The following is a 72,089-nucleotide window of genomic DNA, read 5'->3' on the forward strand; positions in this document are numbered from 1 at the left end:
ATCATAGCATTCGTACCCCATCATAGATAATTTTCTATAGTGGGATCCTATCGTCTCCCATATTGGAATCAGTATAATTCACACTAGAAACTAAAGGCCAAGGGAAATAAAAACTCCAAGTCCCCTGAAGTAAGAAAAACACCCAAAAAGGATGGGAGCTAGGCAATGTTTCACAAAGGGTAAATGCATTGATATTTCCATATCAGTTAAAGAATTCTTCCCATACGAGTGTGCATCTTGTAAAATACCATCTAACAACATTCTACATGGTAATATATATCTTCCTTGGTCCATAATTTATTGGCATTGCTAAAGACCCCCACATTAGAAAAATAATCAACACAATTGGTCTCTCTATATGTATGTGAATCGATACAATTATCAAAAGACTCAATAATTATTCTAGCATCCCTTTACCCAACTTTGGATAGTCCATGGAAGACTTTGGGACCCCTCTAAATATTGAATTATGTTCTTAGAATCCTCTTTGAGCCAATTTTTTTTGTAATTTTCTTGATAGTGTTATCTCAGACCATGGTAGATAGAAATAGATTCAATAAGGTGATTGGTCTGACTACTCAATGGGAGTGACACCACCGAAAAGACCAACCATTATCATTCCTTAACACTCCCCCACAAACTACCCTTTGTCGACTCATTATGGCCAGATTTTTGTTGAGCCGACTGGGATCATGTTTCTTTATAGATCATTGTTAGAAGAAAATGGCCTTATAGTCATTTTAAATAAAAATAATACTTTTACCAAATGGTATCTCATTTGGTAATAAAGGAGATCCTATTTCATAATAAATAGGATCCTATTTTGTAATTTTTTGCTCAAGATTTGGTTGAATAATGAGATTCCATTCCAAATTAAGGCTTAGTATCCCAAAGGATAAAGAGATCTCAATTCAAAAAAATCAAGATAACATTTCAAAAAAATTCAATCTTGTTTCATTTGTCATAATTTAGCATGTTTGGATGATTCAAAAACATCCATGTTGAGTAGACTCATCTTGTTTCTTTTACCCTTGTGCATGATATTTTTAATTCATTGTATGCTTGTGTATTGTGGAGTATTCATGTTGGGTTTCTATTTTCTGGCTCCTTGAAAATATGGAGAAACTTTTCTTTTTATGAGTATGGTTTGATGTTCTTATGTTCGGTTCTTGGTTTTATTCATTGCCATTAGAAGAAAATATTTTTTTAAGGCTATACTGTTGATAATCAAATGATTAACAACCTTCTTAAATAACATATCTCCTCTATATGCATGTACTTTATGGTGGTTGTGATATTGGACTACAACTAGGCTTACAGTTCTTGGACCTCTTCTTCCTTTTGGCTAGTTTTACTTGCATGTTTTATCTTCATGTTGGTTGCATCTAAGGTTTTCTATATTTTCCATTCAAAATCTATGGTTCTTGATAAGGAAATATTGTATATATTTTTCCATTGGTTATTTATGGGTTGTTAAGTTGGTATTTTAATTATATTTTGCAAGCTTCTAGATAGCCTATTTCCATTGAGGGTTTTGAATTTTTCCTATTTTACTAGAAGCTATGGGTTTGTGTAGATATGGAGTATTCTTGGTGGATTCAAATTTTAATGGAGATGGTTTTGCACAAAAAAAGAAATTTTAAAAAAGAAAACAAGACCAAAATGCCAAAAATTATTCTACGACAAGACACCATATCAAAGTGAGAAGCTAACTTGAGATGATAGAAATTCCTCTATGCTTCGATTGCCCACCCTCCAAATTGATCCTATTAAATTTTACCTTTCAAAAGTAGCACTACAAAAAGTAATACAACCTACAAGGACCCAACCATAAACATTCACAGGACACTTCTTACCAAGTTCTTTTGCAAGATCATCATCAACAATGTTAGTGACTTTAAACATGTCTCCATGACAAAGATTCTAACTTCACTCTTTGTTATAATAATTTTCAAACCTTCTATCTTCATATACATATCTTCTAAATACATGAGTACAACCAACATATAAAAGGTCCTTGCTCATTTTATGGAATGTAAATATTTTGATAAAAAGACTATGTAATCTATGTTTGATGTCTAATGCCAACTTCAACAAATGATGAGCCCATATAACTTAAAAATAAACCATACCCTTATTTTCTTATTACGTCAAAAGAAAAATAAAACTCCTTATATCTCCATTTAATACTTAAACCAATAGCATATAATACCAGGTAAGTAAATTTTTTTAACATTTCTATTAATCACTTGACGAAATCATAATAACAAACTTTATTTCCAAACCCTACCCCCTTCACCACCACGACCACCTACTTTAATTTATATAAAAACTAAACAATTCTTAGATTAGATCCCACAATCAAAAACATTAATACCATTTCTCTTACCTCACTCTCCATTCCTCCTTTAATTATCCTTTCTATGCAAAGTACAGTAATGGTCTAGACAGACTATGAAGCCCACAAATCTTCACATCTTCAATGAATTACATTCAGCTAGTGACAAGAAAACTTTGTTGCATATGTTCTTTCTAACGCCAAACCGATCACTATAAGCTTTTTCTACAAAAAAACATAGAGGAGGAAAACTGCATAGAATAAAGTGAGGTGTGTCCTGAAGGTGGAGAAAAATCTCGTACCTTATGAATTGCTGCTTCCCTTTTGTAATGCCTTCTCTAGTTATATGAGGTGGTCGATAGAATGGTAAGTCAAAATGGCAATATGTTTCAATTCGGTTCTGAAAGGGACCAACTTTATTTGCATAAAGATGCACTTAATCTCCTCCACAATATTTGTGATCAGAATATCCTGGGGCCTACACCTCACCTCCCCATGATAGAACTAGAAAATCCAACACAAACACAAAATTTTCCATTCTGCAGATACCGAAAACTTCAACCGGATTTAGCCCGTATACAATAAAAAAACGGTACATCTTCCTTTTTATGGAAACCTACAATCAAAACCTAGGTTTATATGCAAGAAATGAGGATTGATTTGGGATATGGCTCCACTACTATAGATTTTTACTGATTCGTCCAAAAGTACCAACTGTGTCGTTTTGTTGCTTATGCATCTTTGTCGTTCTTCTCGAGCTCTTGGACAATCTTGATGAAATAAGAAAGGCTCAAATAATTGAGGGTAAATGCTAAATAAGTTAGTTAATTGTAATATCATTTTCTTTAATAATAGAATTTAGAATGTTGAAAAAGAGTTCTGATATTATGTTGAATTTTAAAATACAAAACTTTGCATCACAAGTTTACAAGAACATCCTTAAAGCATAAAAATCTTGCAGACAACTATCAAATGATAATTTTTGTATTGCTGGATGAAGAACCTTCTGTAAACAAAAGATAATGGTAAGGATGAAGAAGACAACAATCTGCATGAGTGCCCCCAATGACAATACTTGACCAATTAGATGACAAGGAAAGACAAAACATCTAGCAATCAAAGATACATATGACACAATAATCTATATGAGTGACCCGAACAACACTAATCAACAATGCAAGAGAAAATTGCTAGTTGAAATACAAGTGCCAATAGTTTGACAAGCTTTGATCAATAGTAGAAGATGGAAGGTTGCCTCCACAAAAGTATAATGAAAGAGTTTCTATATTGTATAAGCTTCATCTCACTAAAAACACATCCATTGCATCTGGCTAGTACATAGAAACAAATATTGTATATGTTGTCAAAAATGAAAACAACAAAGCATTAGCACCAACCACAGAACACCTTGCAACACCCCCCCCCCTCCCCGCTGCATAATGTTGACAATGGGAAGGCATGATAGATCCACTCAAATTGTATGTCACCATGAAGTGAATGAAGAAGAATTTGAATGTCTCAAGGAAGTACCTACGGTTAAGAAAGGGCATGCAACTAATGCACACAAATATGGGACAAGAATCTCTAGGATTCATTATTGTCATGGAGGGACACTTACAAGACAAAGATGTGATGGAAAAACAAAAGGAACTACACAACCCTATCCTGACACTTTATAATAGAATGCATGTACAAAATAAGACACAACAAAATATACAAAATATCCAAAAAATCATACACAAGAGTGACACTTTATCTCAGTACGTCTACATGTAAGGAAGTGCATGAAAAGAATACTCAAAATGCACGAATGGGTATGTAATGCCCGCCCAAATACCCTAAAGAAAATAACACAATAATATACAGATGGAGATAATTTTTTAAAAATTTTTTAATATCTAATAGCAGCTAGTGAAACATATAACATCTCCATCTATTTACATTCATTAACCAATTAACCAATATGAACATACATCATTGCTCATTTTATCAAATAACACAACATCAATAACCTTTCCCTAGGGTACTTTAACATCATTACTTAATTCATTTTCACAATAACATACTACACACATGATAGGTATGTTTCACCTTCATTAATGACTCATATGGTAATCCTTTAACCCTGAGATATGCAACCTACAATATTGCTTATTCCTCATGATATGCATAATTTATTTTCTACCAATGAATCTATGTGAATCATTCCTATTTACTAGATCCAAATAACATCTTCTAACATATACACTTATTAATCTACAAAGATTCCTCTTTCAAGATTATTTAACATTCTAATTAGCCTCAAAACATTCCATGAAACAATACAACTAATCCATAAAGCAATTTCCATTCTATTCCAACTATAATCCTCTTATTTCAATGATTCATAAAATCACATCTCTACAATAGTACAAATATTATATCTCTAAATTCCAATCTCCCACTACAATTCATCTTACAATATGATTACATTAAATATATCATGAGCATAGCTCTTTCTACTTACATGAATCCATCTACTATATACAAGAATGTTACATTACATGCATTTATCTTATCCATTACATAAATCTGCTACAAGGTACATCTATAGTACATCATGAAGAAAAATCCACATCCATGCAAGAAGAAATCCAAGAGAACATCCCAATGGCTAAAAAGCACCAGCCTCCCAACCATGTGGAACCAAAGGTACCACCCCCGTGCTAGGAGATGACACAAGGTCCCAACACACACTCTAAACCTAAGCTAGCACCTATAACGAAGGAGACTAAGCCCACAAGGACTCTCAAGCAAGAACTTACACAATACAACAAGAATGACTGCCAGAGGCATAAAACTAATCAAAACATAAATGCATCCAATAAACATGATCATAAATCATAAAGGGAAAACACATGTAGGAGTGGAGTGTCATCACATGCCATCCTCATAACATAATAACATAATAACACAAGGTACTAGCCTAATGGACATGTGGAGCCATCTCAACCTATAAGAGACTAAGGGAGATTAGTTTACCATCTTCACAGCCTTCCCATGCTTATCCTAAAACATCCTCCCTATGACTAAGTCATGAGGCACCAATCAATTTATCATCTTACTAATTAATCTAACTACCCAACCCATCAATTATTAGGTTATCACTTATTTACAAGTCACGGAAAACTCCAATGTGCCTTGGTGGTCTAGACTTCATGCATCCATACAAGGAACCTCATGCAAGCCCATCCCTCGTGACCCCATTCATCACAAGGAAGCCCACTCCTCCTAGCAACCAAAAACTTCCACACATACTCTCACAACATAAGCAAGGCTACAACAACATCAATATAGAAAAATGAGCCTCTTGGCTAGCAATAAACAAAGTCATATCAAGCCATCAAATAAAGAATAACATCACAACAAGGCCTATTCACTTGCTGGTCTAAAACAACATAAAAATCATCTCAATCATCTATGGTCTACCCACATGGAAGAGAGTCTAAAATACCCACAATGATATAGAGGAATAAATATACATAAACCATCAAAATGCACCCAAACTGATAAAATCCAAATCTAGAAAATATTAACAAACCCCAATTAATGCCTCTAGTACAAAACTCAATTTGGAAAAAAGCCTCAAAAAATGATCAAAACTGAGAAAATACAATACACAGGCAGGTTAGCGCTTTTCCCCCGCAGGACAACGCTTCTACCAAAAAGAATAGTTCATATGCAACACAAGACAACGCTTTTGCATTCCAGAATCACACATATGCATTCTGAAACAACTCTTATGTTTTCAGATTCTCACTTATGCTTTCTAAGACAATGCTTATGTTGCCCAGAGTAGTGCAAATGCATCAGAGAATAGCGCAAATGCAATACAGAGCAACGCTTTTAAAGAAACAACACTTTTGCACAAAACTTACAAAAAACTTAGATAAATTTTGGGTAAAATAACAAATCATAGACTTAATGAAAATGCTCGAAAAACATATGGAAAGAGATGCCCATAAGCAAAGAATACCTTGGTATAAACACATTAAGATATCTCAAATTGTAGACCAAGACTTAACCAAATATCTTCATGACATAAAAACAGACAGAACTTCTACAAAACTCACAGAGAGTCAAATGCAAATACTCCCAATATTCACAACTAAAGGACTCACAAAGGAAGACCAATCTCATCTCATACAGGAGAGGATTAATCAACCAAAGATTTCCACAACAAATTCACAGAGCCGACAAGTGCAGACATGGGAAAATAAAAAATACATATTTTCCAACAACTATACAAAACCCAAATAATATTAAGTTCCTTCTCGAATATTAAAATTCAACATCATTAAAACTATAGAATGAAATACCATTTCAACCCAAACCCAAAACAATGTAGACACAAACATACACAGAGAAGCCATTGAAAACAAATGCAAAGGAAAAGAACTCCAATTTGCAACCTGAAGTAATAGATTGAAGCTGAAGAAGAGCTCCCACAAGCCAACCAAATCCAATCCAAGCTCCAGCCAAACCAAGAGAGATGAAAATCCAAAACCAAGAAGAAACTTGCTGGATAAATTTTTCCAGAGAAGAGCCAACCAACCCGAAAAACCTCACGAGAAAGAAAATAAAAAGCAACAATAATCCAAAAACCCTAGCCTCAATCTCCTCCAATCAAAATATTTCTTTTTGGAGAATATTTTACCAAACCACCATATAATATAATTTATTCACCCATTTCGAATTTAACCAATTAGAGTGAAGGGTAGGTAAAGTAAATAAAATATACTTATTTGGCTAAGTGGGATTGTTTTATTTATTTATTTAATTTAATGTGTTCATACACCCCTCTTAGAAATAAAAGTGAAACTATTAAATAAATATAAGCTATAATAAAATAATCCAAAAGGGGATTAAAATTAAATAAACCAAAAGCTAATAAAATAAATTAAAGAACCAAATAAATGGAAGATATCAAATAAATATCAAACCATAGAAGGACAAATAAATAATTAAATAATCAAATACCGTTAAAGATTAAATCACAAATATTAAATAAATATTAAACAACAATGAAGCTTATCAATTATTAAATAATCATAAAATCAATAAACATTAATTATCAAATAAATGTAAATACCAGATAATTAAATATTTAGAACTTATAAATTAAATACCTTAAAATAAACATTTACCAAATACAAAACTACACATCAAGAGCCACATAATTACTCTAACAAAATCAAGTAAATCAACTGGCATACACTAAACTCACCAAACCAAAAGACTAAGCTACTAACTGACATGGCAAATAATGCCAAGACACTGACCACTCACGGTGAACAACTTAGACCTAGAGTATGTGAGGGCAAATCATGCCATCTCCGAACCACATAAGCCATTGGAACTAAAGACACGCTCGGACTTGTGAAGCCAGGTGGACTCGATGTTCGGTACCTGCAAAATCTTGGAACGACAAAACGACAATACAACATATACATATACATATATAGAACAAGGAAGTGATAGAGAATCGTGATGACACATCTCGCTCGCAATGAGTGATGTGGAATCGTCTCTATAATGAAGACAGTCAAACAATAGTCAAACCCATATCATAAACATCTCATCATATGTAATAATGAAGTAAGATTAGCGTAATCATAAATATCATCAAAATCATGATAAATCTAATCTATCAATAATCCATCACATAGTGAGCATATAAAATCCATCGAGTATATATATCATCAAATCACATGATCAATCATGATAGTACCAACATCCATATAGATAATTAAAATATCATATGTCCAATAGTGTCTAACATCAATCGCAAGTCACTGAAGAACATGAGTAGTCATCATCCAAATCATCATAATATAGTCTAGATAAGTCTATCAAGCATAATATAAAAGTCAACTCTAGTCAAAATAAGTCAAATCAAGGGTGGACACTACAAGGTAAATGTGTTGCAAATAAATGTAGGACAGTCCAAGAGAATCCATCCAATGCAAATTGAAATATTTTAGGAGCTAGAATGACCAAGTAATCAACCATGGAGTGAAAAAAAAAAGTCTAAATAGAAGTTACTTGAAGCAAAATCTAGAAAATCTAACATCAGATTTGAATTATTGACTTTGAGAGATTTTTGATGATATATGGAAATTAAAAAAATAGAGTTTGTTTGCCAAAGTTAGGGCCCTAAAATTCTAAAAAATAAGGTTGACTTTTCAGTCACCAAGAGTAAAATATCAGAAAACCACCATTATAAATAGATTGGTGTGGGAACATGATTTCCAATGATATCTCATTTGCTCAATTTCAACTTTGTATGACTATGTTATGGGCAAAAAACCTACTATTTCTTTTTATGGTTTGGAAAGCATGAAGGGTTTCCATAATTGAAAAATTCCAAAAAATAGAATGTTTATGAAAATTGTAGGTTTCAATAAAAGAAACTTTCCAAAAAATATAAAATTTTTGAAAATAGAAACTTTCCAAACATGGAAACTTGTTGAAAATGAAAAATTTCCAAAAATGGCAACTTTTCAAGTATAGAAACTTTCTAAAACATTTTGCAAACAAATATTAACATTAAATAGGTAGAATTTTAGATGAAGTTAACATGTAACTCTAATAAAGATATAGCTTTTGACATAAATTTTTGAGTTTTTGTATCTCACCTCTCCAAAATCTAAAATAATATCTCAAATATTATTGGAGAATCATCCATGTTGAGTTGTATCCACCATGCTCAATCAAGTTGTGTCATGACCCTTGTAACAACATATAATTTCTAATATCTATAAACTCCCAAACTATTTGGGCAACTATCCATGTTGATCTTTATCTAGACTAGATCCTTTCTTATCTTCAAAATGAGTACTTCAATATTGAAACATCTATACTTACAATATTGCCAAGTCAAGTTGTGTCATGACCCTTGTAACAACAAATAATTTCTAATATCTATAAACTCCCAAACTATTTGGGCAACTATCCATGTTGATCTTTATCTAGACTAGATCCTTTCTCATCTTCAAAATGAGTACTTCAATATTGAAACATCTATACTTACAATATTGCCAAGTCTAGTCTTGCTTCAATAAGGTACATAGAGATAGAAATGCTTCTTAATAAATATGCCAATTTAGAGTGAGAAGATAACAGTGTTTGTTCATAAATATGCCAATTTGGAGTGAGAAGGTACATAGAGATAACAATATTTCTTAATAAATATGCTCATTTGGAGTAAGAAGATATCTAAAGTTGTATAAGTTCTCTAACCTCTAGTACCTTTACTATCCACGTTTAACTCTTTATGACAATAACAATATAAATAACATGTAAGTCTCTAAAATTCCCATTAGATGAAACATGAGTGGACCAAAAATTACATGTAGTATTTGATACATGTATGAACATAATAATAAAAAACAAGTATTAGATTCAATAGATAATACACCATAGCAAAATTCATTCAATTAAAGAGAATAGAAAAGAAAACTAACATATTCATCATTTTCTATTTCAAATTGTAATTCTAACATTGGCCCTTTCCTAGATAATATTTAGAGCTACCTCTATTTTTTAATTTTTTCTATTTTTATTAAATATGCAATATGCCTCTTTTCACATGCACTCAACTACCTTTCTTCAACAATTAACACAATTTATTTAAGAACCACCTTCATTGATATGTTGAAAACAATTTTGAAAATTTTACCAAAAAAGTGTGGCCTTCTTTATGACATATGAAAAATGTCACTTCAAAATAAAAATATGACATTGTGAAGGTTTATAACGAATGAGAAAATGCAATAAATATACATTTCATGGATATGTATATAAAATTTAATAATTCTCTTATAGTAAATGAACTAAGTAAACTTTCTCAAAATTTCTTCTAATATGGTATGAAATATTGTATTTTTCTGTGAACTAACTAGGTAAGATAACATTGTATAACAATATATGAATATCATTTTCAAGGGCCTTGGCAGTCTAGTTAGAGTTGTTTGCTAAGACCCTCATTTCTAGACATGCTTCCCCTCAATCAATCACAACTCTTGAAATAATACTATATTAATTAAATAATCTATAGTTTTTTATCCCAATGCTCTATGTCTTCATGTAAGGTACTACCCTTAACTTTTTGGAGCATTCATATCATGTTTACAATCTTCTCCTTTACATTGGTAGAGGTAGATAGTGAATTTGTTTCTTGTATTAACCTACCAATATTGCTTTACACTATAATGCTTTCAACACCTAGTAGTTTAAGTTATGCCTTATATTTGTCTAGCATCATTGTTTTATGCTATAATGATTTCAACTTCTATTAGTGCTTCCTTTTAGGTATAATCAATTATATTTTCTATCAAAGGGGTGTTGTTATGCTTTAGAACTTTAACATTTTTTAAATTTATATCCTTCTTTAGTGGTCATTCTTAGTAATGATAAAATATCGTTGACATAATATCCTCAAAGTACATCTCATTGCTTTGGAAATTTTACTACACACTACTACAACTCACATTAGTAGATTTTTCATTTGCATGAACATAACCATTACATGCTCTAATACCATGTTGACAAATAATAGATAGATCACTAAAAGTAATAATTTATAATAGTAATGCACGAATAACACTTGATAAAAAATTATTTTAGACGATTACACGTTTATAACAATATATTTTTTATAAAATTTCATCAAAACATAACTACCCAAACCACCTAGACCTATGCAATATTAATACACCACTAAAACGCATCTATTACAAAATATAAACCTTTATTTTCAATAAAATCCACATTTATAAAATTTTATATATCATAATTTATTTATTTTATTTGGAGTGGGATATGAAATTTCACTAGGACAGATACAAATTTTTTACACTATCTCTTGAAGATCATTTATCAGAACCTTAATACAACTAGATATTCCGCTATTATTCCAATCCACTTCTCCATTGATTTTGTAATTGACAATCAACAAATATTTAAAATGGAATCGTCTTTCCTGTTTTATAAGGAGAATTTGATAGAGTAGAAAAAATCTTGTAAAGACAAAATTTTAATTGGCAATCATCGGCTAGCTAAAAATGCATTATCTAAATTATCAGATATTCATTATAATCTGGATTCTCTTTCAAATAAGTCAAAAAATCAATAGCTCGTCCCAGTCGGAGGGTGTCTGAAAGTCGAGATAAATTTATATAAAGCTTTCAATGAAAAATAATAATCCGGAGACAAGAATAAGTGATTCTTCGGAAACAACAATAAGTAATTATCCCGTTGTCCAACGTAGATGCCTAAATACGGCAAATCTTAAAGGTCGGGTTGGAGATATAGGAACGCCGATCTGATTGCCTTAAAAGGAATGTTATGTAATCTTTGTTTTACATCTCGAGAAGTCCTTTAACGAGCTTTAATCAATTTTATTCCCAAGAAAGCATTAAATTACTAATTTTAGTGGTGAGACGATCGAGAAGATGCGCTTGGTTCCGTCCTTTCCCCGAAACGTCCGAGGTGAATTATGAATTATAGGATAAATGCTGCAAAATTATTTGTACAAAGAATAAGGTGGGTTCAGTCCTTTCGTCAAAATATTCAAAGTAGAGATTGGGTTCGATTTACTATAGAGACTTTTTCTGTCGGTCAATAAAGGAAATATGTTGGAGGCTCTCCTCGAAAGCTTTATGTTTCAAGTGGAATAAGAAAAATAAACCAGGACTTCTCCTCCTTTTGGTGGGCTGATAGCTTCTAATTCGAATGGTCTTGTATCGTTAGTTTTCAAAAAGACACTTTATTTTTTACATTTTTTTCTTTTTCTTTTTAATGGAGCTTCAAACCTGGGAGCATGACAACCCAGCAAGGCCATGAAGCCTGTGAGCTGCCAGTTCAGTGGGGGCCTTCACAAAGTATTTTTTGCTACCCGATACAAGGGCACGAGCCAATAGGCTGAACCTCTTCGGCTAAGAGTCAAGGACTGAGGGGTATCCATTCCGCCAAATTCGCCCGAGGCACGATCCCAGCCTCATCCCTTATGCTGTCAGAGCCTTGCACTCAACAAAACTTGATTCCTGGTGGGTTCATTTGGAGCTATTCAAATTCACTAGTAGACCAAAGGCCCATTGACAACACTACATTTTTAGATTTATACCTCATTTGAAAAAGACCCTTTGACAACACTTATCCATTTTTAGATTTATTACTGTCTAAAGGCATACCTGTTAGTGCTTGTTTTATCATCTACCGAACATTAGAATAAGATACCCAAAGGTATTCTATCCTCTCCTGAAAAATCACTATTGATTCCAAGGTCTATATGTGCGAACAAGCAACTTTAGTGGGATAGCTACTTGGGTAGTGTATGCTGAAAATCTCAAGGGGGACTTACGTTTATCAATGTCTTTCAAGCTTCTAGACATAGATGGATTTAGCAATTTTAGGTTTTTTCTCTGTTTTTTTTTGGATTTTTGGGGATTTAGACTTGCAAAAATGGGGAAAGGAGATAGGGTTAAGAAAGTTGATCTAAACCTACAAAATTTTGAGACGGTATTAACTATGTGTTCTCAAGAAACCACACTTTGCTTCGCCACATTGAGGACAATTACACAAAGTGGGTGCAATCTTCAACAGGTTGTGCTTATGATCGAAATGTCGGCATACACAAGGTATAGGCTCAGACTAACTTTGCACAGTGAAATGGAAATCATCCATTCACCAAAACTATGAGTAGAGATACAATGTTAATTAATACTTATCAAATCCTTCATTCAATTCAAGCAAAATGAAAGAAAATCTAAATAACTTCTAATTAATATGTTGAGGAAATTGAAACCATGCTAATCAGTCAAATAATAGAGATTACAAAGCCTTAAGAGAAAGCACACATGCAATGTATTATTTGAAAGAATGACCTTCACGCAACAATATATCAAAAACCTCACACTCTCCAAATGAGAGGAGGTGGCCTTATATAGTTTCTCAGAAAATAATGAATGACCGAGATCAAACAAAACAGTGATCAAGGGCCCAGATTGAAAGTTATAAATCCTAATTAGGGTTTCCCAAAACTTTATCAGTTAGAGTGAACAAGGAGAAGACAAGTGGCATGACTGCTATTCTCACTGGGGTGAGTGTCCAGTTTCCCCTTTTGTAGATTCAATGTATCTGGACATAATAAGCCGCACCTCCTCTAGGGTCACACTTGGAAAATTGCTGATTTGGAAGTCAGTCATATCTATTTCATTGGTACAAGTGGCAAGAGTACCTTTCCAGCTGAGTGCTTGTGTGAGGAAATCTTCGTCTATGCGCATGAAGCTAGAGACTCTAGAGAGATTTTCCTTGATAACTGACCCCGTAGCTTTGAAGAAATTTCCTTGAACTTTGGCCCTCAAATTATCCACACACAGATGCTTCTCTCACACCTCATCCTGCTGTAGTATCTCATCTACCATAAGGAAAACTTTCTCTTGAATATATCTGACGATATTTCCAATTTCTATACTCTTATTCTCGGATTTTCTCGAAGATTTAGCCCGTGTAACGAAGGTAAAGTACCAAGTGCTCAAATCATACAAGTCAGCATGCTGGATAACTTTCTTGTTTAAAAGATCTTGCCGAGAAATTCCCCTAATTTCCTTCAGATATGGAATAATCCTCTTTTGAATATCTTCACTATCTTCACAAGCTTCATTCATGTCTCAAATTCTGCTCAATAAGGAAGATGTGGCTTCATGTGCTGCAATCAAGTCTCAATGAGTATGTTAGCATGTTTTGAGGCATCCATAGTCCATTCCTTCACTCCTTTGAAGGTTGTCTTCATGTCTTCATGCTCCTTTAATGACTCTTGTGGAAGAGGTATGGGTGGAGTAACAAGTATTTCATGATCAAGTGGCTTAGTTAAGTGGAGAACATATTTTCTCCATTGTCGATTCTCTTCTTCAAACTTAATTATTTTTGCCTTCTCCTTGACTAGTCTTTCCTTGATGGTGTTGCAAGAATCATCAAAATAGTGGACCTCTTGAGCTTAAGTAGGCTAACCCAAATCTACTGTAGTAATCTTATAATCTTTTGGAGCAACATTGTCGCGAGTTTTACCTTCTTTAGGTACAACTACCTACACTGTTTTGAATCCTGCATTATCTCTTTGAATTAAAAAGAATCTCTTGGCTGGCTTGAGCGGTCTTATCTCAATCGGTTTACTACTATAGCCAAGAATGCTTATGTGTTCTCCTTTAAATGATCCTCTTCAGGAGCCTAAGCCTTTATTCTTTCCTTTAACCAATCTGGAATGGTTGACTACTCCATGCCATTTTTATCAAACTAATTCTTTCTTTCCTTTGGTCATGTAACTATACCATCTAGGAACTCCCTTGGAAACGCAGGTTCTTTAATCTCTATATTTGGCTCTTGGGTTGGTTCTTCCATTACCTCTTCTATTGAAGGGGAAGGAGCTATTACTCCTATATCAATATTCATCCTATGTTCATCAGTTGTAGCATTGACTGGAGTAGTGGATGTAGCACTTAGTGTTGGCCATTTGAAGGAATTGATTATGTTTTGTATCGATGTTTTGTCATTGATGTCAACACTAGCTATTTTCGATGCTTTACCGACACCCTTCTGGTCCCAGTAGGTTGAGTATTTTCTCATTTGTTTGGATCCAGAATGATTCGGTAGGCTTAAGTGTGGTTTGGTTATGCAATTGGCTTATTCATGATACTCATGTTCATATTCAGTCAATTGGTTTTGGTCTGGTTATCGGATGCTATCTTGTTTACTTGGAAGCTTGGCTTGCGGTTCCAGTGAGGATTTCACCGGTAGAGCTTTTGATGAAGATGTTTGATGATATAAATAAATGGTGTTGGTGCAGCTTTTGGTAGAGATTCAGGATGTTGTTGGCAAATGGATATCATTGGCTTAGCGTGTGGACCTTTATTTGGTCTCGGTTGATCTAGGTAATGCACTGACTTAATGTAAGGTGTGGATTGGACGTCTCGATGTGTTTCTGGGATGTCTTATGAGTTCGATATTATTTGTTTGGTCTAAAGCCGACATGTTTTGTAATTATGTAATTGGTTTATTGTCTGGTGGCCAACTTGAATGTTTATGGTCAAGGGTTTGTATATATATATGACGTAAGATCTCATCGTAGATCATTGTAGGTATAAGGTCAAGCAATGAGATATGGATATGTAATGTGCGGATAGTGTAATCTTATTTAGGCAGCGGATTTGGTTGATCATTGGAGATCGAATTGGATTTATGTAAGAGGATTTAGTCCTCTAGTATTGAGCTTAATTGAAACTGTACTCAGGCATAGGAGATGTTATTTTTACAATTCATTCCTTCTTCTTGATTGTAGTCTAGATTTCAATGTACTTAGTGAGACTTATTTTGTGATGAGCAGTGTGCTCTAGGTTTTTGGCCTTCCTGCAAGTGTTGGCCCCTCAATTCTAATTCACATGCTTATTGTAGAAATATTATTTGATTATGGGTAGGCTTCCCACCATGGTTTTTCCCTTTACAGGGTTTTCCACGTATAAATCTTGGTCTCATGTGGATTATATTTATTTCATGATTATAGTTTATTCTTAATTGGTTTAACTACTATTCTGATATTTGGTTTAAGAATTCCGGTATTAATTTTTTGGGTTCTGATATTATGGTAATCTGTAACAACTCATTCACGCCCTCCCCACATCAATTGTCTTCCGGTTATTTGAACTATCTAACAATTGGTATCAGAGCTTTGGTCCTCTCTGGAGAAAGATTAAGCACTTGAGGAAGATCCTATGGCAACTAACAGTTCAAGTTCATCTAGTTTTAGAGAGATGTTCCTAGGCTTGATGGAACAAATTACACAATATGGAAGATTTAGATAGAAACTCATCTGAGATGTCTTGGTAAGGAGATTTGGGAGATCACACAAAATGGTGTTACACCTCATAATCTTGTAGCATCCTAAAATTGCGACACTTGCAATTTCGACTTCATTTGGGTCTTCACGATGGCGATGCAACACGGAACCTGAATGGAGACCCTGAAACTTGTTCATGACATCAAAAACTGCATTTTTCAGCACCCTAGCCTGATCCTCCTTGCACCCTGCTGTCCCTGGAGCTGGGACCATGGCGCCCAGTGCCCTGGTCCCCCAAGACCATGGCGCCCAACGCCCTGGTCCCTGGCCCTATTTTGGGCCCGGTCTCTTTTGGGCATCGGGTCTTTAAGTTTGCAAATTGGAAAATAATGTTTCCTGGTCGGCCTAAGGTCGGGAAAATCAGTCTATCAGCCCTAATTGACAAGTATATAAACTATATTTCCTCTCCCATTTTGGGTAGATGAAAAAAAAGGGCGGAAACGATATTCAAGCATTCAAACATTCAAGCATTCAAGCATACCTTCAAGCAATTGAGCATTCTAAGTCTCCATTCAAGGCTAAGTGTTGCATTCAAGACAAGGATTCAACCATTGAAGAGGAGATCACATACAACATACAACATACAACAACCTTTACACCTTCGCATGTAAGAATACAAACATTCTTACAACAAGGTATCAGTACTTGTTTACATTACAAACATTTACATTTACAGCATTCTCATTTCTTGGATAATTCCAAAACCGGGGTTTGACCTAAAGGCAAACCCCTCATCCCTAACCCCCCAATCGTCCTCTCTTTTCTTTGTGTAGGTTGCAGGTACGTGGCTATAATTGAAGATCTGGAATCCTTGTGTAGAGAGGAACAGATCCCCCTTCGTTTTGCGGATTTTTCGGAGGACCGTGTGCACGCCGGGCACCATCGTCTTGTCAACTTTCACTCAAATTTGCAGAACAGCACCGTCTCGACATTTTACTACTAATTCCAGGTCCGCAGCTTCATCCCATATCCCTATCTCTATTTATAAGCGAATCTTTCCTACTTTACATGCATTCCTAGTTCAATCTTTCTATCTACATTCTTTACAAAAGAGGGTATCCTTGATGTCACAACCCTTGAAACTCATTTAGAATCCAATCTTGCATTGCATGGGATTGGATCTTGTGGGTTTCAACCCCTCTTTTGAATGTAAAGTCTCTCCTAAGTGAAAACCATCAACCCTAGTGATCTCCCTTCTCTCTCCTTGGAGTTGGGGAGGGGAGGACAACTAGGGTTCGATTTTTCCGCTTTACATTTTGGTGAACCCGATGTGAACATCCTCGTTCTGATTATTTATGGTTAGATCTAAAAATTTTGCTTCTTTAATTACATTTTTCATGTTTGATCTTTTGCAAATTTTAGAGGTTAATTGCATAAAAACCCTAAAATTTTCTTTTTAGTAATTAAACTTGTGGAATGTTTAATTGTTAATGCTTATTTCAGATCTACCCTTCTATTGCAAATTGTCAATTCATATCTGTGCTTTAATTCTGAAAATTAAGTGGTTAAATGTCAAAACCCTAATTTTTAAGACCTTCTTGATTCAACCTTTGATTGATAATTTCACTAGTCAAAACACCTCCAAATCGGCTGTAAGTTTGGATTCCGCAATAAAATCACAATATCTTTCATCCCTGAAAATTTGGAAAAAAGTTGCGACGACCGTGTGCACCCCGAGCGCCATCGCCCCCGACATTTTTTCTGAAATTTCGGGAGCTAGATCTTACTGTATTTTTCTGCTAAAATCCAGAATTTTGGCTGATTTTATCAATTTTAACACCTTCAAAATTAAAGTTAAAGTTGGTCTAGCGATTGCTTGGATTGAGGCTTCTAATCATTCAAAAATTGTTGAAATTGAAATTCATATCGAAATTGTGTTTCTTACAGTCCTAAATCTAAAAAGTGTGTTGGCATTCATTCGAAATTTCAGTGTTTTATTCAAATCTTTACAATTTGTGACCTTTGAAATTAAGTGTTTAATTGCAACAACTTTGATTTCCACTTTCAAAATTGAATTTTGCATGAAATCGAGTCAACTTTTCAATTTCAAAACTTGCATTGCTTTCAACATTCCCTCTAAAATCATAAAATTCAAAATTTCAGTTTCCCCCTCTTTTTCAAAATTCAAAATTTACATTTTTCAACAATCTTGGTAGGGTTCAATTTTGAGATTGCAACTTTAATTTGGCCTATCTACAGATCGTAAAATCACTCAATTTTTTCAGATTAGCTCTAAAATCATCATAACTTTCATCCCTGAAAATTTCGAAAAAAGTTGCGAGGACCGTGTGCACTCCGTTCGCCACGGTCCCGGACATTTTTTTCAAAATTTTGGGAGATTGTCCTGATTGCATTTAACAGCTTAAATCTAGGAGATTGGCTGGTGTTATTGAAATTTGCTACCTCTAAAATTCAAAATCTTCTCTCTTTCTTTAGTGCATGAGTTTCACAACAATAAGCCCTACTTACACTATTCCCGTTAGACGAAGCCTTAGAATTAAGTCTTTCCAAGGTTTAATTACTGAGGAGATGGAACCTAATTTGAATGGCCTTTGTAACGAGGACATGGGTAATTCCTCTAATCCTCTTAATGATGAAGAAGCTCTCCATGAGGTTTCTGTAGGACAACTTTCAAAATTGGATAACCAATTTGATGATTTTCGACAATGGATGTCTCAAGAATACCCTGATAGTGAAGCTCTTTCATTAATTAAGGGTCTAAAATGTATGGTTCAAAGTGATAAGAATGGAATCGATATTTTGCGTGGTATTGCACACATTGTGCATTCGAATGTGATGCCTATGAAAAGTTGTGCTGAAACCCTAGGTTATACACAACCTCCTACTCAAGTTAATCATTCTATTCCTTTGACAACTCCTATTGCTAGTATACCTACTTTTACATCAAACATAATGACTACTTCAATACAAGACATTCCTCCTATGATCACCAGTCATGGGGGCAAACCCTCTTCTTCAATCAACCCTCTTCCTTTATTCAATCCGACTTCTTCATTCATTCCTTCAATGAGTGTCCCTATTTCATCTCCACAAATGAACATGACGCAAGGGGGGAATTCATTTAACCCTTCCATTCCTCCTTGTAGTGTTCCTCCTTTCCAATCATCTCCTATGACTAACTATCATAGTGTCCCACCACCTTACTCTCTACCTTCTTTCAATAACATAACACATCCATCACAATCTAACACGTCTAATATGAACTCTTCGACTGAAGTGACCATTAACAATCTTACACAAACTGTCTCTTCTTTACAGCAACAAATTGCCTCTATGAATCAATCTAAGTTTAGTGTGCCCACATTTGATGTTGCGAGCCCACTTTCTCTTGACATTGTTTGAGCTATCCCCCCTAAACATGTTGAAATTCCGCATTTGGAGCTTTATAATGGTAAGGGTGATCCTCTAGCACATGTTAAGACCTTTCAAACAATATGTGCTGATTTTGCTTATGACCAAAGGTTGCTTGCAAAATTGTTTACTAGAACATTAAGAGATAAAGCCCTACAATGGTATTTCTCGTTGCCTTCCTATTCTATTACTTCTTTCGAACAACTTGCAAATGCTTTCATTCAACAATTTCAAAACAATATAAGTCCTAAAGTTACTTTGATTGATTTAATGCATTGTAAACAAGGTGTTAAAGAAAAAGTGACTGATTTCATTGGTAGATATAAGCATTTGTATGCTCAAATTTCTTTTCCAGTGCCTGACAATGATATTCAAAGAATCCTTATTTCCAATTTACAAAAAGATATTATAGAAAAACTTTTGTTTTCTGAGTTTACTTCTTTCCAATAGTTGTGCGCAACTCTTCACAATTATCAACTGACTGTGAGTCAAATGGAACAAGCAAATCCTATGGCTCCGGGTGATAAGGGTGATAGTAGTCAACAACCATTTGGGAAGTTTAAATCGAACAGAGAGTCCATTAAATTCAATGAAAACATCATCAACAACCATGTGAATGCAGCATCAGGTGTGCCTCCTATTTCTAAGTTTTTCAGGAAAGAAAGAAAGTTCACTCCTTTGAATGAATCATTACATAGTATTATGAATAAGTTATTGGAACAAAATGTGCTTACTCTTCCTCCTATAAGGCAAATAGATCCTGCAAAGATTAATTCACCCTATTTTGATAACAAATCTTTTTGTCAATTTCATCGTCATCCTGGGCATGATACTGAAAAATGTTTTGCTTTAAAGGGTAAAATTCAAGATTTGATTGATAATAATACTATCTCTATTTCTGGTGTGAATGATAAAGGCAAGACATCTGTAGCTCCTCCTAACCAGAATCTTTAGATTTTTACTGATCCATTACCTTCTCATACCTCTAATGCGATTGATACTAATGATTCATCTGTCTCACTTGATGATCTTGTGTCTATGGCTCCGAATGTGATTAACTTTTTAGAGCAGCAGAAAATCCCTAAAGAACCTTCCATCACCTTTGATTCTAGTGAAACTATCAGGGCACCTGATGGTCCTTTATATATAGTTGCAAAAGTCAAGAATACACCTTGCCGTGGAGTGCTTATTGATCCTTCTTGTATGGTTAATATCATTACTGAAGAATTTCTTTTTACTTTGCAATTGAATCAAGTGATCTTTGATGAAACAAAGGTGGTTGTGAAATTATTTGATGCATTTTCTTCTCCTGCAATTGGTTCTATTACATTACCTATTGAGGTCCATAACAAATCCCTTGATGTGGACTTTGCTATTATTCCATCATCCGAACAATTTTGTGTGAAGCTAGGCTATCCTTGGCTGTCTTCCATGAGAGCTATTGCTTCTCCTATTCACAAGTGTTTGAAATTTCCCCATAATGGTGAAGTTGTTACTGTCAATCATAGTCTCTTTAAACCAGCTGAGAGAACTTCTAGCGTTCCTATTGATTACTTTTGGCCTAAACAATTCCAATCCCTTCCACCGCGGAGTGATCATCTTTTCAAATCTTATCAAAAGTGGAAGAAAGATATGATCCTATCTCTAAGTGAACCTAGAACACCCAAACTTGACATTCCTATCGTTCTTGAGAAGGAATTTCTTCCTTTGAAAGATAAAACTAATGTCTTTCCTCAAGAAGATTCCCAACCTGTTCCTATGAATGTGACTATGTCTATGACTAATAAACTTCCTAAAAGTAGACCTATACCTCCTCGTCATGATGGACTTGGTCTCCTTCCTAAACCAAATATCCGTCCCTTATATGGAGCAGTTCCTCCTCCTTCCTCTTATGGAGAGAAGAGACCTTCCTCTTCTCCTATTGTTCAACCTAAGAGACCACAACCTAAACACCCAAGTGATAAGGATGAGAATATTCCTCCTCCTCAATCTTCGCAACTTCCTACTAAGACTAGACGGAATCGTTCTGCACGTGAACGCCGATGAAAGCGTCGTCTTAGAGCTCAGCCAGCTGCTTCTCAAACTTTGCAATCCCCAAAAACACCTTCAGCTAGTATTATTCCATTTTCTCCTCAGCCAACGATTGAGCCAAAATCTCCTAAACATAAGATGCATGATGGTCTTGATCCTGTGCGAGTTAAAGATCCTATTTTTATAAATCTTGATGATGATATAGATGAAAATGTTATTCATGATGAAAATGTTACTCCTGTTCATTCTGATAGTGAATATGAATATGTTGATGTTGATAACCATTTATCTAACGAATTTTCTAAAACACTTATCCTAGCTCCTAGACAAGAACAACGTGGCTTGGGAGATGAACATAGCCCTTGTTTAGATCTTGTGATAGCTCCATCTGCTGTGTTGGATGTTCCTCCTCTAGCGTGTTTCCTACCTTCCCGAAATATTGATCAGCAAGATTGAGGGGTAGATGACGTGCTAGACTAGTTCATTAGCATAGCAGACTCTCTTCTCCTCTCTTGATCTCTTTTGTTACTTCTTCTATGTGTTATTCTCATTCTTCTATTTGTTGTCCTTAGTGTTGTCTACTTGAGGACGATGCAAAACATTGAGATCTCTTTTGGTCTCTATCATGTTGACTCAAAAGACACATGTGTTCCCTTCTTCTAGGTGACCTTCCTTGATTGGGGAATGAAGAACAATTATGCATACATACATATGATATAAATGAATTATCATACAGCATACTGACCCCGAGGAAAGCAAAGTCACGTCGTGCTTTGTGCTTTGTGTCTATTATCCTTGGGCTTATCTCACACTTGGGGGCTAAATCCTTGTGATAATTTGCTCCTTTCTCATTTCTTATATGTATCACTACCTTAAATCAATCACCCCCGGTGAGGCATGTGCGATCGCTTTAACGTAGGGGGGCATACATCCCGTTCATATCTTTTCAAGATACTTCAAAATTTCTTGACAAATTTAGCTTTGCCTTGAAAATTTTTGATATCTTTCTTGCATGACTCATAGTGAGGGAACCTTACTACTGACAGTCATGGTTCTCCCTCGTGATCTTCCCTTTTACTTTGTCAATTGAAGTCGTAAGATCCTTAGTCTACTGGGGGCTTGGTGTATCTTGCCTCCTTGACGTGGTGAAAGTTTTTCAGTGTTGTTTCCTTGTACTTTACCGGAAGTATGAGCATACGCTTATACTCCCGCTAAAGTGGGGGCTAAATGTAGCGTCCTAAAATTCCGACACTTGCAATTTCGACTGCATTTGGGTCTTCACGATGGCGATGCAACACGGAACCTGAATGGAGACCCCGAAACTTGTTCATGACATCAAAAACTGCATTTTTCAGCACCCTGGCCTGATCCTCCTTGCACCCTGCTGTCCCTGGAGTTGGGACCATGGCACCCAGCGCCCTGGTCCTTCAGGACTAGGGCGCCTAGCGCCCTGGTCCCCCAGGACCATGGCACCCAGCGCCCTGGTCCCTGGCCCTATTTTGGGCCCGGTCTCTTTTGGGCATTGGGTCTTTAAGTTTGCAAATTGGAAAATAATGTTTCTTGGTCGGCCTAAGGTCGGGAAAATTAGTCTATTAGCCCTAATTGACAAGTATATAAACTACATTTCCTCTCCCATTTTGGGTAGATGAAAAAAAAGGGCGGAAATGATATTCAAGCATTCAAGGATTCAAGAATTCAAGCATACCTTCAAGCAATTGAGCATTCTAAGTCTCCATTCAAGGCTAAGTGTTGCATTCAAGACAAGGATTCAACCATTGAAGAGGAGATCACATACAAAATACAACATACAACAACATTTACACCTTCGCATGTAAGAATACAAACATTCTTACAACAAGGTATCAGTACTTGTTTACATTACAAACATTTACATTTACAGCATTCTCATTTCTTGGATAATTCCAAAACCGGGGTTTGACCTTAAGGCAAACCCCTCATCCCTAACCCCCCAATCGTCCTCTCTTTTCTATGTGTAGGTTGTAGGTACGCGGCTGTAATTGAAGATCTGGAATCCTTGTGTAGAGACAAACATATCCCCCTTCGTTTCGCCGATTTTTCGGAGGACCGTGTGCACGCCGCGCGCCATCGTCCCGTCAACTTTCGCTCAAATTTGCAGAACAACACCATCTCAACATTTTACTGCTAATTTCAGGTCCGTAGCTTCATCCCATATCCCTATCTCTGTTTATAAGCGAATCTTTCCTACTTTACATGCATTCCTAGTTCAATCTTTCTATCTACATTCTTTACAAAAGAGGGTATCCTTGATGTCACAACCCTTGAAACTCATTTAGAATCCAATCTTGCATTGCGTGGGATTGGATCTTGTGGGTTTCAACCCCTCTTTTGAATGTAAAGTCTCTCCTAAGTGAAAACCATCAACCCTAGTGATCTCCCTTCTCTCTCCTTGGAGTTGGGGAGGGGAGGACAACTAGGGTTCGATTTTTCCGCTTTACAAATCTAACATATGGCAATCCTCCCTCGACAAACTTGGATAAGGAGCTTGAGAATGATTGTAGAGAAAGAGAAGCCCTCTTGTGTGTACTTTTTTATTAGCAAATAATGGGATTGATTGTCAAATCATCTGGAAAGGCTATATGGGATAAGTTGGAGACTCTAAATGAAGGTGACCCTACAATGAAGATTTCTAAACTTGGTGGTTACCAAGTGAGATATGAAAACCTAAAGATGGAAGAAGATGAAAGGATTACTGCATTCATCGAAAGGGTAAATGAGATTGTTATGGGAATTCAATGTTGTGGTGGAACTCTGAGTGAAGATGAAATTGTTTCTAAAGTTCTGAGAGCCTTACCACTAGATTACAAAATGAAGGATACTGTTATTAATGAGTTGAGAACAATGGATAATACATTTGTCAAAAAACATACCTTGGTTCAGAAATTATATGCTTTTGAGATTGAAGAATTTGGACCTTCTGGAGCTGTGAAGACTGAACTTGCTTTTCATGCATCTGCATCAGCAACCGGTAAGCAAAATTGGAAATATTTATATGCAAAGGGTTTGGATGATATGAAGAGAGAAGATGATGAGTTTGAGCAACTTGAAGCACTATTTTCTAAAAGAGTACCTAAAGGACCAGTAGGAAGTAAGTATGAAGGAAAGGCACCTTTAAATGTTTTGCATGTAATAAGATTGTCATTTTTCATCTAGATGACCTGAAAGGAATTCAAGATTTGAAGAAAGAGTTCAAAGATATTTTAGTCTTAACCCTCGATATAAGAAAAAATATAAGTACAGGAAAAACAAAGACAAATAATGCTACATAGCGGATGAGGAAGGCAATACGGATTCTGATGGGAAGGAATGGGTGTTCCTGGCTATCAAGGAAGATGTTTCGGTTCTAAAAGAAAATGTACCTGAAGAGAAAAAACTTACTGCTAAAATTCAGGACAAGGATGAATGGGTAATTGACAATGGTTGTTCACATCATATGACTTGAGATAAAGGGAAGCTTCTATCTTTGCAAGATTTTGATGGCGGTCTGGTTATATTTGGAGATGACAAAGAATGTATTATCAAAGGAAAAGGAACTATATCATTGGATGGTAAGAACAATACTGATAATGTTTATTATGTTGAAGGTTTAAGGAATAATCTTTTGAGTGTAGGACAAATAAGGGATTTCAATTATAGTTCAAGGATGGAAAATGCAAAATCATTAACAAATATGGTTTGGAGATTGCAACAGGTACACAGACAAAAGTTTATCTATTTCATTTGAATTCTGGTGAGAAGACATGTTTGATTGCAAAAATTGATGAGAGTTGGATATGGCATAAAAGGCTATGTCATGTGAATTTTGATTGCATTGTGAAGATCAGCTAAACTAAGGTAGTTAGAGATATACCTAAGACTTTGAAGCTCTATAACCCGGTATGTAAAAAATATCAAATGGGTAAACAGGTAAGAACCTCTTTTAGGAGTATACAAGATAAATCTAATGATGTTCTTTCAATCTTATTCATACTGATTTGTGTGGTCCTACTAGAGTTAAAAGTTTTCAAAGTGATAGATATTTTGTGCTAATCATTGATGATTATTCTAGAATGATGTGGGTTACTTTTCTAAGTGAAAAATATGAAGCATTTGAAAAGTTTAAAATATTTAAGGCTAAAGTGGAAACTCAGATAGGATTGAATATTAAATTTTTGAGGTCAGATCATGGTGGAGAATTTACATCCTACGAGTTTAATAACTTTTGTGAGAAGCATGGTATAAGGAGACAATTTTTTTGCTCCGCGGACACCTCTGCAGAATGGAGTTGTGGAAAGGAAGAACAAAACTATCCTGGATGCTACTAGAAAAATGATGATGGAAGCTAGTCTACCTCACATCTACTAGAGAGAAGCAGTGAGCTTTATACATTCAATAGATTACATATCAAAGGAGAAACCAGTAAGACACCTTATGAATTATGGTTTGGAAATACACCTACAGTAAAGTATTTCAGAATCTTTGGTAGTAAATGTTATACCATAAGAAATGATATCATTGTAAAATTTGATCCTAGATGTGATGAAAGCATATTTATTGGTTATTCTAATGAAAGCAAGGAACATAGATGTTATAACAAGAGATTGCAGACAATTGTGGAGAGTGATAATGTTAAGGTGGATAAGCTGATTAAATGTCAAATTAGAGTTTAGGAGAAAGAATCAGTGGTGGAAATGATTATATTTGAACCAGTAGAACCTTTACCAGAATAGAGTGTTGAACCAGTTACTCTGACAGTATCAAAATTTTTTATAGTAACTGAAGAACCAGGAAGAGGAATAGGGAGTCAGAAGACTCATGGGTATTTGAGATTGAATCATTCAAAAGATCAGATCATTGGGGATAAGAACAATGGAGTAATGCCAAGAAGAAGACTAGCAACTCGTGAGGTATGTTTAATTTCTCAAGTTGAAACAGTATCAGTAATTGAGGCATGTAAAGATGAATATTGGTTGAAAGATATGGAAGAAGAATAAGATAAGATTGAGAAAAATAACACATGGACTTTGGTTCCCTGGCCTAAAAATAAGAATGTTATTGGAACTAAATGGGTTTTTAGGAATAAATTGAATGAGGATGGTCAAGTTGTAAGGAATAAGGCTAGATTGATTTGTAAAGGATATTCTCAGAAGGAAGGAATTGATTATTGTGAGACTTTTGCACCTGTAGCTAAGATTGAAGTTGTAATATTATTTCTTGCCTGTGCTACCCATAAACACTACAAGGTTTATCAAATGGATGTTAAGTGTGCATTTTTGAATGGGGATCTTGATGAAGAAGTTTATATTGAGCAACCTAATGATTTTTCACTTTCAGATGATACAAACATGGTTTGTACGTTTAGGAAAGTTTTACATGGATTGAAACAAGCACCTAAAGCTTGGTATGCAAGGTTGGATAAATATTTTTTGAAGTTTGGTTTTACCAAGGGTAATGCTGACAATAATTTATATTATAAGATCACTAATGATTTTATACTAATTATTGAAGTATTTTTCGATGACATTATTTTTGGAGGTGAAGATAAGTTATGCATGAAATTTTTTAAGAATATGGAGAAAGAATTTAAAATTTCTATGATTGGGGAATTGAAATTTTTCTTAGGTTTACAGATTACTCAGACTGACAAAGCTATTTTCATCTATCAAACTAAGTATTCTAGGGAATTTTTGAAGAAATTTGGTATGGGACATTCTAAACCGGTAAGTACTTCTATGATTACAAATAAGAAATTGACAAGGAAAGATGTTTCTACACCGGTAAATCCTACAAGATACAAATCTATGATTGGAGGACTGCTTTATTTGACTCAAAGTAGTCCTGACATAATGAATGATATTTGTATTGCATCTAGATTTTTGAGTGATCCTAGAGAAAATAATGAGAGTGCGGTGAAAAGGATTTTTAGATACTTACAAGGTACATCAGAATATGGTTTGCGGTACCCTAAGGATGATGACTTTAATTTATGTGCATATACAAATGTCGATTTTGTTAGATAGTTTAAATAACTAGAAGAAAACTGAGAGGGGGCGGGGGGTGAGTCAGTTGTCACAGATTACCAAAACTATTAGCAATTTAAAAATTTAATACTGGAACCCCAAATATTAATACCAGAATAGAAATTAAACCAATTAGGCATAAACAATAATCATAGAATAAAAAACATCCACATGACACCAAGATTTATATGTGGAAAACCCAGTAAAAGGAAAAACCATGGTGGGGGGCCTACCCACAGTCAGATAATAATTCTGCAGTACATGTGAATTACAATTTTGGGTCCTAGACTTGTAGGAAGGCCAACTGCCTAAAGCACATTGTTCATCACAAAAGGAGCCTCACTGACTACATATAAATTTAGACTACAATCCAGAGAAGTGTTGAACTACAAAAGATAGGATCTCCTATGCCTTAGTACAGTTCCAGTTAACCTCAATATCGGAGGACTGAATCCTCTTACATAAACCCAATTCGATTTCCAATGATCGACCAAATCCTCTTCTTGAATGATATTACATTATTCGCATATTAAATTCCTTGACCATAACCTCTAACATAACCATGATGATCTACAATGAGATCTTACATCTATATATACAAACCCTCGACCATAAACAATTAGGTCAGCCACCAGATAATAAACCAAATTTTACATAATTACAAACCATGTCGGCCTTGGATGAAACAAATAATATCCAACACGTAAGACATCCCAGAAATACATCAAGAGGTCCAATCCACACGATACATTAAATTCAGTCCATAACCTAGATCAATGGGTCCCAGTATAGGTCCACATGCTACAACAATGATCTCAATCCGCCAATTCTTTGAACATGATCACCAATAACATCCTCAAACTCCACCAAAAACTATACCAATACCACTTATGAAATTCATCAAAGATCTTCATCAAAAGCTCTATCGGTGAAACCCTCGTCGGAACCAGAAACTAAGCTTCTAAGCAAGAAGGATAGCATCCGATCACCAGACCAAATCCAATTGACCGAATATGAGCATGAGTATCATGAACAAGACAATTCCATCACCAAACTATACCAGAGCATACTAGATCATACTGAATTGAAAACAACCAGAATCCACTCAACCTACTGGAACCAAAAAAGTGTCGATAAAGAATCCAAACAACTAGTATTGGAATCAATGCAAAACATAATCAATTCCACCAAATGGCCAAGAATCTCCCCCAATGGGAGATAACCAACAATCTCTCCCCCTTTGACATCAATGCCAAAAAATCTGACAAAAATATCAAAGCAAAAACATAAACCACTGAATCACAAAGATGACTACTCCCCTTGAGCAGTAGCATCCCATATCAGTGCCAAAATGAATAGTATCTCTGATAATGCATGCTAGAGTGATGCCAAACCACATCAATCAAGTCTCTACCAGAGGGGTAGAAACTCCAAATATGTCTCTCAGGTACTCAAATGATTTATGGGGAAAAGGTTTAGTGAAAATATCCGCAATCTTCTCTTTAGTGTTCACATAAACCAGTCTAACTTCATTTGCTTCCACCTTTTCCTTCAAAAAGTTATACTTGATAGACATGTGCTTTGTTTAGAATGAAATACTAGATTCTTTGATATATTAATAGCAGCAGAGTTATCATAGTGAATAACTACTGGTGCATCACAATCCACCTTTATATCCTTCAACATTTGCTTTATCTATAAAACTTGTGTACAGTTAGTAGCAGCAACAACATACTCAGCTTCAATAGTAGATAAAGAAGTACATGACTGCTTCTTGCTGATCCATGAAACCAACTTCTTTCCAAGAAAGAAAAATCCTTTGGAAGTGCTTTTTGAGTCATCAATATCTCCAACCCAATCAACATCTCTAAATGCACATAAATTAAAGTTATCATCCTTAGGGTACCACAAACCATATTATGATGTACCTTACAAGTATCTAAAAATCCTTTTCCCCGCAATCTCATGACTTTCTCTAGGATCACTCTGAAAACTTGAAACAATACAAACAACATTCATAATGTCAGGCCTAGTCTGAGTCAAATAAAGTAGAACTCCAATCATAGATTTGTATCTTGTAAGATTTACCAGTGCAGAAACATCTTTTCTTGTCAATTTCTCACTTGTAACCATAGGAGTACTTACTTGTTTAGAATCTCCCATATGAAATTTCTTCAACAATTCCTTAGCATATTTAGTTTGATAGATGAAAATACCTTTGTCAGTCTGAGTAATCTACAAACCTAAGAAAAAATTCATCTCACCAATCATAGATATCTCAAATTCTTTCTCCCTATTCTTAGAAAATTCTATGCATAATTTATCTTCACCTCTAAAAATAATGTCATCAACAAATAATTCAATAATTAGTATATCATCATCATTGATCTTATAATGTAAATTACTATAAGCACTGCCCTTAGTAAAGCAAGGCTTCAAAAGATATTTATCCAACCTTGGCATACCAAGCTCTAGGTGCTTGTTTTAATCCATATAAAGGTCTCCTTAACCTGCAAACCATATTTGTATCATCTGGTAGTGAAAAACCACCAGGTTGCTCAATAAAAATTTTCTCATCAAGATCCCCATTAACAAATGCACATTTAACATCTATCTGATAAACCTTGTAGTTTTTATAAGCATCATAGGAAAGAAATAATCTTATAGCTTCAATCCTAGCTACAGGTGCAAAAGTCTCTCCATAATCAATTCCTTCCTTCTGAGAATAATCTTTACAAATCAATCTAGCCTTATTCCTTATAACTTGACCATCCTCATTCAATTTATTCCTAAAAACCCATTTAGTTACAATAACATTTTTATTTTTAGGTTGGTGAACCAAGGTCCATGTGTTATTTTTCTCAATTGGATATAATTCTTCTTCCATATCTTTCAATCAATATTCATCTTTACATGCCTCAATTACTGATACTGGTTCAATTTGTAAACATACCTCATAAGTTTCTAGTCTTCTTCTTGTCATCACTCCATTGCTCTTATCCCCCTGATCTAATCTTTAAAATGTTTCAATCTCACATACCTATGACACTTCTGACTTTCTATTCGTCTTCCTTGTTCTTTAGTTACTGTAGAATTCTCTAATACTGTCGGAGTAACTGGTTCAACACTCTATTCAGGTAAAGGTGCTACCGGTTCAGATATAATCATTTCCACTGTCAGTTCCTTCTCATAAACTGTGGTTTGACTTTTGTTCAGCTCATTTACATTGACATTAGCACTCTCCACAATTCTCTGTAGTCTCTTGTTATAATATCTATATTCTTTTCTTTCATTAGATTAACCAAGAAATATGCCTTCATCACATCTAGGTTCAAATTTATCAATGATATTATCTCTCCTGATATAATATTTAATACCAAAAATTGTAAAATACTTAACTGTAGGTGTATTGCCAAACCATAATTCATAAGGTGTCTTACCAGTTTCTCCTTTGATATGTACTCTTTTCAATCTATAAACCATTGTATTCACTGCTTCTCTCCAGTAGATATGAGGTAGACTAGCTTCCATCATCATTGCTCTAGCAAAATCTAAGATAGTTTTGTTCTTACTTCCCACAACTCCATTCTGCTAAGGTGTCTGGGGAGTAGAAAATTGTCTTCTTATACCATGCTTCTCACCAAAGTTATTGAGCTCATTGGATGTGAATTCTCCACCATGATTAGACCTCAAACATTTAATCTTCAATCCTGTCTCAATTTCCACTTTAGCCTTAAATATTTTAAACTTTTCAAATGCTTCAGATTTCTGTATTAAAAAGCAACCCACATCATTCTAGAATAACCATCAATGATTAGCATGAAATATATATCACCTTGAAAACTTTTACCTCTAGTTGGGCCACACAAATCAGTATGAATAAGATCAAGAACATCATTTGAATTATCTCGTATACTCCTAAAAGAGGTTCTAACTTGTTTACCCATTTGACATTCTTTCCATAGCGGATTATAGGGCTTCATAATCTTATGTATATCCCTAACTACCTTAGTTGAATTGATCTTCACAATGCAATCAAAATTCACATGACACAACCTTTTATGTCATAGCCAACTCTCATAAATCTATGTAATCAAACATGTCTTCTCACCATAGTTCAAATTAAATATATTACCTTTTGTCTATATACCGGATGCAATCTCTAAAGAAGATCTGTTAATGATTTTGTATTTTCCATCCTTGAACTGTAATTAAAATCCCTTATCTACCAATTTTCCTACACTCAAAAGATTACGCCTTAAACCTTCAACATAATAAACATTGTTAGTATTGTTCTTACCATCCAATGATATAGTTCCTTTTCCCTTGATTATACATGCTTTATAATCTCCAAATCTAACTAGACCACCATCAAATTCTTGCAAAGATAGAAACTTCCCTTTTTCTCTTGTCATATGATGTGAACAACCGCTGTCAATTACCCATTCATCCTTGTCCTCAATTTTAGTAGCAAGTGCCTTCTCTTCAAGTACATTCTCTTCTAGTGCCATATCATCTTCCTTGATATCCAAGAACACCCATTCCTTCCCATTACCGGAACCACTAGCAGAGTCTTTTGCAGGTTCATCAGAATCAGTAATGCCTTCCTCATCTGTTATATAGCATGATTTGTCTCTATTTTTCTTGTACTTGTACTTGTTCTGATATCCAAGGTTAGGCTTAAATGATCTTCTAGCTCTTTCTTCAAATCTTTAATTCCTTTCAAGACATGTAGATGCAAAATGACCAATCTTATTACATGCAAAACATTCAAAAAGGTACTTTTCCTTCATACTTACTTCCTACTAGTCCTTTAGGTACTCTTCTAGCAAATAGTGCTTGAAATTTCTCAAACTCATCACCTTCTCTCTCCATATCTTCCTATTCCTTTGCAAAAAAAGTTTTCCAGTTAGGCTTACCAGTTGTAGATGTAGATGCATGAAAAGAAGATTCATACTTCATAGCTCCAGAAGGTCCAAATTCTTAAAGCTCAAACATAGATAGTTTCCCAACCAAAGTATCTATGTTGATATATGTATTAGCCATTATTCTCAACTCGTTAATAGAAGTAGCCTTCATTTTGTAAGCCGGTGGTAGGGCTTTAGGGACTTTAGAAATAATTTCATCTTTGCTCAGAGTTCCACCACAACATTGAATTCCCATTACAATCTCATTTACCCTTTCCATGAATACAGTAATCCTTTCATCTTATTCCATCTTCAGGTTTTTATATTTCACCCGGTAACCATCAAGTTTAGAAATCTTCACTATAGGGTCACCTTAATTAAGAGTCTCCAACTTATCACATATAGCATTTCTAGATGATTTGTCAGTTAATCTCATTATTTGCTGATCAAAAAGTGCACACAACAGGGCTTCTCTTTCTCTACAATCATTCTCAGGCTCCTTATCTAGGTTTCCAAGAGGAGAATTTCAAGATGCCGTATTATAAGGTGTGACACCATTCTGTGTGATCTACCAAATCTCTTTGCCAAGATATCTCAAATGAGTCTCCATCTGAATCTTTCATATTTTGTAATTTATTCCATCAAGCCTCAGAATATCCCTCCAAAAGATATCTCCAGAAGAATTGGATGAACTTGAATGGTTATTTGCTATAGGATCTTCCTTAAGTGGTTAAGCTTTCTATAGAGAGGAGCAAAGCTCTGATACCAATTGTTAGAAAGTTCAAATAACTAGAGGACAAGTGAGAGTGGGGGGGTGAATCCGTTGTCATGGATTACCGGAACTATTATAAATTAAAAACTTTAATACTGGAATAGAATTTAAACCAATTAAGCATAAATAATAATCATAAAATAAAAACCATCCACATGACACCAAGATTTATATGTGGAAAACCCGGTAAAGGGAAAAACCATGGTGGGAAGCCTAACCACACTTAGATAATACTTATGCAATAAGTATGTGAATTAAAATTGAGGTGCCTGCACTTGTATGAATCCCAATATCCTAGAGCACACTGCTCATCACAAAAGGAGCCTCACTGACTACATAGAAATCCAGACTACAATTTGGAGAAATGTTGAACTGCAAAAGATAGCATCTCCTATGCCTGAGTACAGTTTCAATTAAGATCAATACCAAAGGATTGAATCCTCTTACATAAACCCAATTCTATCTCCAATGATCGACCAAATCCTCTGGTTTAATGATATTACATTATTTGCACATTACTTTCCTTGACCATGACCTCTAACATAACCATGATGATCTATAATGAGATCTTACATCTATATATAAAAACCATCAACCATAAACAATTAGGTTGGCCACCAGATAATAAACCAATTACATAATTACAAACCATGTCCACCTTAGACCAAACAAATAGTATCTAGCACATAAGACATCCCAGAAACATATCAAGAGGTCCAATCCACACGTTGCATTAAAGTCGATCCATAAAAAAGATCAACCAGGACCCAATATAGGTCCACACGCTACATCAATGATCTCCATCTTCCAAGTCTTCAAATATGATCAGCAAAAACATCTTAAAAATCCACCAAAAACTGCTCTAACACCACTTATTCCATTTATCAAAGGTCTTCATGAAAAGCTCTACCAGTGAAACCCTCACCGAAACTAGAAACTAAGCTTCTAATAAAGAAGGAAAGCATCCAACCACTAGACCAAAATCAACTGACTGAATATGAGCATGAGTATCATGAACAAGCCAATTCCATCACCAAACTATACTGGAGCGTACTGGATCATGCTGGATCCAAAACAACTAGAATCCACTCAATGTACCAGGAGCAGAAGGGTGCCGATAAAACATCCAAATAGCTAGTGTTGGCATCAATGACAAAACATCAATGCAACACATAATTGATTCCACCAAATGGCCAACAGATTGGGTTGGAGATGTTGATGACTAGAAAAGTACTTCCATTGGAGCTTTCTTTCTTTGAAAGAAGTTGGTTTCAGGGATCAACAAGAAACAATCATTTAATAATTTATTTATTGTTGAAGCTGAGTATGTTGCTACTGCTACTAACTATACGTAGGTTTTATGGATTAAGAAAATGTTAAAGGATATCAAAGTGCATTGCACTAGACCGGTACTTATTCACTGTGATAACTCTACTGCTATTGATATATCAAATAATCTGGTATTCCACTCTAAGATGAAGCACATATCTATCAAGTATAATGTTTTAAAGGAGAAGGTGGAAGAAATTAAAGTCAAATTGCTTTCCATGAACACTAAAGAGAAGATTGCAGATATTTTCACTAAAACTTTGCCTAAAGGACCATTTGATTACCTGAGAGATAGGTTAGGGGTTTCTACCCCTCTGGCATAAAACTTATTGATACTTTTTGGTATCAATCTGATATGGATTATCAAAGATATTTTTCATTTCGGCACTGATGTTGGGATGCTACTACTCAGGGGGAGTAGTTAGCTTTGTGATTCAATGGTTTATGTTTTTAATTTGATATTTTTGTCATATTTCTAGGATTGATGTCAAATGGGGAGAGATATTGATGTGAAAAAGAAAAACTTAAGGAGTTGTATACATAAGGATGATAGATATATGTGTAATTTAGATCTTTACAAAGATATCATTCATAGGGGGAGTTTCATATTTTTTTCAGATCTTCATTGTTATATCTTTGAATCTTTGAGTGGGAGATTGTTGGTTGTCTTCTATTGGGGAGACTTGTTTGGTATTTCTTGGTACTTAGATTTTTTTCACATCTAGTGTTGCTATCAATGCCAAAGGGGGAGATTGTTGGCCATTTGGAGGAATTGATTATGTGTTGCATTGATGTTTTGTCATTGATGTCAACATTGGCTATTTTGGATTCTTTACCGACACCCTTCTCGTCTCGGTAGGTTGAGTAGTTTCTGGTTGGTTTGGATCCAACAGGATCTAGTAGGCTCTGATATGGTCTGGTTATTGAATTGTCTTATTCATGATACTCATGTTCATATTGAGTCAGTTGGTTTTGGTCTAGTGATCGGATGTTATCATTTTTACTTGCAAGCTTGGCTTGTGGTTTTGGTGAGGATTTCACCGACAGAGCTTTTGATGAAGATCTTTGATGATATGCTTAAGTGGTGTTGGTGCAACTTTTGGCGGAGATTCAGGATGGTGTTGGTGATCATGTTTAAGACTTGGCAGATGGAGATCATTGCCTTACCATGTGGACCTATATTGGGTCCTGGTTGTTCTAGGTTATGGACCGACTTAATGTAACATGTGGCTTGGACCTCTCGATGTGTTTCCAGGATGTCTTATGAGTTGGATATTATTTTTTTGGTCTAAAGCTGACATGTTTTGTAATTATGTAATTGGTTTATTTTCTGGTGGCCGATCTGATTGTTTATGGTTGAGGGTTTGTATATATATGATGTAAGATCTCATTGTAGATCATCATAGGTATAAGGTCAAGGAATGGAATATGGATATGTAATGTGCAAATAATGTAATATCATTCAGGTAGAGAATTTGGTCGATCATTGGAGATAGAATTGGTTCTATGTAAGAGGATTTAGTCCTCTGGTATTGAGCTTAACTGAAACTATACTAGGGCTTAGGAGATGTTAATTTTGTTGTTCATTCCTTCTTCTAAATTGTAGTCTGGACTTCTAAGTAGTCAGTGAGACTCCTTTTGTGATGAGCAATGTGCTCTAGGATGCTGGCCTTCTGGCAAGTGCACGCCCCTCAATTGTAATTAACATACTTACTGCAAAAGTATTATCCAACTGTGGGTAGGCTTCCCATTGTTGTTTTTCCATTTAACGCGTTTCCCACGTATAAATCTTGTTGTCATGTAGATGGTATTTATTATGTGATTATTGTATATGCTTAATTGGTTTAACTACTATTCTGGTATTTGGTTTAATCATTTTGGTATTAATGTTTTGGGTTCCGGTATTAAAGTTTTAATTGCTAAATGTTCTAGTAATCTATGACAACTGATTCAACCCCCCCCTCTTAGTTGTCTTCCGATTATTTAAACTATCTAACACTTAGGATCAACTGACCTTCGTTAGTTCTATATTTTTTGCTTGCATCCCTGACTACTTTCTTTCCTTTATCCCTTAGAGAATTTTTAGTGGGTTCCTTCTTTTTCCTAGACCCAACACTTGACAAAACACCATGGTTTGAAGAGATTGATTCATTGGTCCCCATGAGATCATATGTGAGATTGGTACCTTTGGATTTAAGATCTTTTTCCTTCTCACTTGCCCACCATTTTGAATATTCAATTATTGGTCTCATAAGGTCACTCAAGTCCGACCTTTTAGAATTTGACCAATTAACCAATGCAAGGGACTCATTTCTCAGTTTGTCAAAGTGAGGCTGCTCAAACTTGGGATTTTCTTCAAGTTGATCTACTACTCTAAATAGTTTTGTTTCTCTAATCAAATTCAGGGGAAGTCTAGACCACAATCTCTTTTTTCTTTCAAAACTGTCAACGACATCAACCCAATAGTCTTCAAGATCTGGTCTATGCTCAAATAGTTCACAATCGACCCTTTTCATCTATTGAAAAGGGTCAAAATGTGCTCTAGCCTTATACTGGAATAATGGATACCAAGCAAGCTCCTTTTCAACACTAGCAACAGCCTTTGACGATGGACATGTCTCCAATCCATTCCCAATAGTGAGAGAAGATGTCCCTTCCTTCTTTCACTTCTCTCTCCGAATAATTATATAATTTGCCAGCTACCTCACAACTTTGAGCAATACTACCCTATTGGTGGTATACATAGGTAACATATAAGGAGATCCAGAGAATCCTTAAATTCGTAGATAAGTAAACTTGGGATATTGGATGTACCAATGCCTGAATCTGCTTATTAAATCTTGAGATTCCTACAAGAACTTTTGATGCAAGGCACCCTGGAGTGTCCTAGTAATGTGCATTAAGAATGCATCATTAACTCTTTTGAAGTGAAAATTTTCCTTTTAAGTGCAACTGCGGGTAGCAATCATAGACAATAAGCTGATTATCTTTATTTCCCACTTCCCCTCTATAGGTGAGTCCTCTATATCTATAGGTTCAAGCAAGAGAGTACACTAGATAGTAACTCATATATAATGTTCTATTTTTCTCTAAATCCTTTAGTTGAGAGTCAAGATTATCACTTATAATCTTTTCCCAATCAACCAGCTTGACTCTGGTGTTTATTTCATTGATGAAGTAGTACATCTAAGGCTTAAATGGAATGCCTTGTGGATGACCCATGACCCTGTTTAGAAGAACTATTAAATATCCAACAGCTTCCTTGAAATATGCTCTTATAAGATCTTTAGGTAACTTGGAAACACCTTTCCTTGGTTTTTCCAACCATTGATGGTTGATGTTGTCCTCATATTCTTCAAGGTTATCCTGGTATAGTTGTGTTGCTTCTTCCTTGGTCATGTAAACATGGTTATGATATTTAGGGATGCAGAAAGCTTCCCCGATAAAAACATCGCTGACATTTGCCAAGACTCTCCCATCAGGTGCTATGATCTCTAGGCTTATAGAATTATAGTATTTAGATCATTCCACTACTAACTCAACACATTGCATTGTTGGAAGGAAACCAGTAGCCTATACAATTCCATGTCTCATCATTTTCTCGTAGTTGTGATAGGCATCAAATTGTCAAGTCCATACATTTGCTTCTTGAACTCCCTCAAGTTGATATGCCCCAGGTTCGTATCTCCGACTAGCTTCCACTTAGACCTAATCTTGGATTCTGGAGGGGAATCCTTATCCACCCAAAACTTCATCCTGGCTGAGAGATATACAAAATAATCAAAGCAACTTAAGTTAAAATTTGTACTTTTAAAAGTAATTTGTGAGTTTGGTGGCTAAGTGGTGGGTATTTTCACTTTGATCTCAACACTTTATCATAAAAATGAAGTTTTCACATGTAGGTATTCTGATAATTCTGAAGAATATGTGAAAACCTAGAGAATATAAAATTTTGATTTAAAATTTGAACTCAGATTATAACTTGGAAGCCCTCTATCAACCTTGCTTGGATAGGCAGAAAATAAGAAAGAAGAAAGGAATAGTCAAATTAGCATGATCTTTCTTATTGAAAATTTGGATAAAACCTTTAGAATCTGCCAACAAAGAACTCAAAAAATTGAATAAATCTTCCTTCAAAACCAACTTCACCTTTGGTGGAATGAGAAGAAAAAGACAAGAAGATAGAAGGAATTTTAAAAAAATCAGAAATTTTGATAGATTTGCCTCCTATCAGTTGGTTTATCTCCAAAATCTGTGTATGTTGTGGGAGAATAAGATTGAAAATGATACTTAATTCTCTTAACTTCTCCAAAAATATGTTCAATCTATAGAAATATCCTTTCAATATCCATCAACCTACAAGAATGTCTCTTAACTTTTCTCTCAACACTTGAAAGTTCAAACTCTTGTGAAAAATAATGAAGGAAAGAATGTCTTATTTGTATTGAAGTTCAATTTCATAATTAGAAACAGGCAGATCCTCTCTAAAATCTATTTCCATTTTGATTTCAATCTTAAACATTTATGAAGAAAGTTTATAATTCATCTTCAAGTTACATAGTGTTAGGACTCCCAAAGATATTGAGAGGGGGAAGTGAATCAATATCTAACCGGTTAATGGATTTTCTGAATATATTAAGTAAATTGCATTCCAAAATAGTGTATCGGTAAACTAGAATTAATCCACTAAATAAGACCAATAAACACAAAATAGAAAGCACACCATAACACAATATTTTTGGCCAGGAAACCCAGTGTGGGAAAAACCTCGGTGGGATTTGTGACCCACAATATTCGTTCATTGGCCAATAAGTGAATATTACTTACAGAATGTCGGGCCTGCACATGCAGGAAGGTTCACTGCTCAAATACAAAGGAAGTCTCACTGACTTACAAAAGTGGATTATAGAAATCCAAAGTAATGTAATACTACAAAAAGCATCTGCTATGCCAGGTTCAATACCAGTTTAAGCTCTTGCAATAATCATAAACCTTACATCAATATATTCGCTCCTCATATCCATGTTCTATTATTTTCATACATATATCAAAATGATCCTACAAGATCTCATACTTATATGAGTCTTATTTACAATATGTCATGTTGGCTTACAAAAAGATATTACAATTAGTTATATTAAGCAATAAGCAAAATCCTGTTGGCTTAGGGTGTCGATAATCATTCTTTTCACTGCCGGTGAACTATATCCTGGTGTAAAGTCTATCGGTGTCGGTGCCTGCCGGTGTCATAGGATTGTAAGGTTTCCATCAATGACAATACCTTCAATTACCTACAATTTCTCATTGGAGTGTGCATTTGCCAACAATCCCCCCCTTTGGCATTGATGGCAACACTCATGAGAAAAAGCCAAAATTGTATCCAAAAAGTGTTCTCTAGAAATCTTACCAAAACTGTGTGCTCCAAAATTATGTGCTCCCCCTAAGAAGATGATTTCATTTTCATTTTTCTCATCCTATACTACTCCCCCTTTGGCATCAATGACAACGGTTGTCAATTAATGTCAATTGAGTGTAGTTCTGGTCTGGATCCTTGTAACCGGTGGGTTACAATCTGATAAACATACGCTAATGCAAAATTAAGGGTGTTATAGAATCTCTCTGTTTCCTTTAGTGCTACTTCTGTCCTTTATATTGTACTGGTGAGTATGTTCATTTTCTCTTCCAGTGTCTTAAGTCCTAGAACAAGAGCCTCTGAAATGTCTTTTCTCAAAGAGATGAGGATATCTAGTTTAGGACCTAGTCTACATTTCAGTTCCTTTGTCTTAAATTTTAATCTCTCCTTGTCTTTTTCAAGTTTTTCAATTTTCTCTTCATAGCCTGCAATTTCCCATTCTACTACTGATATGGGGTCTAGTGAACCTATAAGATTATCAGCAATGTCATTGATTTCCTTTTGTGCTATGTTGATTTCTTTGTCTATATCCTCTGTCAAAATGTTTGTCTTGCATGAATCTCTGTACAGTTTTTTTAAGTCCAATATTGTCTTTCCTAGTACTGGTAATAGTGTATCAATATGTTCCATACATCTGTTTATTGATTTTGCAAAGAATTTTTCCTTCTCTTTACTCATTTTCTCTCTGAAAGTCGCCTCATTGATTTGATCAATTGTTAGTAGATTGTCGGTTATGTATTTAGACAATGTGTCTAATTGGCTTAAAGAATCTTTATTTTCTATATTACACTTGGGTGCTATCATCTTCAAAATTGGAATGGTGTCATCAATTACCTTGTATGCAAGTGCATTGCAATCTATAATTTTCTTAATTGAATCAAGCAATACCTTTGTTACATTGGTTGGTCTGAATTCTATCAGTGAAGAACCGAATGATTGACCAACTGCTTTAATAATCTATAATTTGCCAGTGTGAGGAACCTCTTTGCTTATGGTGACCTATGGTAGGTCAGTTTGAGTCTGCATCTCTACTATCAATGGTTTTGGTTTCTCAGCTGATATCGGTGGCATAGTCTCTGTCTGAACCTTTACCTCATCCTTCTTCTCTTTTGATTTCTTAGTGTGTACCTCTATCTTCTTCCTAGAGCTTTCCACTACCGGTTTTTCTGATTGTGCCTTTGTGTTTTCTATCGGTTTCTCTGTGTTTACCTTTGAACTGTCTACTACCGGTATCTCAATAGATTTTTCAGTGTTATCAGTTGCCTATTGCTCAATAGGTTTTCCAGTATGTGCATTAGTGTGTTCATTTTGTTGCTCAACCCCACAATATTTCCAACTGTGTCCTCAACATTTGTCTCAATTGTAATGTTTTCTGCCAGAGGCTCAGTTGCCATATCTTTCTTCTCACTTGTATCCTTATTGACCACAATGTTGAATTCTTGTGTGTCAATATTCATTGTATACAACACCTCTGAATCAAGATTGGTGTCTTCATGTGTTGTCTCCATACTTTCCACATTTTCTATTATCGGTGTTGTAGCAACATTTATTGTCGGTGGGGTATCAGAAGGAGGTGGGGGCAAGTTATCTGTTACCTTTATGCTCGGAGGACCACATACTTTTCCTTTACCTTTGTCGTTGTCCTTTTGATAGAATTTTAAAGTCTTTGGTTGTTTAAGCTCTTCTTGTTTTTCCTTCTCAACAAAAAATACATCCCATTTGTCTTTTGTTTCTTCAGATATCTCATTAACTCTACCAGCCATTAATGCTACATGCCTGTGACTAGTTGAAAGTACTCTGTGGTTAGCCTCACTTATCAATTCATCAATCTCTTCTACCGATCTTACAGGGTGAACTGCAAGTAATTTCTCTACCTTCATCTTCTTATCTAGTTCAACAATTACTAACCTTCTTGCTTCTAACCTTCTATACAATTCACTAGGTAGATCATCTACAACTTCTATCAAAAATTTCTTGAAGATATCTAGGTGTAGGATAACACTATTTTCTATACTTTCCTTTTCTTCATTTGAAAATGTGTTATACAACTTGCTGATATTTGATAAGTTGCCATCTTCAGTTATTTCATTTAAAAGGTTGTCTAAGGGTGGGGCAAATTGCTTTTCTTTCTTTTTTCTTTGTGTCATCTTCTTTGCTTGAGGCCTTACTGCCTATTGTTTATCTCTTGTTCTTTTGGGTGCAAGAGAGGGTACCGGTGAGGGTTTTCTTTTTCTTTCTACCCTTTTAAACTCTATCGATATGTCACTGTCAGAGGAGGTAGCAACTGATGAGAGATGTGCTTCCAACTGTTTCCCTTCAAAGTCACTCTCCTTAATAATAGTTTTATTCAATATATCTTCCTTGATTGCTTTTTCTTGCCTTATTCCCTTTCTAATTGTTTGCTCAGTTTTCTTTATTCTTTTCTGTGATTGAATTTTTCTTTCAATGGTTTCCACATTTCCAAATAGTTCTTCTAGTTGGTTCTTTAGGGGCTTCTAGAAGGGTTTTAGCATAAGTTTCAATTATGTTTTCATCTACCTAATAACCCATCTCTATAACCCAAACTATCCTTGGGACCACTACCTCCATCCAGATCTCATATTTCTTTATGACAAAGCATATCTCCTTTTTATATATCAACTATAGCTTGAGATAGTCTTATCCTTGTTTGCATCCTAGCCTTTAATGCCTAAAAATGTTCATTTATGTTCTTCTCTCTGTCATCTCCCAGGTTGTTTAGACTATCCAGAAGTTGTTTTCCTACCGGTATGTCAAAGCCAAAATCCTTTTTACCAATACTGGGAACTTCCTTGGTGATATATAGTAATAAGCATACAAGTAAGTTGTTAAATCTGAATGTACCTTTCTTGTCACCTTTTATTTTCTTCAAGTTGTCTATTAGCTCATCTTTTAACCATTCACATATGTCAATCTTTGTATTGTTATTTACCATATCATAAGAACTTTTGATACATAAACTAGAAACAAAGTTTAATTTGTTGGCACGTGTAGCTTTGTATCCAAGAATAATGCTAATGAATTTTACATTGATATCCTTTACATCATTTACTCTTAAGGATCTCTTGTCATAGGTGGCACTGGTTAGGGTCATTACAGTGTCATTTGAAACCTTTTTAGTCTTGTCAGGTCTTCTACCGATGGAAGGTAAGCCCGTCACTGCCCTAACTACTTCTTTTGTTATCTTGTGAATGGAATCCAACCAAAAGAACTCCCCATGAACTCTGCTTAGCACAATGCTTATAACGTCCTTGGAAAAATCAGGGATGCTAAGAATCTCCATAAAACCTAGGGTTTCAACTATCTTATGTTTAGGTTTCACATCACCATTAACATCACATATAACTGTCCTATACATGTTCATAATCTCATCAACACCTAGCTCTTTAACATGACAATGTATGTAAATTCTAGGATCCTCAGCATATACAACTCCTTTGGGTATTTTTGAAAAATCTCCTAGGGTATCATCTTTCTTTGCAACTTTGGGAATGATTTTAAATACAGGCCTAGGGAGTTTAACCACTTCTATTATAGTAGGGTTTGCAATGAATTCAGGTGCAGAGGAGGAAGCCATTGTATAAATACCTTAGTCTGCCTTTAGGTTTTGAATGCTTGAATGATTTTTTTCACTTCTCATTATTGATGCCTTTGCTTGGATTTTCGCGCTCTAAGGAAGTTTGAATGCTCAGTGAATAAAAAAGAGTGAAAAACACTTGCTTTATAATGTTATTTCTATCAACTACCACATTAAATGCCTGTCGGTTAAGTGAAACTTATCACATATGTCGGTAAAGAAGTAATTCAACTTCTCACCATCAACCGAGGGTAAATTAGCATGTTTTTCAGTTTTCTGCCATACCCCCAAAAGGTTTCTTTTCAGTTAGATGAAGAATCTCCTCCTGGTGGAGTGATACTCTATTCTACCGGTGAAGAAATAGCTTCATTAACATTCTGATTTGACTTTCTAATCCATTATTTTGAAAATTCTTGTTTTACCTCGTCAACCTTTTCTTTAGCTTCCAAACTGGGTCCTTTGTTATTTGTTGGTGGTGTCTTACTTCTACAAAATTTTGCAATATGTCCAATCTTCTAACAAGCATAACAAGTTACATTTTTTTTCTGAATAGATTTTCCATATCCTATACTAGTATGTGTTCTGCATTGATTAGATAAGTGTCCAAATCTTCCACAAACATAACATCTTACATTCAATCTATAATTTTCTGAGTTATGACCAATTTTGTTGCATTTAGAACATTGACTGGTGGGTGCATTAGTGTTTTGATAGTTTCTAGATCTACACTGATTTCCTCTATGACCATACTTGTTACAGTGAAAGCCTTTCCCATTGAATTTGTAAGCATTAGGTTGTCTTATCGGTTTACTGTGATCATGATTGTTTGCAGTACCAAAGCTTTCACCAACTTCAAAGCCAAGCCCATTAGTATCTCCATCAGGTTTCTAAATTTTTAGTATGTTATCAAATTCCTCTGAAGTTTTCTTGAATTTCTCTTTGTGTTGATTTGCAGCAGCCAACTCATTTTCCAAGATTCCCTTCTGTCTCATGAGTTTAGTTCTATTATTTTGTGTATGCATCAAATCTATTTTTAACATATCATTTTCATGACTAAGTCTTGTGTTTTCATTTCTAGCATCATTTAGTCTTCTAACCAAGTCATCTTTATTCTTCTTTCTATCTTCAATGTCTTTACAAAACCTCATAGTTATATCTTGCATTTCATTCCTCATAGTATTGTTTTCCTGTCTCAATTTGTTCACAAGGTCATTAAGAGTTTCTATTTCATTGTCATCATTCTGCATCTTCTCCGAAATTTCTCTTCTTTTGTTCCTAGCATTAGTGAGATTTTTTTGTAGTCCTTGAATGATTTCCTGTGTAGTCTTCGGATCATCTTCAAGTTTCATATTCTTCAACTTTTCTGTATCATAATCTGAAAGAGTTGTTTCCAATTACTTTCTCCAGTTTTCCATCTATATCAGTGTCAGAATCTTCCTCAAGTTGTTAGGCTTTTGAAAATAGAGGACCAAGCTCTGATACCAATTGTTAGGATTCCCAAATATACTAAGAGGGGGGGTGAATCAGTATCTAATGAGTTAATGGATTTTCTAAATATATTAAGTAAATTACATTCCAAAACTGTGTACCGGTAAACCAAAATTAATGCAGTAAATAAGAACAATAAACACAACATAGAAAGCACACCATAACACAATATTTTTGACGAGGGAACCTGGTGTGGGAAAAAACTTGGTGGGATTTGTGACCCACAGTATTCGCTCATTGGTCAATAAGTGAATATTATTTACAGAATGTGGGGCCTGCACATGCAGGAAAGCTCACCGCTCAAATACAAAGGAAGTCTCACTGACTTACAAAAGGGGATTATAGAAATCCAAAGTAATGTACTACTACAAAAAGCATCTTCTATGTCAGGTTTAGTACCAATTTAAGTTCTTGCAATAATCATAAACCTTACATCAATATTCACTCCTCATATCCATGTTCTATTCTTTTCATATATATATTATAATGATCCTACAAGATCTCATTCTTATATGAGTCTTATTTACAATATGCCATGTCGGCTTACAAAAAGATATTACAATTAATTACGATAAGCAATAAGCAAAATCCTATCGGCTTTGGGTGTTGGTAATCAATCTTTTCGCTGCCAATGAACTGTATGTCAGTGTAGAGTCTGCCGATTTTGGTGCCTGCCATTGTCATAGGATTGTAAGGTTGCCTTCAATAACAATACCTTCAATCACCTACAATTTCTCATTGGAGTGTGCAGTTGCCAACACATAGTCATCATCCTCGAGTTTGAATTTCTTTTAATGCAACTTGCTATTTTGAATTCCAATTCCAAAATCAACTCAATCTCCATAATTCATCCCTCAAGAAACTTTATATTTTCAAAATAGTTTGAATTCTTCAAAATCGCCCTAGCATCACTCAGAATATTCCAATTTTCAAACTTAGTCGATCTTCATCAAGGTGGACTTTGTTCATGAGTTTGATCTTATCATTAATCACTTTTGGTAGTTTATCACACTTAGGAACCTTTAAGGAAGACTTTACTTCATGTGTACATCTCATGTGTTTTCCACGTAGGGTGGACTTTGGAGGGACTTGTAAAACTTTAACCTTCATTTCAAGGTGGACTTTAGGTTGGTTATGCTCTTAGGAGGGTAGACTTTTCGCTCTTCCAAACACCTTCAACTTCAGGGAAGACTTTGTGCACTTCAAAACTCTTTCATAGGGTAGACTTTGTTGAATTCTTACTTGTCTTATCTTACAGTAGCAAGGAAGACTTCACTCTCTTCATGACCATGGTGGATTTTACCTTGCCTTTTTCACTTGTTTCCTACCTTAGGGCGGACTTCTCATACCTTACCTTGGGTGGACTTTTGGCTTCCTAGGCACCAAGGAGGGTGGAATTTTGGAGTTCATAGCCTTTTCCATGGGGTGGAGTTTTGAATTCTTGTGCACCTTCACCTTGGGTGGATTTTGAGTTGGCCATGATGTTAGGAAGGTGGATTTCTCTGGACTCCCTCTCCATCACCTTGGGCAGACCTTTTATCTCTCCCTCATGATGAACTTTGAGAGACTTGTGCATATTTAGGGCACACTTTTGAGAGTTCCATCATAGGCGGACTTTTTGCAACCAAGAGTAGGGTGGAGTTTTGGCTCATGTTCCAAGGTGAACTTTGGTGAATATAACACCATTTACTTTTCTTGGACGATAGATTTTTTCATGTTCATGACCTTGGCGGACTTTGACGAGACTTCATCAAGGCAGATGTTTTTAAGTTCATGACCTTGCCTTCTTCTTGGGCCAACTTTTCTCTTCCTAGGCACCAAGGAGGGTGGAGTTTTGGATTTCATGACCTTGCATGGGTGGAGTTTGAGTTGGCCATGATTTTAGGGAGGCTAGACTTTTCCCATCTTAGGCAGCACATATCAAGGCGGACTTTGAGAGACTTAGGCACCTTCTTCATCATGGGCAGATTTTTTATCTTTCCTTAGGGAAGACATTTTGAACTTTGTGTCATAACATTCACCATCACACATTGATTACCTAGACTTAGAGCAAAAACTTGGAAAATTTTAAAATTTGATAATTTCACCAATTTTCATCAAATTAGAATGATATTTGAAATCCAAACTCAGGTAAATCATCTAAAGTATCATGACCCCTAAAATGTAGGAACTTATCTTTTTGGGTCAAAACTTGGAAATTTTTTATCACGATCGATACAGGTTGATGGTATTAGTGCAAACCCTAGGTCCCCACTTTGAAAAAGCAAAAAGAAGAGATCCCTAAAAAGTAGGGAAAACTTTCTAAAAATAGCCATACCAAAGATCAGGCTAAAATTGCCAAAAATGAAACATCCTAAAAAATAGGAAAAAGCAAAAGCAAACTTTCTAAAAATAAAAAGTTGTTCAAATTCATTCAAATCAATTGTGTTATTCATCATTTGGCCTTTCTAGGCACTTTAACGGTGTATGGACTCTGCTATCACTTGGCTTACAAAAACTGACTTCCAATCCTTAGGACTCAAACCATTCAAAACTTGATAGAACCGAACAGAATTGAAGCAGAAGGTCACAGGGCACTAACAAAAACTTAGAAAGTAGGAAAGGAGAGGGTCCGCATCATCAATGGGGTGATGTGTGAAATTGGTCACAACGATACCTACAACAAAAAAATTCTCTGCAACTTTCGATTTTCCATCCCTGTACAATTGTCTTATTTTTTTAGAAAAAGTTAAAGAATGTAAATCTGTGTACTTAGTTATCAAGAAAAGATTTGCAAGAAAAGAGTAGAAGTTGGTTGCTATAAATGGTTAGTTTGTAAACGACCATTCTCACATCGAATCGCACTTATCAAGTTTGTTGATTTTTGTGTGCATATCAACTCTATGTTGGAAGTGGAAACACTCTGAGAGGGGGGGGGGGTGAATCAGAGTGTTACAAATTTTAACAAGAGATACTTTTATGAACTTGACAATTTTGATTCTCAATATGCATAGATGACTGAGACTTAACACCTTGAAGTAATACTTTAATGAAGCATGAAATATACAATAGAACCAACTGAAACACTTGATTCAGACTTTTCAGAAAATAAGAATGGTATTAAATCTTTTACACAAACATGAAACATCTAAATGAGTACTTCAAAGATTGCATTACATAAATTCAAGAAAATAGAGTATGAAATGAAGAGAGCTAAAGATATGATGTATCAGAGCATAAACCAGTAAAACAAAATGAGACAAGACAATGCACATAACACCATAGTTTTCATGAGTGGAAAACCCTCCTGGGGTAGAAAAACCACTCGGTAAGATCCTTATATTATTTCAAAGAGCACCAACTCAGTTCACAAGTTTTAGAAACCACAAGGCCTCAAGGAGCACCAACCCCTCTTCTTATCCAATAAACATTTCAACTCGAGCTACAGCCACTGGTGATTTTATGCATGCACTTAAATCTTGCAGTCACAAAACCATCAGGGATTGGAGTGAGAATATTTTACCAGTCTGTACAGATGATTCTTTCTAAAAATTTTGCAACAATATTCTTCAGGGATTTGAATCATAATAACAAACTTTTAAATGAATTCAACACTTTCAGAGAGAAAAATTCAATCTCTGAACAAAATAGTTTCAAACAATAAAGCCTTATGTACTCTGCAACAAAACAGAGTATTGATTCTCAAAACCCTCGACTATCTCTGGTAATCTACAACACTTCTTTTTTCTTTTTAACAAATGCTATGTCTTTCACTTTATTCACACTCCTCTCTCTGTTTTTCCTCGTCTGAACTGTTCTGTATAAAACTGTTTTTATACCCAAACAAAAACTCAATCATTCTTCCAGAATAACCCTCGTATAGGGTTACCAAATAACTGTGCAATGGAAAGGATGCTTGATTTCCCAATCATGAAAAACAAAAATAAAGCATGGACAGTTTCCTTATTTTCATTTTGCATAACTGAAAAACCTGATTCGAAAACAAATCTGAATCTTTTAAACATATGATCAAGAATAATACCTGTGAAACGCAACCTTATTGATAACTGAAAACAAACTAACCAGAAAACCATTAAGCTCCCGGTTAAGACCATTTTTGCTTTATTCTTTTTAACTGAACAAACTGATTCAAGCTCCTTAGCGGCGGCTGCATCTCTCATGGCGTTAGGGTTTGTGACGGACTCCAAACAAGTTCAAAAATAAAATGAAACACAAAACATCTCCCGAAAAACTTTTAATCTGTCGGTCACAAAATATATTTTGAAGTATATGTTGTTTGTTCGTAGATAAATTAAACATAATTTAAACCAAAGATGTTGTTTCAATAAATGCCAAGTCAGGTTATTCACTGTATCCGTGTCACCTGTCTGGCTCGAGAGAAAGATGTTTTAAACATATAACACGTCAGCCAAGTCAATGTATCCGTGTCACTAGTCTGGCCCGTGAGAAAGGTGTTTTAAATATATAACCACATGCTTAATACACTTGCCTTTAAACAACACCAACTTCCCTTTTTTATTTTCTTGTCATCGAGGACAAAAGCATCAAAGAGAAACAAACTCCCCCTTTGTCCTTGATGGCAAAAAAAGAAAAAAAAACTTAAACCATCATTGCCATGAAATGTGTTATCAACTGCAAGGACCAAAAAAAAAATAATGTAAGGAATCAACACTGAACCTTGTCATATGCAAACCTGTAAGGAAAACAACATCCTCTGAACCTGTAATATGCAATTCTGTAAAGAATGAATGTTGTCAGAATGATGAACTCCCAATCTGATCTATACCAAACAAGAATACCAAACTGTAATACCAAAATAAGAAGTGCCTATGCCACTGTAATGAAATACCAATGCCTGAAATGCCAATTGTCACTGTAATATCAAAATGAAATACCAAAAATGCCAATGCCACTGTAATATCACTGTAACATCAACTGTAACCACTGTAATATCAACTAAAATACCAAAAATGCCAATGCCAATGAAATGCCAATAAAATGCCAAGTCTGTAATGCCAATGCCAATGCCAATGAAATGCCAAGTCTGTAAAGTCTGTAATGCCAATCAAAAATGAAATACCAATAACACTGTCAAAAATGAAATACCAATGTCACTGTCAAAAAAAATGAAATACCAATGTCACTGTTCACTGTTGCACTTGTGTCACTGTGAAATGCCAATGAAATACCAACACTTGTGTCACTGTGAAATGCACTGTGAAATACCAATGAAATACCAATATCACTCACTGTTGCACTGAATACCAATTTCTCCCCCTTTTTTTTTACTTTTTTTAAAACACAAGGACAAAAGGAAAGAAAATCAACAGAGCAACACTCCCCTTCAAAGTATGCATTAGGTGGAGACAAGAGCAGATTGAGAAAACACTCCCAATCTATCCCTTAACCATTCAAAGACCTCTTTAGACAAAGCTTTTGTAAAAATATCCGCTACTTGTGCCTGAGAAGGTACATATAAAACTTGAAATTCATTAGCCAACACTTGTTCGCGTAGAAATAGCAACTTAATAGCAACATGTTTAGTGTGAGAATGCATCACAGGATTCTTTGAAAGACTGATGGCACTAGTATTATCACAGAAAATGGAGATGGGTTTGTCAACTGTAATACCCATATCAGTAAGTTGATGAGACATCCAGATTAATTGCGTACAACAAGCTGTTGCTGCAATATATTCAGATTCTGCAGTTGATAAAGTAACACATTCTTTCTTTTTTCTATGCCAGGCAACAAGGCGATCTCCTAGGAAGAATGCTGCACCACTGGTGCTTTTTCTATCATCTATACAGCCAGCCCAGTCAGCATCCGTAAAACCAACAAGAGTAAAATCGTTATTTCGTGAATACCACAAGCCAAAGTCTAAAGTACCTTGAATATACTTGAATATCCTTTTTATAGCAATCAAATGAGATTGTTTGGGAGCAGACTGAAAATGTGAAACCAAGCAAACTGCATGCATCAAATCAGGCCTAGATGTAGTTAAATAAAGTAGGCTGCCAACCATTGATCTATACTCAGATTGATTTACCTTAGGGGAGTCATCTGACTTGGTCAATTTACAACCAGTCTCCATTGGAGTGCTAACAGGTTTACAATCTGTCATATTGAACTTTTTAAGCATCTCTTTTGCATATTTGGTTTGTGAGAGAAAAATGCCTTGTTCAAGCTGCATTACTTGAAGCCCAAGAAAGAAGGTTAATTCACCTAACATGGACATTTGAAATTCAGATTCCATGAGTTTTGAAAACTTTTTGGATACAGCATCATTATAACAGCCAAATATAATGTCATCCACATAGACTTCAACAACCAATGTATCATTACCTTCAATTTTAACATACAGGTTACTATCAACACCACCTCTAGTATATCCATTTGTTGTAAGATGGGCTTCTAACCTGGAGTACCAAGCTCTTGGAGCTTGTTTAAGGCCATAAAGAGCCTTTTTCAACTTGTATACATGATTAGGTTTATCTGTAGAGATAAACCCTTCTGGTTGTTCCATATATACCTCTTCATCAAGATAAGCATTAAGGAATGCAGTTTTAACATCCATTTGATACACTTTAAAGTTTTTATAACATGAATATGCCAGAAATATTCGGATTGACTCTAGCCTAGCAACAGGTGCAAATGTTTCACCAAAATCTACACCTTCTTGCTGAGCATAGCCTTTACACACAAAGCGTGCTTTATTCCTAACAACTTTGCCAGATTCATCAAGTTTATTTCTAAAAATCCATTTACCTCCTATCACATTCTTATCATCTGGCCTAGGTACTAACTCCCAAGTTTGATTTTTCTCTATTTGACTGATTTCATCTTTCATTGCATTTAACCAACATTCATCAGATAAAGCATCAGAAACATTTTTGGGTTCGAAATCAGTTACCAAACAAAAATGTTCAGCCAGTTCAGCTTGTTCAGTTGTTTTTGCCCTTCTTCTAGTCAAAATACCTGCATCTATATTGCCAATAACTTGACTTTGAGGATGTCTCTTTGTTATAATTTTTGAGGGTGTATAATGGAGAATACTTGTCTCTGCATTTGAATTCTCTGTATTTTCTTCATTAGAACTTGATGAACATATTTCATTTTTCTTTTCTGTTTCTGCAGGTTTAGGAACTTGATCAACCTTTGTTAAAGTAATTTCCTCTTCCTCAATATCCTGCAAATCATTACTTAACAAAAATTGTTCATCAAACCTTACATTTATTGTTTCAACAATTTTATTCAGTCTATTATTGAAACATATATAGGCTTTGCTGTGAGTAGAGTATCCAAGAAAGATACCCTCATCAGTTTTAGCCTCAAAATTTCCTAGATTTTCTTTATCTCTTTTTAGATAACATTTGGCACCAAAAATTTTGAAATATTTGATAGAAGCAGCTTTTCCATACCAAAGTTCATAAGGAGTAAAGGTAGATTTTACCCTGATTTGTACACGATTCAAAATGTAAACAGCTGTGTGTACAGCTTCTTTCCAATACCTGTCTGGTAGATTTGCCTCATTAAGCATTGTGCGAGCCATTTCTTTGACTGTTCTATTTTTTCTCTCAACTACTCCATTTTGTTGAGGTGTACGAGTAGCAGCATATTGTCTCTTAATACCATGTCTTTCACAGTAATCAATGAATTCTTGTGAAGTGAATTCACCACCCTTGTCTGATCTTAAGCATTTTAATTTTAGATCAGATTCTCGTTCAACCATTTTTCTGAAAATCTTAAATCTATCAAATGCTTCGGATTTGTGTTTGAGGAAAGTGACCCATACCATTCTGGTATAGTCATCAACAAAAAGCATAAAATATTTTTCACCATTTATTGACTGTGTCCTTGTAGGACCACATAAGTCTGTGTGTACAAGCTGTAATGGTCTAGTAGAAGAATGTTCTTTAGATTTGAAAGACACTTTTGTTTGCTTTCCTTTCAAACACTCTTTACAAACTGAATTGAATGGTTTACTCAAAATAGGCAAACCTCTAACATTCTGATATTTACTGATTCTAACCAGATTGTCAAAATTTATATGTCCTAGGCGTTTATGCCATAACCAATTTTCTTCTATTTGACCCATAAGACAAATGCCTTCATTATTCTCATAACCAGTGGAATCAAGCAAACTGTAGACATTGCCAATTGTTCTCAAACCAGCAACAACAGTTTTACCAGATTTATTTTTGATAGAACAATCTTGAGAGATAAAAAATACACTGTAACCACTATCACAAATTTGACTGACACTCAATAAATTGTGCTTTAACCCTTCAACAAAGTACACATCATGAATAGGAGTATCATCATTTTGCAGTAATATACCTTTACCTCATACATAAGCTCCTGAATTATACCCAAAGTGTACAAAGCCACCATTAAAGTCTTCAAGATGCAGAAATTTATTTCTATCTCCTGTCATATGGTGTGAATAGCCACTGTCCAACACCCATAAAGATTTCTTATTTGAGATAAGTGCAGTTTGCACTATCATTGATTGCTCAATACCTGATACAAACTTAGGTTTCCATATTTTATCAGGGCTTGCCTTTGTTTTGCACTGTATAGTAGTATGCCCAAAAGTGTTACACTTATTACACTTTACTATGTTTGGAAGGTCATATCCTTGATTGTAACCAAACATAGGAGATCTTTGTTGCAGAAATCTGCAAGTATTAACCTTATGACCAAACCTATTGCAATAGAAACAATATCCATGAAAAAAACCAAACCTAAAAGGTTTTGTTCTGTTATAAGTCTGAAATGATTTTCTAGTTGCAGGCTTAGTATTCTGTCTTGATGACTCAGCTTTATCAAAACCTAAACCAGCCAAATCTTTATGCAACTTTTGCTTGCTCAAGATATCATTTAGATGTATTGTACTTTCATACTGTTCAATTTGTTTTTGAAGTTTTGTGGACTGTTGTTCTAATGTTTCAATTTTCTTTTCTCTTTCTTCAAGAAGGGACTTCAAGTTTGAGATCACTAAATTTGCATCATTCAACTCGACTTGTAGAATCTGATTTGAATTTTCATGTGAAGCTACAAGTTTCTTTAACCTCTTTATTTCTTTTAAAGCACAAAGCAATTCTCCTTCAAGATCAATTTCTCCTTGATCTAAATCTTCAAATTCATTTTTTGTTTTGCTAGTTACATCTTCTAATTCTACCATAAATAGAGTTTCATCACCATCACAGGGTGAATCATCTGATTCATTTCCAGAGTCTTCTTTAGTAAAAAGACTCTTCTTTTTCTTGAAGGTATTAAATCTCCTTTTAGGATTCCACATTTTCTTTTTGTAGAATTTTTCTGGTTTTTTCTCTTCACTGTTTTGATCACTTAGAGGACATTGAGCAGCAAAGTGTCCAGCTTTGCCACAATTAAAGCACTTAAAAGGTAATTTGCCCTTATATTTCTTTTTTAATTTTCTAACAAAAAGGGCTTCTATAGCATCTGAAAGTTCAGATTCACTATCAAGTTCTTCTTTCTTTTCTACTTTAAAAGCTGTTTCTTTTGAAGTAGAAAGATTATTACCTATCCTCATCTCATAGGCAGTAAGAATGCTTTGTAGGTTATCAAGTGTCATGGTAGAAAAACTTTTCTTTTCTTCTAAGGTTGAAACCTTAGTTTCAAACTTGGGTAACAAGGTTCTAATCACTTTATTGACAACTTCCTTTTCTTCAACTTCTTCACCAAGACCCTTTCTCGAATTTACTATTTCATCAACTCTAAGAAAATAGCTTGCTACTGTTTCATCTTCTTTCATTCTTAAAGATTCAAACTGATTTTTGAGTGTAAGAATTTTAGATTCCTTAACCTTAGCATCCCCTTGATAAATGGTTTCAAGTTTTTTCCAAATATCATAAGCAGAAGAACAATGCATGACTTTAACAAAAACATCTTTAGTGAGACCACATAAGAGAGCATGCTTAGCTCTGGCATTTAACTCATATTTGGTTTTATCATCAGGATCAGTAGGAATAATGGAAGGAACTGTATATTTTGTGGTCACAATATTCCACACATTAAGATCAACTGAAATGAGATAAGTTTCCATCCTAATCTTCCAGAACACATAATCAGTTCCATCAAAAAGAGGAGCTCTTGAAAGTGAAGCACCTTCCTGAGTTTGAGCCATAAAAAAAACTTCCAAGTGACCAGGAACAATCCCTAGGACAGACCTATATGAGGGACCCTATGCTCTGATACCACTTGTTGGAAGTGGAAACACTCTGAGAGGGGGGGGGGGGGGTGAATCAGAGTGTTACAAATTTTAACAAGAGATACTTTTATGAACTTGACAATTTTGATTCTCAATATGCACAGATGACTGAGACTTAACACCTTGAAGTAATACTTTAATGAAGCATGAAATATACAATAGAACCAACTGAAACACTTGATTCAGACTTTTCAGAAAATAAGAATAGTATTAAATCTTTTACACAAACATGAAACATCTAAATGAGTACTTCAAATATTGCATTACATAAATTCAACAAAACAGAGTATGAAATGAAGAGAGCTAAAGATATGACGTATTAGAGCATAAACCAGTAAAACAAAATGAGACAAGACAATGCACATAACACCATAGTTTTCATGAGTGGAAAACCCTCCTGGGGTAGAAAAACCACTCGGTAAGATCCTTATATTATTTCGAAGAGCACCAACTCAGTTCACAAGTTTTAGAAACCACAAGGCCTCAATGAGCACCAACCCCTCTTCTTATCCAATAAACATTTCAACTCGAGCTACAGCCACTGGTGATTTTATGCATGCACTTAAATCTTGCAGTCACAAAACCATCAAGGATTGGAGCGAGAATATTTTACCAGTCTGTACAGATGATTCTTTCTAAAAATTTTGCAACAATATTCTTCAAGGATTTGAATCATAATAACAAACTTTTAAATGAATTCAACACTTTCAGAGAGAAAAATTCAATCTCTGAACAAAATAGTTTCAAACAATAAAGCCTTATGTACTCTGCAACAAAATAGAGTATTGATTCTCAAAACCCTCGACTATCTCTGGTAATCTACAGCACTTCTTTTTTCTTTTTAACAAATGCTATGTCTTTCACTTTATTCACACTCCTCTCTCTGTTTTTCCTCGTCTGAACCGTTCTGTATAAAACTGTTTTTATACCCAAACAAAAACTCAATCATTCTTCCAGAATAACCCTCGTATAGGGTTACCAAAATCTTACAGGAATTGCAAACTGAAAAACAAATAACCGTTTTTAACTATGCAACGGAAAGGATGCTTGATTTCCGAATCATGAAAAACAAAAATAAAGCATGGACAGTTTCCTTATTTTCATTTTGCATAACTGAAAAACCTAATTCGAAAACAAATTTGAATCTTTTAAACATATGATCAAGAATAATACTTGTGAAACGCAACCTTATTGATAACTGAAAACAAACTAACCAGAAAACCATTAAGCTCCCGGTTAAGACCATTTTTGCTTCATTCTTTTTAACTGAACAAATTGATTCAAGCTCCTTAGCGGCGGCTGCATCTCTCATGGCGTTAGGGTTTGTGACGGACTCCAAACAAGTTCAAAAATAAAATGAAACACAAAACATCTCCTGAAAAACTTTTAATCTGTCAGTCACAAAATATATTTTGAAGTATATGCTGTTTGTCCGTAGATAAATTAAACATAATTTAAACCAAAGATGCTGTTTCAATAAATGCCAAGTCAGGTTATTCACTATATCCGTGTCACCTGTCTGGCTCGAGAGAAAGATGTTTTAAACATATAACACGTCAGCCAAGTCAATGTATCCGTGTCACTAGTCTGGCCCGTGAGAAAGGTGTTTTAAATATATAACCACATGCTTAATACACTTGCCTTTAAACAACACCAACTTCCCTTTTTTATTTTCTTGTCATCGAGGACAAAAGCATCAAAGAGCAACACTCTATTTTCTAAGTCTTTGGATCGCTTTATTTTGTCTGTATAGAAAGATGAGAGAGGAATTTTTAAATTCACTCATTTTTCCAAAATCCCATTTCTTGGAGAAGCTGTTGTAAGGAAAATTTAGAAGATGGCCATTTAGAAGTTAACTGAGGAGGCAAATACACTACTAGATTTCAGCGATGATTTCTTGTGGTTAAAGAATAATCTCACATATATAAGGAGTTTTATGCAAGATGTTGATCAGCAGTCTCCAGATAAGGAGGGTGTAAAGCAATGGCTGGAGAAAATTCACATTATTTCCTTGCTTGCAGAAGAAATCTGTGAGGATACACTGTAGAATCTATGTATGGAAAATATGTTCAAACATGTAGACTGAGTTATAATCAATGGATTTTTCGCTATAGGATAGGGCGGAAAATCAAGGACATCAAGGAGTGCATGAGATCTATTATTGAAGACGTCAACAAGCTGAAGCTATTGCGTGATGTTTGTTCTGCAAGTGAAGAAATCTTATCTTCTGCCTAACTCACCCTTAGTGGGAATACAGTCAAAATTTGATGACATGCTCAGATTGTTGGACAACAATGCCTCCCCAATTATTGAGGTGGTTGTGATGGGGGGCATAAGCAAGTCCTATCTTCTTCAACATGTTTACAACAAGGTAAAAGAAAGGTATCATAAATCTATATGGCTTTCAATTTCTCAGTCTTATTCTATTTTCACATTGAAGTGCAACATAGCTTCCCACATAGGTCTAGCACAACAAATTAGGAGTGTGGGAATATCTAAAAGGAAAGAGATATCTTGTGGTGTTAGATGATGTGTGGGAATAAAGGGAAGGTTTATTATGTAAGCTTGGCCTCTTAATTGGAGACAATGGGCATTGCAAACTTCTGGTTAGCACAAGAATCAAAGAGGTTTGTATGATTATAAATGCTCATATTTACGAGATGCAATGTTTGTCAGAGAAAGAGAGTTAGAGTTTGTTTTGTTTCTATGCGTTTAAGGAAAAGAAAGTGCCAAATCATCATCTCAAAGAAGTGGGTTGTGTCATTTTAAAGTAATGTGGGAATTTGCCGCTAGCTATCAAAATGGTAGTTGTATATCTGCCAAAGATCACAATGCCAAGGGACAGGGAGCCTAAGCTCCATCAGCTTAAAGAGGCACTTAATGTAGATTTAAAATCAAACACAAATCATAACTTCAATTTAATACATAGAAAAAAAATTAATCATTAAAAATCTATTACATCATTATTTTCCTCTAAATAGAGGTTACATTTTGATCTACCTTTAAATAACACATGAAGGCAATATTTTACAGAGGTTGTAGCCTCTATAAACATAACAGTTCACTACATCACCAATAAAGAAACTTCCAAAACATGAAGTTGCCATCTATTAATATTTGCCAAAACCACTAAAAATCTAATTTAAAAATCTATATCTAGAAACTGGAATTGCATTCTTGGCATTACTAATTCCATTTTCAGTTGCACACTTCCATCACTATCCAACATACTCCACATTGATTCTTAGTAGATTCACAAATATAATCTTTGCAACATACTATGTAGAATTGTCATCAAACTATTGCACCAGGTATTATAGACCAACAATGTACAGTTCTTATAAAAGTGGCAATTTCTCTTCTACATGAGAGATCACAAGGTTTTCCCCTCCTTTATCTAACAAGGGGAAAATCCAAGTCACTTTATCTCCGCAGACTTAGTCTTGCTATCTATCATTCCACACTGTCGAAGGATCTATATGCCACTGTTAAACAAAAATAGGCTTCAATATCAACTTGACAACCATTTCTTTATCTCTTACCATTAATTTTCTGAATTGTTCTCATCTCTTCTCATGTTGCATTCAAAAGGAAAGAGGAATCCTAAATTGTATCAAGATCTTTCACCCTTCAATTATATGTGTGTGTAAATTCCTTCATTCCTGACTCATAAGACCATTATGACTCTTTGGTTCCATCATGGTAAGTTGCATAGTTTAAGTGCTTTGCCTTAACTCCAAAAGAATCCTTGGATAGAGCCTCACTGCTAGCAGACATCCATAGCTCGGGCGAGGTTATATCTATAATCTCACAAAGATTTCTCTACTTTCGGTGATTTGTGTTTTGATTTAGGGTGTACACCTATAGATATTTCCGCACACCCAAAAGCCAAGCATTTTGATTTTATTTCTTTTCTTTCTTTTATTCTTTCTTGATATTCTTTTTCTTTTGACATATTTCCACACTTTGGCTCATAAGAAATGAAGTTCACCATGGGCTTGAGTATTATAGTGGAGCTGAAGTAAGGCTTTTGATGAATTTATTTATGTTTTCTTGCCATAACTTTACTTTGGGAAACCAAAATGGCTTAAAGAATTCTTTAAGTGTATAAGATATAATGACTGAAAGACTCAGTGTCGAGATGCAATTGATGATTCCCTTTCTAGTCAAGTGCTCATCCTAACTCTAAGATACTTTAGAAACAATTAATCAAAAATCCATAAGCTCTCCACAAATATTTACCAAAGGAATACCCCAAACATAACTTAGTGGGGTCAAACTAGAGTGTGTGTATTTAAGAAACATTACCCTTTCGCTAATGGAAATCCTCTCTTATTACTAAACTAAAGCACGCAGAAGTAGGTGAAATAAAAAATTACCAAGCTAACAAAAGAAAAATACTCTAAGAAAGAAAAGGCAACCAAAGAAGAACTACTCTAACTATGTACAAACAAGTTCCACCACGGAACTCAGGGCATGAAGTAATGTTTCAGAAATTGCCTGTTAATGAGCAGAGGAATGTCATCACCTATCAACGTCTTCAATTTGAAAGCATTATCTCCTAGCATCTTGAAAATATGGTATGGTCATTTTCATAAACAATTAAACTTATCATGATCTCCTTTTCGCTCATGGGCTTTATCCCAATAAAGGACTAGATCTGAGATTTTGAATGCCTTTGTGGTAGCTCGTCTATCAAACCATCATTTGACTGTCCCTTGATATTTGGAGAACTTCTATTGGGGTTGATCTCTTTGTTCTTCGAGTAACAACAATTGAGAGAAGCGAATTCAAACTCTCTCTTCTGGATCCAAAAATTCTTGCATAAATTTTAGAGTTGGAATTCTCAGTTGGATAGGGAAAACTCGATCCTTTCCACAGACTAAATGGTACGAGGAAGTGGCCAAAGATTTCTTGGCTCTTTTTCTATCTACCCATAGCGCAAATATCAATTTATTGTGCCAATATTTTGGGTTTTTCTCGAGTAGCTTCTTGATTACACTGAGCAAACTTTTGTTGGTTGATTCTACCAATACATTGCCCTGGGGGGTAATAATTTGATGAAAACTTTAAAGTGATGCCATAGTAGAATGCCCTACTAGAAAATATTAGGGAAGTGAAGGCAAAACCATTATCACATACTAAATCATGATGGCATCCGAATATAGTGATAATGTGCTCTTCAAGGACTTAATCACTGGATCTACTGTACAATTCTTTAATGCCTGAGCTTCAGACCATCTGGTGCAATAATCAGTTGTTGTCAAAATGTATTTGTGATGTGGTGCTGATAGTGGATTTATTGCTCCAATAAAATCAAGTCCCCACATAGAAAATGGTTTTACTTATGTGATTAGTTGCAGTGGCATTGAAGGGTTCTTTTCTCTAATGGTGAGAACTTGACAAATGTGGCATGTCTCTACATGTTAGTAAGCATTCTTGAAAATAGTAGGCTAATAATATCATGCCCTTAGGACCTAGAAAGAAGTTGCTTGACTTCCTCTGTAACCCATTCCAAATCTGGAGTGGAAATGTTTTATTATTCTTTTAGCTTCATTATGTCCCACACATCGAAGGTATATATCTTCACGATTCTTTCTGTAGAGTACCAATCCTTGAAGAATGTATAATTGAAGCTTGAGTCTAAAGGCTTGTTTCTATGTTCAGTTCATGGAAGCGGGGTATCTGTGATCTACCAAATATGACAATATATCATAGTACCATTCCTCCTGGGAAACATCAGTCAAAACATATGCTTGTTGCACTAGTCTAGGTCCCTCAGTGGTCGTAGTTTGTGTTATGACTTGTTCTTGGACTAGTTTCATTAGTTACAACTCAATATCATATTGTTGGATACTAGTGACCCAGTTTCCTCATCTTTCCCCTAGCTCATTTTGGATTAGGAGTGTCTTAACAGCATCATCAAGAATAACGGAAAAGGTTTTTCTTCTTAAAATATAGTACCTAAACTTGTTAATGGCCTTCACTAATGCATAATCCTACTTTTCAACATAGTTATACCTTAGCTCTGCATCCTTAAGGGGTGAGCTCACAAAAGCTATAGGATGCTCTTCTTTTTCCTTCGTCTGTTGTGTGTGTATTGCGGCACATGATACTCGGATGCAAAAGAATACAAGTAAAATGGTTTGGTCTAGTCCAGACTAACCAAAATAGGAGCATCACCTATAGGTTGCTTGATTTATTCAAATGATCTCCATGATTGTGGTATCCATTCCATCTTAGCACCCTTTTTGAACATTTCATTTAAGGGTTTAACTATCTCAGTGAAACCGCTGATAAATTTTCTAACAAAATTAATCTTCCCAAAGAAAGACCTCAACTCATTTTGACTAGACAGAAGATTGGTCTTTGAAATAGCCTCAATACGCTTAGGATCAATTAATATACCCTTCTATATGATTAGGTGTCCTAACAACTTGCTTTCGGTGACCCTGAATATGCACTTCTTTTGATTTAAGGAAATCCCATACCTTCGACACCTCTGGAATATCTTTCTTAGGTCTTTTACATGCTTCTCCCTTTCTTTTGAGAATATCTTAAGATCATCCATGTAGATGATTATATACCTCCCAATCATCTCTCTAAAGGCAATATCCACGACCCTCTAAAATGTGGCTCATGTGTTCATTAACCCAAAGGGAATCCTTTTGTAGAAAAATGTTCCCTATTTTGTTGTGAATGCAGTCTTCAGTTTGTCTTTATATTCAACAAGTACCTTATTATATCCTGAGTATCCATCCAAAAAGGACATCATCAAGGGATGGAAGGGGGTAATTATCCTTTTTTGAGGCTTTTCTCAAATTCTGGAAATCAACACATAATCTGATTTGTCTGTTCTTCTTTTTGACTGGGACCAAGTTGGCGACCCATGTTGAATGGCGCATTAGGAATATGATTCATGCTGCTAATATTTTTTTTACTTCTTGGTATATGAGAGGTTGCAATAGTGGGTTAGCTAGCCTCTGGCATTGCCTAAAAGGTTTACTGTCTTATTTGATAGGAATTGTGTGTGTGATGATAGAAGTATCACAGGTTCTCAAGTCTTCATAGCTCCATGCTATTACATCAGCATACTCTTGTAAAGCTTGAATTATTCTAGCTTTTTCTTCTGGTGTACAAACATTGCCTATGTACACATTTCTAACATCATCTCTTGTTCCCATATTGACTTTCTCATAGTGGTCACCATCAGTCTTTTGACTCTTTATTTTATTGATTTGGTCCTGATCAAACATTCTCTCTAACTGTATCATTCCTCTGAGGATGAAGTTTGTTTTTATATTTAGGATCCCATCATCATCCAATTCTGCTTCTTCCTCTATCTCTTCATCATCAATCTTTTGGGTTGCAAATTCATCTGAGCTTCTCAAAAATTCATGAATTTGATAATCATCCTCAAACACCTGGAAATTCATGATATTATCTGGGATTAAGGGGTTTAGCAACAATTCTATAGAAAGACGATCCATGTTCTCTATGGCAAGAGGCTCAAGCGAACTTGTTACTTAAGATAAAGTATTGGCAATTTGATTATTTGCTCACTATACTGACAAAATGTTGAAAGCATCAAAGATCTCGAAGAGATCCAAGATCCTATTATAGGAATGAGATAGTCTCTTATCATGGAAAACATATTTCTTTCTCACTTGCTTTACTACTATCTTTGAATCTCCAAAGGCATGTACAATTTTAGCCCCTTTACTTATGGCGAACAACAACTCGTGCACTAGTGATTCATACTCGGCTACATTATTTGTGTAGGGGAATTGGAGTTTGTTGGCTATAAGAAACATCCTGTAAAGACATAATTCATTCTAAATTCAATAATAAAATGAAACACTCTTTATTCTTAAATAAACTCATAATTCTTCTAATAATTCTATTTCTTACACTTTTCCATCCAAATCTCTATTTGATGATTCCAATGATATCATAATAAACACGAGATTTCTATAAATAGGTAAAAAAAATTCATAAAATAGGAAAATTGTAGAAGTATCTTAATCCTATCTTCATACAATACTTAGTCTTTTCTAATACCTTAAGTTTAAATAACAAAACATAATAAAAAGGAAGAGATGTGTTCTTTGATCTACAATCCAAGCTATCTTCAATATAATCTTTATAATGAAGACGAGAACAAGATTTAGGTGATTTTTCCACCCAACCTTGAAGTTTACACTTCCCCAGAATTCTTGGTCAATCAAGAATACCCGACCCTACATGAATTTCTTAGCAAAATGAATTCAATAGACAAGATGGAATCTGGTTGATGCCTAGAGTGATACATGCATTTTCAATTTTCTAATGCAATAAAGAAACAAGCATGATCAATCAAGGATATGGTAGAGTTGATAAATAAATAAATCCATCTATTTCAAAGGTAAATCAGTTACTCAACTGAGTATAATGCCATGTATAGAAATAAAATATAATTTGCATAAAAAGAAAACTCTCTCTCTCTATAACCCACATTTGGCACCCATCTTGCAAGGTAACTTTCCACAAACAGAAGCCTATCTAGCTTTGTTCATATGAATCTAGAATAAATATATATAGAAGATAATCTTTCATTTTTTAATTCTAGCTTCCTATTTCTCGCATGATAAAAATACAATGTTAAAGAAGATAATATGTCGTTGAATAGAAATAGAAATAATCAATCTTTCATGAATAAACAAATATATATCTGAAAAGAGATAGTCTTTCACTTCTATTTTGAAAAGTAAATCAAAGACAAGTATTAAAATAAGAAGGTGTATCTCATGTATGTATTTTTACATATAAACGAATAGAATATGAGTACACATTCTAAAATTCAAATAGTATACTTCTACATTAACTAACTCTTTGTTTTCTATGGTTCACGTGTTTTGATTATATAGTTTCTATGTTTTCCACATAAATTAGACAATAAAAACTATCTTCGTAATGTATCTACATCTATGTGACTTTCCAAGATTGCATTTTGATTCAAACCATCATGATTTTACATGCAGAAATCTAATCTATAACTTTAACTCTTTTCTACATTATCATTCTAAATCAAAATATTCTCAAAACAAATCTAACTCTATTCTTTCACATTGATACCATAAAATATTACTCAAATAAGTTCCTACCTATGAATTTCAAAGCCAAATATGAGATGATCGATGCTAATTCTCCTTTCCAATTCTTTTGACTGTGTTACTTTCCTTTACTTTCTTCCTAACTTTCCCAATATTCTTCTTTCTCTACATTTCCCAGTCTGTCGTTGTGTGTGTTTTACAAAATTCACAGTCTTATTTATGTGAAACGTGAGCTATTTTGTCTCCTATCTTTTTGGCCGACAAACTATATTGTTAAGGTTTCTTATGCAAACTCATAGCATCTCTAAATAGTCAACTTAGCCACGAGGGGCTTATTTCAACCAAAATTTTCATGTACCTCCTCACACACAGCGGTGTATTATATGCAGAGTATTTAAGTTAAACTAAACTCCACGTTGTGCTTTATTGCTTGGAGAGTCTATGATTATTTCAAACACTACAAGTCTATTCATTGCAAGGTAGATATTATAATCAACTCCTTGTTAACTCATAGCTTTCTATGGGTCACAATATTGTTTCCTTAGCAAGTAGTTTCCAATTCATAGTGGAATTAACTTCATGCCAAATCAAATTCTCTTGTCGACTCCATTTAACATGCAATAAGCTTGTCACATAATACTTGACTGCAGTTCAGTTGTAACAACTATGCTTTGCATTCATCATTTGATGACAATGATGCATTGTATTTAATATATGTATATATATATATATGTATGTATATATGTCTATATACATATGTATATATATATATACATATACATACATATATATATATATATATATATATATATATACATAAACATATACATATATATATATATATGTGTGTGTGTGTGTGTGTGTATTTATATGTCTATATACATATATATACATTATAATTATATACATATATATGATCGAATTGATATTAAAATTCATACACATACACACACACACACACACACACACACACATATATATATATACACTATTGTTGTAACACAAGAGTGAACACATAAGTAGGATAGATTATCAATTTCACGTATCTGCATACAAAGAACGTATAAATCTATGATCAATATCTATAGTTAATCTTCTCTTAACAAAAAATCTTTCTTTGAATAAAGTATCTCATTTGCAAGCACTCATGCAATTCAAAATTTAAATCAATCACAAGATCAAATCATACAACCATCATATATAAATTATAAGTTCTAATAGTGGTGTGTGAGATTCCATCTATTCTAGTAAATTCTATGAGCTAAGACAACTCTACCTGAACCATGTTCTTGCCTTCATTCGTGTTTACATGTTCTTGTACTCATTTGCACTCAATAGATCATTAGAGATGATGATCCCAATTTATAATATAAATAACATTGATCATTCAATTGCATTTACATAAGTAAAGTAATGTAAATCATTTCATTGCATTTAAATTCATATTTCATTATCATCTTATTTTACTAAAAATTTCATTTCTATTTGAATTTCATTGCATAAATGAAAGTGTTATTCAATTGCATTTACATAAGTAAAGTAATGTAAATCATTTCATTGCATTTAAATTCATATTTCATTATCATCTTATTTTACTAAAAATTTCATTTCTATTTCAATTTCATTGCATAAACGAAAAGTAAATATTATTTTTCCAATAAAATAATTATTGGTAAATATGGTTCGTGACATCCTTCCCCACTTGAAAGAGACATTGACCCGAAGTCTTATTATCTATCAATAAGCACATATTATCTCAACATCATAAACTATTAACCATATGTCATAGTCTTAATATATATACAATAACAACAGCATGCATGCTATCCAAGTTCACAACATGTAAATCAAATCAGAGTATCAAGGTATCTCATGTAATAAGCAAATACTTTTCTAAGAAAGCAAATGAGTAAAATTAAAGTCAATCATCTCAGCATCCTCCCATGTAGCACTATCCTCATAATATTGGTCCCACTGGACCTTATACTGAGTGAAATATCTGCTACATATCTTCATGCTATGTTGATCTAGGATTTGGATAGGATCCACTAGCACCACCCCTAGATCCTATACCTGTAAATATCGCCAATCAAGAATATGAGATGTGATGAATACTAAGACGGGGGGGGGGGGGGTGAATTAGTATACCAAAAATTACTATACTTAAACACTTTAACAGTCTAGCAGTAAACCGGTAACACAGTTTCACAAACAAACCGGTTAACACACATGCAAACCAAATAGAAAATAAGGCATTCACCCATAGAAGCACAATCACCATAACACAAGAGATTTTGACGTGTAAACCCAAATGGGAAAAACCACGGTGAGATGAAACTCACAAGTAACTTTCTGCAAAATAGTAACCAGACTGGTTAAGGTGTAGTACCCCTACTCGTTTGGACTCATATTTTATTCTTGTTGTTTTTAGTGGATACATTACCATGTTTTGTTATTCAGACTTATATGAAATTATTTCATGCTTTATATGGATATGAGATGCATAATTTATTTGTAGTATTTCAGTACTTATGATTTATGGCATTTTATGGGTTATTGCTATGTACTGACACTTTACTTTAACTATGCAATGTGGAATTATATGTTGTGTGTTTGTGAGTGTATTGGATGCAAGGGGACGATTTTCCATCACTCATTTCAGTGAGACAGGGAACATCGCGATTCTTCTTCATTGGTGTGTATGTACTATTTTATATATTGTATATATGCATATGTGGTTTGGTGATGCAGGATATTGCAGGTACAAGTACCAAGTAGGTACCAGGTATCGTCTCCACCTGGCTTCACAGGTCTGAGCATGCCTTATATTTTCTGATGGAAGTGGAGGAGATAGTAGTTGACCCTATTTTATTCAGTTACACTCATGTGAGTGTCGCCTGTTGGTCATCCGGTCAGTTTGTTCAGCCTTTGTATTTTGTTGTTTGATCTTTTATGAGTTTTTGCTTGAGTTTTATTCAGTTTGTGTGTTTAATGATTTCAATTATTGCATGTTATGTTTCATTTGTCTATGAATGGTGAAAAATTGTTAATAATGTGAATTAAGTAGTGACTATACGATTTAACATCCTTTGTGTAGGTAATTAGGAGTCATGTTCAATTATGTTGATTATTTTAACAGGATTATTTGGAAGTGAATAAATTAGAGTTTATAGTATAATGTACCATTTATATATAGAATGATTGGTTGTTAATTAATCGTTTTGTTATACTGATGCAAGTTAAATATATTGGGTAGTTAAATAATCGTGAAATTTGTTTACGTCAGGAAATTTGTTTATGCCTACGTAATTATTTGAGATTAAAATAAGTATATATATATATATGAATCGACCATATACAAATATATATACATATGTATTTATGATATATAAAAAACATTTTTTTTTTTAAATTATAAATATTGTTTTAATGGAAAACCAAAATATATATTTACATATATATTTAGTTTGTTAAATGAAGATTAATGTTTAAAAATATATATTAGTGAAGGAGTCATTAATTATATATATTAAAAATATAATTAAAAAAAAGTTAAAATTGAAAATAAATTAAAAACTAAAAATTAGTGATAAAGAGAAGGTGGCGGGTTAGTAAGTTTGTTTAAAAAAAAGAAAACTAGGGTGGCCGATAGTAATATCAACCACCCCTCCCTTTTAAAAGGGAGGGGTCAGTATTACCCCCAACCACCACTTTCCCTTTTAATATTTGATACACCACATGCCGGCTGAATGCGGTGGGAGTTAAACACCGACCTACCCTCCTCCCTTGCAATGAAACATACTCCATGATGCAATAGTCATCGACTGCTCCTACCCAATGCATAAACCACGTGCAAGATACATAAACTGCCAATCGAGGATTGGTCAACAGTTAACGTGCAGGCCATGTGAAGATCTGGTAGTGTAGGCAATGATCTCACCCATGATAACTTCCTCCTTCCATGCGGATTTATATCGACTGGTAGTTCCACGGTAGTAACATAGAAGAAGTCCACAACCCTTGGTCTATAACTGCAGAGGGAAATAAGTTTGTAGGCACGTGTGCCATGGATTTAGGAAAACCAACGATAGGGAGAGATGCATAGTCGACTCATGCACTCTGAACTGCAGTAACTTGTTAGACGTGTAAACTAAAGGATAGGATAAACAATTAGAATAATTAAGTCTTGAGATAAAGTCAAGTTGAAAGCTCAACGTATTTCATAGAAGACTCCTCATCTGTCACAATCATCGAGCCTATGAATGGGGAGAAATCATAGGAAATTTTAGGATAAATAGAGGTTGGAGAAAGATAGAGAGGACTCATTCATTTGGTAAGAAAAGAAGGACGATAGATACGTGAAGAGAAGAATGGGCTAAGGGAGAAGAATAGAGAAGATACTTTTAAAGTATTGAAGATAGGATAGCTAATTTGATGTTAGCAGATTAGAGGATAGATTGGATTGAGTTTGGCAAGTGAGGCATACTGCTATTTGGTGGAAAAGCATCGAAGTCCTACAAATCAATCAAGCTCACAAGAGGTCAGAATTTCTTTTAGTTTTGGGTTATTGTTTATGGAAGTTTTGGTTGTAGGTTATGATTATTAATATGATCTTTCTTATATCATTGTTTATTGAAAATTGTTATTATTCGTTTGTAAGAGATGAATGAAAAATCATTGAGTAATAGATGTAATTAAGTTAATTGCTATAATAGTCTAAATGATTGGTTATATAGCTATTTAAGAACATATTGCACACCTTTTGTTATATGAAAGAAAATTCTTGCTTGTGTTTTCAGAAGCTAGGTTTTAGGACTTATTAGTCACTTCTCTAAATGAGTTTGGAGAGTATTAGTTTTCTATTATAAGTTGAGTTAAATACTATGTCTTTCTTGTAATATTCCTAGGATGATATAAATATAATTATTTTGACCCTAACTTATGGTATAATCTTGAATAACGAGGATTTGAAAATTATCTAGGTTGCCATAATATAATATTGTTTCCCTATAGTAGTTAATAAGAGTATTTGATCTCTTAATCATATTATAAGATTAGTTGTTAGGAATCCTGATAGAAGTTATGGAAGACATTATGTTTCTTTTCGCTAAGAAATATTGACATTTCTTAAGGTTTTAAATTCTGAGTTTATACCATCTAAGTTTTGCATATTTCTATGTGTCCTGGATTAAATTACCTCTTTTCTCTTCAAAATGGCAACATTAAATATTTGTATTAATATTGTTTTAAATTCTTACTGCAAGTTATTTATGCATTTGGATGTTTTACGAAAAGATTGCCTATATTAGGATCTTGTTTAAAAGGTGTTTGCAGCCAAATCTAAATTTCATCATATTTCGGGTTAAGTTGTCATTGTGTCCTATGTTTCTTGGACAGGTGTAGATGTATAACCTTATTGATATGAGCCATTGTGTTTTTTGGTCAATCTTTGGTTAGTGAAGTGTGTTCCTTTCACCTATGGTTTGTTCAAGATTAGGTATGGCTGTCTGTGTTGCCATAGAGTTCTCGTAGAGAGACCTTTCCTGTAGTGTCCTATGTGAGAGAGTGGCTTTCAAGCGGGGGCCACGCCCAAAGTGGATGACAAGATAACCCATCGAAAGTCAGTTAAAAAGTGATAACCTAAAAATTGATATGGGTGGGTTAAATATTAATTAAGATAATGTGCCTCCTGCATAGGTGTATTGCTTGTACAAGGCTCATAATGTTACGAGAAGGCCTAGAATGGAAAACTTACCACCTTGTCTTCATGAAAGGACTGGTAGGGTCCACATAGGACTTAATTAGAGCCAGAAGCCAGGACAGGTTACCAGGATAGAGAGTCGGGACTAGGAGGTTGTACCATGGTATCCATCTTAAGCTATGCAATGCCACTCTCTCCTTAGAGTCACTAGTGTTTGTGAGTTGAGTCACATGAATGTTTGCAGAGTCATGTATTTCTTTCGTATTTGTCTTACTTTACTTGCTTGAGGGTTTTCTACTATCTCCTAGCATAGTGGGGTGGTTCAATTTCGGGATCACATGGTCGGGTGGTAGTGTCACTTCCCTTCGGATGTTCTGGAATGTATCTTCAGGTGAGGGAGGGCTTCACTAATGTTCTTGGTTCATGGTTCATGTACTAGCTCTTTTTCGTGATCATTGTTCAGTTGAAACCTTGAGGTCATTGTATCAAACTTTTATGTAACCTTGATTTTGTAACATTATAAATTCATGGTATTTTTGTAAACATGTAATGATGGATATTGTAAAAGGGAATCATTGGAATGTATGTTAATTTAGTTGTTTTAATCTTTTGTATATATAAAATGAATGCATTGGAGTACTTTGATTCTTTTGTTATGGAATTTAGATGTATGTGTAGAGTTTATCTTAAACTTTTAATTTTCCTAATTAGCTGAACAATAGTATTCTCTGTGGTGTTATTATCACTGGTAACCCTTACGGAATCATGTGTTAGACTTTCGTTGTGTTATTAGACATGCAATGGCTATAATTAGTGCACTTGTTCTTTAAAAAAAAAATTATTATGCCCTTTTAGTGGCTTAGATGTACTATTTTCCTTTAGGGTTTCTGGCAGGGCATTACATTTGGTATCAGAGCTTTAGTTTCAACACTGGGTTCTCTAGGTTTGTAGTGTGCTTATTCAACTTGACCTTTTTGCTTAGGACTTAATGTTTGTGTTTTCCCTTGTTTATCCTTGCCATAGATCTGAACCATTTTCTCTTTTGTAGTGCTGAGTCATGGCTAGGAGAGCTAGGGGAGGTGGCCGTATGGGTGGTTGCAATAGAGGTAGAGATGGAGGTACAGGTGGAGGACAGGGCTGTGGTTCTGATCATCATAGTCCTTCACCACCACCTGCTCATGTTAGTGTTGAGCCAGAACAGTCTATTCATCAGGACTCACCTCATGCAGAAGAACAAGTTCCCGAAAGGGATGAGAAGAGACAAATGTTTCAAGAGGTTCTTGCTAGGTTAGGCCCCAGGCCTGAGGTTGATCAGCCAGTTCTAGAGGAGAGAGAGAGAGAGAGAGAGAGAGAGAGAGAGAGAGAGAGAGAGAGAGAGAGAGAGAGAGAGAGAAAGATCACCCAGGAGGAGGGAGATTGAAGTTCACGAAGATCTAGCTTCCTTGGTTCACATAAAGGACTTGATGAGGTCCAACCCTCCTTACTTTGATGGTATGGGTATCGGTCTCGAGGCAAAGACTTGGCTTATTGGTTTGGATGAATGTTTCGCTATGTTCCCATACAGTACCAACACCAAGGTGAGATGCACTATTATGCATCTCAAAAACTTTGCTTCGATCTGGTGGAGACTAGAGGAGGAGAAGATCGGTGTGTGCATTAACACCGTGACATGGGAGCTATTTCTTGAGAGTTTCAAGGCATAGTTTCTCTCACCCCAATGGAGGTGGACTCAGGCAGATGAGTTTCATGCTCTGCGTCAATATGGTATGACAGTAGACCAGTATGAGGACAGGTTTTATGAGCTCAAGTAGTATGTTGGGATTGTTAATAATGAGGCTATGCTTGT

Source organism: Cryptomeria japonica, chromosome 4 (genome assembly GCF_030272615.1).
Source record: "Cryptomeria japonica chromosome 4, Sugi_1.0, whole genome shotgun sequence".
Classification (NCBI taxonomy): domain Eukaryota; kingdom Viridiplantae; phylum Streptophyta; class Pinopsida; order Cupressales; family Cupressaceae; genus Cryptomeria; species Cryptomeria japonica.